Here is a 72,089-nt window from a genome sequence, read left to right on the forward strand (position 1 = left end):
TTACAATCATTCTTATAGTAAAAAACTTACTTTGTCTTCAATTTTTTTAATTGTGGGTCATCAACATTAGTTTCTTTTTAATCACTTGGTTTCATAACTAATGCAGCATCTTGTTTTTCTTGTCTAAAAAGTAGAACAAAAGCATAAAAAACATGGCTTTAAAAGTACTTAACATAAGCATTTGTTATCAACTTATATTCAAACTTGAAAGTTAATTTTTTGGCAATTGTTGATTTTGAAGTAACTTTTATTGAGGTAACACGTCTCTTCACCACAATTAAAGTTGGTCTCTTATGTTAAAAAGTGTAAAAAGATAAATTATAAGAATTCATTAATTCAAAATAAAAAATAAAACCATTTTGTTACAAAAGTTGTAAAGAAAGATTTAAATCTTTGATGAAGTTATGCTAAGATTAGTTATATCTAGATATCTAAAAATATAAAGATGAGTAAACTTGATTCATTGTAGTCTTGATAGTGTCACATGAGGGAATAAATCAGTTAAAACAATGAAGTCTATTTGTGTAGTTATGAGCTATTCTCTCATGGTTTTCTTACATTCAACATTTTGTGCCTCTGAAGTAACCATACTAAATGAAAAACTGCCACCAGTTGAACTTGAAAGTTGTTCTCCAGAAATGAAAAAAAGTTTTATTAAGTGCAAACATAGGAACACTAGATTCAATCACTTGTTTTGTCAAATTGAACTTGAAAATCCTCTTTTGGTCAATAAGATTTTTTATTATTGTAGGAACAACCAGCTTATCAATTGTTTTTTCTATGATAATTTGGTCAATTGTTTTGCCAATGAGTTTCTCTACTACTGAACCAAAGCAAAGTAACTCTATGGCTTTAGTTTTATCTTTGATTGTCATTGACAGTTTGTACCTAAATGAGCTTGAATAACATAAAGATAAGTTAGTGATATAAAATAAAAGAAAAAAAAAAGACTTATATTCAAAGTAAATTCAAATGTTTGAAATTAGATAAAAGAATATGTGTTTACAAAACTCTTGGAACTTGTTGTAAAACCATTGATTGATCTCAAACTCTTTGGATATTCATTATAGGAATTGTAAAACCATCAATCAAAAACATTGATCCCTATGATTTTGGCTCGACATGTGAAGAATATGTCCTATAAATTATAATAGAAGAAGAAAATATAGAGTTAAAACAACAGACAAAGGTTTTAGAGTTTAAAAATAAGATTTACCAAATGGATTGATCTGTGGATCTTGTTTAATCTTTGAGTTCACCAAGTCGATATTTTGATTAATATCATCTAAGGCAACAGATCGTGATTGACTATCATATTCCAATAATCGTACATTCAATGGTACAAATTCATATCTAAGCAAATATAACAAAAAATATATATAAGATAATAGTACATGCAAACAAAATAATGTAACACATAACAATATTGCAAACCTTGATTTTAGAATTTTGGTATTAACAATTGTTAAATCAATGATAACTTTGTAGCAAAAGAGTTGTTCAGAGTTGGATTTCCTGTTTTAATTGTCAAAAAGCTTAATAAAAAAGGATTGGATCCAATTTCTTTAAAATAATAGTTAATATAATAAGAAATAAGAAAGCTTACTCTAAAATTGTTTGATAGTCATACTTGTAAGGATGACAACAACTTTTGATTATGATTGTAGCAAATTCTCTTTTAAAATGTTAGCATTTGCAGCCTATAATGTCACGTTTAGAGTCAGACCACTGAAAAAAATACTATATTGATATCATTTTAAATACGCATTAAATAGAATACAAAGTTATGACAAAAATATTAACTTTTCATTTTGCAATAATATACTCTTTCTATCAACTTCATCTTGTTTGTCTTTGCCATAAGTTTTAATAACATATCCAATATCTATAACTACTTGATATAGAAGTTGTATTAATGAATCCATAGATATTAGTCATGTGCTTCTCTTTCATATGTTTGCACAAGAGGTTACATGATATATACAAATTAATTATAATATTGATATACATTATATATAAATGTTATTTGATATTTATCTATACGAAGATATAAGCTAACCTCATGTATACTATTATTTCTACAATTGATATCTCTTGCATTGAACAAAATCTTGAAATCTCCTCTTCACCAATCTATACTGACAATTGGTTCGATATCGATAGCTATTTATGATTGATCAACTAAATTGTATTTTGCATAATTTTTAAGTCTTTCCATGGTAGGTTCCACAAGTGCATTTTCAACAATATCAATTTTTTCAAGGCCTTCTATGGTAGCATTCGAAAGTGCTTTTTTTATATTTTCAACTTGAACAACCTATCACATACAAAAGTGTATTGATATAAAGTTAAATTCTACTTAACAAACAATCCAATTATTTAATTCAAAACATATTTTATCGAAAAAGAAGATTGGTCAAAAACTTCATTAACAAATTCATCTTCAACATTCTTGTTAAAAGATTGACTTGCTGTGTTACTTCTCATGGCTGTCAACTTTACTTGCAATTCAACAATCTATTATTTTTTGTCAGTAATTATAAATAAATATTCAGCAAGTTTTTGCTTTCTGGGGTTCAAGTTTTTTTTTTTTAAATAATTTGTTGGTGTGATAAAACTTTCAACACCCTTAACACACCAAATCTAGCTTTTGTATCAAAGGCTAATGTTAGCAAATCGTCATTATCATTGAAATTAACATCACCATCTATGCATCTCATTGCTATGTCATCCTAAAACACAAAATTCATATGTAAATAATCATGATACCTTAAATTGTATAAATGGCTATTAGCATAAAATGACATATAAATCCAATATGAATTTACCATTTTTTGAACTAGTTCTTTAGTTGCTTCATCAAGATATTTCCCAGTTTTTAATTTATGTACTTTTTTCCAAAACCTCTCATCTTGATATTTTAATGTTTGATCTGGATCTTTTCTATATTCATATCAAAATATAAGTTTGGAAATTGAAGATGATTGGATTTCATGTTGTTAGAATCTTTTGCATAATACAGAATAAAAAATACTTACAAGTTCATGTTTAACATTTGGATATCTTTTTCTTAATACTCAATGGTTATATTTTTTTTGAGTCTTTATTTTTTTTTTTGAACTTCTTTTATTTTCTATTAGCAACAAACTGAAGAACATATAAAACAAATAGCTTTAATAACACATGAAACAAAATAACTCAAAGTCAATAATCATTCATCAAAATATAAAAAAGATTATTATATGTACATTGAAATCATCTGATAACTGAGTTGAAACAAACTTTGTCTATTTTTCATTAGTAATTACATATGAACATAAGCTTGCCTATAAACAATAAATTAAAGCATTTAAACAATGTAATCTAATTGTATTCAATAAGTAATAAACATCAACAATCAATAATATCAATTTGATTAATATCACTAACCATAACTGATTCCCATATATGATTCTTTTCATCCATTAGAGCATTCCTCCAACTGTTATATTTAATAGATATCATTTCTTGAATAAGGCATTCAATATGACTAGCCATTTTTGATGTGTCACTTAAAACAGGTTGGCTATCAACATTGAATTCAACATGTTCATTCTTATCAATTCCTTCAAGTAATTTAGATTGTCCTCTATCCTTTCTTTTTTTCAAGCAAGACGTAGCAACTGAACATCGTTCCTCATCTTCTCTTAAAGTAGATATGTATTCTTGAGGATCCATTATATTAACAAATTTATGCAAATAAATATATAATTAACTACATAAGTGAAATAACACATAAAAACATACTTTTACCTACATAATAATTTGCAATCATAAAAAGAACCTAATGATGTGTAAAACATAACAATTTTATAAAGTCAAATAAATGTAATTAGTTAGGTCAAATGTAAAGCAAGAATCAAATGAACAACATAACTAAGTTAAACAAATGCAATTTAAACCTAAAAGTAATAAAATATAGATTTTTTTTTTAATTTTGTGATGTGACACACTTAATGTGAAAGTGATTGTTACCTGAAATGACAACAATAAAAATATCAACAACCACAATATCAAAGGATATGGCAACAAACGAGATGTTTACTACCTGAAGGTGACTTGATGATGTAAGGTTTTTGTTTTTAAGTTTTTTATTTTTTGTCCATTAAGTGGTTTGCTTATAAATTGTCCTTGATATATAAAACATGGTATTTAAGTTTTTTTATTTAAGTAAAAAAAAATTGTGCTTTAAAAAAAAACTACTTTTGGAAGAACTTTCCTCAATTTAAATATATTTTTCTTCTTAAAAATTGTACTACTTGTATTTTTAATTAAATATTAGATTTCCAGTTTCAAAAATATTTTTTATAATTTTTTCTAATCAAATACCCCTTTTATACTTTTATAAACATTCCATTCTTGATATGCAAAATGTAGTACTCAAAAAATTTTTATTTAAATAAAATATATTTATACTTTAAATTATTTAAAATTTAGAAAATTTTGTTTGTGATTTAAATTTACCTTTCTGTATAAAAATTTTATTATTTGCGTTTTTACTTAAATACCCAGTTTTTACTTTAAAAAACGTAGTGAGTAAAACCTGCAATTAAATTCTCTATTTGTAATATGATAAACATAGTGATTATCAGTTTTTTAATTTATTTATTGTTGTTTAAACAAACCTTATAATCTTATTGTTTTCATTCATAAAAATAAAGTTTATGCTTTTAAGTTTTAGAATTTTGTTTCTTAAGTGCTTTATTGATACCATCTTTCCAAAAATAAATTCATAATTATCACTTAAATATAATTTTTATTATCAAGTACCTAACTTATACTTTTATAAACATTCCATTCTTGCTTTAGAAGATGTAATGCTAAATTTTTTTTTAAATAAATTTTTTTTGCTTTAAATAACTTAAAATTTGAAAATTTTTTTTCACAATTCAAAGTTACCTTTGTTTCTAAAATTCGTAATATTGGCATTTTTAATGAAATACCTCGTTTTTACATTAAAAAAAATGCAATGCTTATAATCTACAATTAAATACTTCATTTATGGTATGATAAATGTGGTGATTATCATTTTATTTATTTATTTATCACCTTTTAAACAAAACTTATAATCTTATTGTTTTCATTCATAAAAATAAAGTTTATGCTTTTAAGTTTTTTATTTTTGTTTGTTATCTGGTTTATTGATACCATATTCCTAAAAGTAAATTTACAATTATCACTTAAATACTTTCATTTTTAATTAAATATCCCATTTTGACTTTAAAAAATGTAGTGTTTGTATATTTAATTAAATACTCTATTTATATTATCATAAATGTGGTCATTATTTTTATTATTTAATTTTAATTGTTTAAACAAATATTATAAACTTTTTATCTCCAACCATTTAAAAAATTTTGAATTTAAATTTACATTCTTTATTTCTTAAGTTATTTTTTAGTGTCATATTTACTCCATTTGTTATATGAGAAACATAATGCTTTATAAAATATTTACATAATATTTAAAAATGCTTTGAAAAACATAAATACTTTATGTTTGTGTAAACAGAAAAGAAAATATTTCATTCAAAAAATATTTTTGAATAACTACACTTTTTAAAATAGAAACCCTAAACCTAAATCAATAACATAAAACTGAAACCCATAAGTTGTATAACATTATTTCTAACTTATCTTCTTCATCTTCTCAGTTAACAAAGCGGATAATATTTAAATCTTTAGTAAAACCCATTTGACTTTTCATTTTCTTCATTCAAACAAATTCCTCCTCAGCTTTTTCATCTTCTCACACTCTTAGAATTTGAGTTGAACTTTTCTTTCAAATAGTACGAACCCTATAAGCCAATCTTTAAACTTCTCCAACAAATCAAAGGCTATGTTGTACAAAGTCCACTAAAAATGGTGAACCCGAAAGATGAACTATTGGAAAACCTTACGAATCTTTATCATGTTTCATAGATTTTCAAGGTTTTAGATCGAGATGATGTCTCTAAAGATTTCATGGTAAGCAAACTGTTGCAGAACAATTTCCTTTCTTTTCTACTTATTCTAACTATTTTAGATCATAGAAATCAATAAAAGTACAAATTGTAACTTGTTTTTCAATTTTTGTTTTGTATTGTTGGAGATCTTCACCAAATACGTTGGTTTATACTATTTTTGCCATTATTTGTTTCTTTTGGTTGATTACTTTCATAAAAAAACAATTTTTTTGCTAATTTAGTATATAAACAAATTTTTTTATCTCATTTACATAGAATGCCATTGAACAAAAAGTTTGTAATTTTCATTATATATGCATATATATTCTTTATTATCAATATAAATTTGTAATTAATTATTTTTTCTATTCTGTCCTTTGTAATCTTAATGTCATACAATTTAATTCTCTATATTCTAAGTTTATTATTGCTCATTAAATAAAATAATAACTTTCTTTTCATATTTTATATTTATTATTTACATATTTAAGTCAATATATACATCCTAGAATGTGCTTATTTGTTTTTCTGTCATAATGAATCTAAAACACAAGTTAATTCTGATTAGTAATGCATGCATATCTTTATTCAAATTTATGTTAACAAACTATTTCAAATTAATATTGTGGTTGCAAAAACTTCCAATTGATTATATAAACGAATATCTACATTATGCTAAAACTCCAATGACCATAAATCTTAAAAGTATACTTCCTACTATATTCAAATTAGATTTACTTAAGATTAATGATCAACTATATTTGAAAAATGATTGGAAAGCTTTTATTGATGCACACTGCCTACGATCTAGTGATGCATTTACCTTGAACTGCAATATTTGTATATTTTTTCATGCCTTTCTATATGTTGGAATTGGTGGTGTTATCATTGAAGACATTTTTCGAGTAAAATTAGGTAATATCTTGATTTTAAATATCTTTTATGTACAAATAATATGATTAACTTACAAATTTTTTTCTTAAGATTCTATGTCCTTCTCTTTGTAGTTGAAAAAAAAAAGTAATTCAAGCAAGTTTTTTAAAGACAAAAAAAAAAAAAAAACGTGACCAGTTAATTAGTAGATCATTGGAGATCATTACTTTTTTCAAATGATTGAATAATGTTTATTCTATGTTCTAATTAAAAAAATTGTGTAAAACTTAATATGCACTGCTTAATATTTTGTTTAAACTCTTATATTATTTTTTAATCATTGTGTTTTTGTTTTTCTACAATGTTTTATAACAATTGTTTTATTTGTTTTTGTATTTTTTTGTATTAACAACTTTAAGTAGTTATTATTTAATATTTAATTTTATTCATTATTTTATATAATATATGATTAATATGATATGATTCTATTCAAATTCTTTTCCTTTGACAAAAAACAATTCTTACATCATTGCGCGAGCAATATTCTAATTATACTTAACAAGGTCGAGGAAGAGCTTTTGCATAATAGATGATTTGAAGGTACCGTTAGGAAATCCGCCTCTTTCGTCTGGGATCAAGAATTTAAGACACGCAGGGATTGATCTAACGGTCCAAATTTAACACCTGGCTTATTCGGTACAACACTTGATAAGATTAAAAAAACCAAAAACACAAAGGTACAAGACCAAATTAGTCGCCAAACGTACGGAATTGTTACCATGGGTTAACGGCGCGTGACGTGAACGTACAGGACGAAGGAAAGTAAAAGGTCATTTTCGAAGGTTCGTGGGAGTCAAAGGTAGATGTGAGGGGCACGTGATGGGGAATGGAAGTGGGGCTGAGAAGGAGTTGTCCTTTTGTGGGGTTAAGGGCCAAATTCTTTTGTTCTTCTTCCTTAAAATAAAATGCCCCTAAATTGGTTAAGTTGGAAGGATTAGGACATCGTCCTTCGTGGTCCTGGCGCAAGCTCGCTGTTAGATGAAAGGGAAGCGCACGGGGTAGCATTTAGTCAAACAAAATCCAATGGTAGAAAGTCCACAGCGCATGGGAAGATTTGAACTCTCTACAGTCTTCACCTGAACTTCAAGATAATAAAGTTTTTATAATATGAATATAAGATGAATTAGTATTGGCAGTAAGATTTGAATTGCTGCAAACTGCAAGGTGTTATAATGCACAATAGTCAAACAAATCATATATTTCCAATAATATTTTTGTATACATTCTTGTTTTGGAATTTTAACTTGAGAAACTTATAAATTGTCTGACTCTGGGTGTATGACATTCGATTGATCTCTCCTGCGTTTGAAAATTATCATGGAGAAATACTCTTTCATAAATTGATCAGGTCATCTCCAATTTCTCATAACATGCCAGTTTCTGTAAAGCACAGAAGCCAAAAACAAGAGAAAGGCTAAAGCCGAAAAGGTACCGCTTATAAGGAAAAGCCGCCAAAGTCAGATACTGTAAGTGGATCACTGTCCGAAGTATCCCCTAAAGCAAAAGTTGTCGGACTTTTGAGCCACGCATTTTCAAGCATTTGAAGCCTTTCATTTGGTAGGAATTGTGGGGTCCAACCCTAGCCAATCATAGGTAATGGGTTTTTGCTTTTTAACGTAAAATTAAAAACGCTTTTGTGTGAATGAAAAATAGAGGGTGACGTCAAAATCAATAGAAAATGAAAGTAAAAAAAAAAAGAAAAAAAAAAGAGAGTTAGTTAAATGAAAATTAATTTATGATTCGATTGAATTAAAATTTTATCAGTAGATTTATAATTTAGAGTTTTATATTTTGTACGATGAAGATCGAGTTTAAAGCTTTCTAGAAATAAATCTAAGTTATATTTGTTGAGTCACTCATTTAATGAAATTTCTCTAATTATCTCATTAGTTGTTATTAGCTCTAGTTTTAGCTAGAGAAGAACTTTATATATTTATTATTTGATAGTGAAGATTTTTTCAGTGGTCTATGATTTTTTTTGTACATTGAAGGATTTTTCACGTAAATCTTGATGTGCTTTTATTTTTCTTGTATTGTTGATTATTGATTGTTGTCTATTGCTATAGATTTATTATGATATATTGCTTTTGTATTATTGTGTTTGTTGCTTTAGGCCGAACAAGTGATATCGGAGTGAGTGTTATTTTTAAGACATCTATACAGAAGTAACCTAGGATAAAAATAAATTTTATTTGAGATCATAGAGGGTGATACAAGTTCTATAATAAAATTAACAACATCAAATTATTCAATTTAAAAGCCTATGATGGAAGATCATTTATATTGCAAGAATTTGTATAAGTCGGTATTAGATGATTCAGCTAAGTCAGCAGATACGAAAGATAAAAGCTAGAAGAAGTTAAGTAGAAAGACGTTAGCTACAATAAAAAAAATAAATTGATATCAACGTATTCTATCATGTAGCATAGGAGACAGATGGCCACACTATTTGAGAAAAATTGACAATATTGCATGAGAGAAAAATAGGAATAAATAAAGTTGTACTTATTAAAAAGCTTACAACTTTATAGTATATGGATATATGATCGATTACAGAATACTTGAGTGATTTTTAAGATATATTTAATTGGATGACTACTATGAAGCTTAAGATGGATGATGAAATGAAGGCGTTATTTTTTTTTGGGTTTATTGTTAGACAGCTAGAATACTCTAGTTGTGACTATTCTTAATTTAGCTCCTGATTATAAGGTGACATTAGAGATGATAAATGATAATATGCTTAATGAAAAAGCAAGATGAAAAGATTTAGACCCTAAGAATCAAGCTATTGTTACAGAGAATAAGGGTAGAAACATTGATAGAGATCACAACTTAAAAGGCAATAGTAAGTCTAATATAGATCAAAGTCTAAAGATAAAGTGAAATACTTTCATTGTGGTAAAGCAGGTCATATAAAGCAATATTATAAAATTTTAAAGCAATAGCGCAAAGATGAGAAAGGTAAAAGTTTAAATGATGGCAATGTTGTAGCAGTGAATTCAAATAGTGATTTAGTTACTTTGATTTGTATAAATGGTGATTGTAATAATGTTGATGATTTCAGCATTGAGTGGATAGTTGACATATGAGCAGCAAATCATTGTGTTTTTAAGAGAGAGTTGTTTATAACTTACAAAGTAAGAGATTTTGGTTACATCAAGATGAGAAATAAGAGTGTGTAACAGATTGTTGGGATTGGTGATATTTTTGTACAAGCTATTACGAGCTATATGTTGACTTTGAAGGTTGTCAGACATATTTCGAATATGAAAATGAACTTGCTTACTATTAATGTCCTTGATAAAGAAGGATATGGGAGTTGACAAAAAAATGGATAGTTAAATCTTCTCAAAAGATCTATGGTAATTGCAAAAAAAAAACTATGCTACAAAATGTACAAGACATAGATGTAATTGAACGACAACCAGATCAACATCATTAAGAATGATGCTTCAATAAACTTGTGATACAAGAGGCTAGCACACATGAGTGAGAAGAGGTTACAGGTTTTGGTAAGGCAGTCTCTCATTATCTTAACAAAAGTTATATTTTTTGACTAATATAATCATTATTTGTTTGACAAGCATCGTAGAGTTTTTTTTATAAAAATTCTCAGAAAAAAGAAAATAGATTGGGATTGATTCATTTTGACGTATGTGGTTCCATTGAGGTTGAGTAATTGGATAATAGCAGGTATTTTATTACTTTTATTGATGGTACTTCACATAAAACTTGGGTTTATATAATGAAAAATAAAAGACAAATACTACAATATTTTTAAAAATTTTATGTCATGGTGAAAAGGATGATAGGGCTACCCTTGAAGTGTATTCGGATTAATAATGGTAGAGAATACACATCCAAAGACTTTGAAGAGTATTGTTCAAAGCATAAGATCAAGCATGAGATGATAGAACCTGCAATATCATAGCATAATGGTGTAATTGAAAGGATGAACCACACTATTGTTGAAAAAGTTAGGTATATGTTGAGGATGGCAAAATTACCAAAATCATTTTGGGGTGAAGCAGTTAATATAGCTTGTTATTTACTTAAAAGATCACCATCAGTGCCTTTGAGCTTTAACATTCTAAATAGAGTATAGATAGGGAAAGGTGCTTTGTACTCTTACTTGAAAGCTTTTTAGTGTAAAACATTTATACATGTGTCAAAAAAGTAGAGATCAAAACTTAATAGTAAAGTCACATAGTGTGTATTTATAGAATATAATGATGAAAAATTTGGCTGTAGGGTATGAGATCCAGTGAAAAAAAAGATAGTTAGAAGCAGAGATATGATTTTTTATGAAAAAAAAAACTATAGCAAACCTTGAAAAAAATGAAAAGACTACACGGGTTATTGTTGAGAATGATATTTCAACTCCGATAAGGGTTTCATAGGAAAGAGCCACAAAGAGTAAAAATGAGCAAGAAACAGAACTTAGGGATATGAATGAGCCAACTATGTTAGTGATGAGCAAGATGCAATCAGTTTTGAGCAAGGAAAACAATTATCTCTACATAAGAGTATTAAATAGAGTAAGCAGTTCTCTATATCAGGGACTGTTAAGCAGAGGGAGCTTCATTCAAAATTAGGTAGTGTAAAGTCTTAGCTTAAGAAATCTTTCAAAAATCACAGGCTATCTACTTGTATCTAAGTTCATATTTATTTTAGTTACCAATGAAAGGGAGCAAAAAAACTTTCAAGATGAACAGACTGCTCCGAATAGAGAGCATTAGTTAAAAGTAATGAAAGAAGAGATAGAGTCATTACAAAAAAAATGATATATATGATCTTGTTAAATTTTTGAAAGGAAAGTAGTCATTGAAAAATAAATAGGTGTTCAAGTTAAAAAAAGATGGTGACAAATTAGTAAGGTACAAAGCTCGATTGGTGGTGAAAAATTTTTATTAAAAACTTGGCATTGATTTTGATGAGAACTTTTCTCTTGTTGTGAAAATGAGTTTTATTCAAGTAGTACTGGGACTAGCAGCTAGTTTGAATTTTAAGCTTAAGCAATTTGATACAAAGACTGTATTTTTACATAGTAATTTACAAGAAGACATTTATATGAATCAGCCTGAGGGTTTTAAAGTGAAAAAGAAAGAGCACTTAGTTTACAAACTTAAGGAAAGCTTATATGGCTTAAAACAAGCTTTGTGACAATGGTACAAAAAGTTTGATTCTTTTATGGTGAGTTATAGCTATAAAAGAACGATAACAGATTCTTATATGTATGTCAAAAATTTTTTTAATGATAACTTAATTATTTTCTTATTATATGTTGATATGCTGATTGTGGGATAAGATACTGGTATAGTTCGTAGATTGAAAGAACAATTGCCTAAGTCTTTTAACATGAAAGATTTAGGTCCAGCAAAGTAGATTATCGGTATAAATATTATCTGGGATAAGAGAGTTGGAAAGCTATGGTTATTATAGGAAAAATATGTTAAACATGTATTTAATAGATTCAACATGCAACATGCTAAATTAGTTAGCAATCTACTTGTCAACTATTTTTATCTAAGTAAGAAATCTTGTCCAATGACTAAGAAAAAGTAACTAGCTATATCTAGTATTCTTTATTCTTCTATAGTCGATTCTTTGATGTATCTTATGATTTGTACATGGCCTGACATTGCTCATGCAGTTGGTGTAGTGATAGATTTTTTTATAATTTGAGAAAGGTTCACTGAGAAGTAGTGAAATAGATTTTCAAATATTTGAGGGGCACCTCAAAAATGTGCTTGAGTTATGAAGTTTCAGAACCAATTCTAGAAGGGTTTGTTGATGCTGATATGGTAGGTGATCTTGATGGTAAAAAATTTATTTCAGAATTTTTATTCACTTTTATAGGAGGAGCTATGTCTTGGCAGTCTAAATTACAGAAGTGTGTTACATTGTCAACTACAGAGGCTGAGTATATTGTAGTAAACAGGTAAAAAAAATGATTTGGATGAAACATTTTCTTTTTGAATTTGGGTTGAATCAAAAAGAGTATGTGATATTTTATGATAGCCAAATTACTTTAGATTTGAGTAAAAATGTCATGTACCATACTAAAATAAAGTACTTTGATATTAGATATCACTTGTTACGTTTGATAATTGAGAAACAACAGATGCCATTGAAAAAAATTCATACTAATAAGAATATAGCAAATATGTTTACTAAAATATTTTTTTAAAAAAAGCTTGAGCTATGCAATAACTTGGTTGAAATGGATTTTTTGGCCAATGTAAATTCCAAATGAAACTGCTATGGTGATAAATCTCCTCTTAATGGGGCTAGGGGGGAGATTGTTAGGAAGTGTGGGATCCAACCCCATTGATTTTAGCCAATCAAAGGCCATGGGCTTTTGACTTTTAAGCTAAAATAAAGAGCCCTACATATTAAAAAAAAGTGGGTAATTTTTTAGGCGTGAATGAGAAACAGAGGGTGGCACTAAAACCAAGGGAAAAAGAAAGCTAGAAAAAAATAGAGAGAAAAAAAAAAGGGAGAGTTAGTTGAATGAAAGTCGATCCGTGATCTAATTAAGCTGAAACTTTGTCAACAAGTTTATGATTTAGAGTTTTACATTTTGAATGGTAAAGATCAGGTTTGAAGCTCTCTAAGAACAAATCCAATGTATATTTGTTGAGTCACCTATTTGATGAGATTTTTCCAATTATGTCTTTAGTTGTGATTAGCTCTAGTTTTAGTGAGAGAAGAATTTTGTATATCCATTATTCGATAGTAGAGACTTTTTTGATAATCCATGGTTTTTTCTCTCTACACTAAAGGGTTTTTCATGTAAATCTTGGTGTGCTTTATTTTTTCTGTGTTGTTGATTGTTATCTATTACTGGGTTTATTGTGATATATTGCTTCTACGTTATTGTGTTTGTCACTTTAAGCCCAACACCATTTTCTCTTAGTCTTGTAATTTCCCTTGATATGTCAGAGACCTAGGTGAACCTTTACGAAAAACCTAAAAGTTTTGAATTAAATTTAAACACCATGACACACATGCACACACATACATATTGCATTTTTATATTCAGATAGTTAATTTTGCATTTCATATTATAATTTCTGTGAATAATGCATGCTCACAAGATTCTAGAGGAATTGATAACTTACAAAGCCAAAGCCATTAGTGGTAGGCATGATAAGCCCGATCATGGAATAATGCGTAGAATACTTTGCTAGGAAAATCTTGATGTATGGTATCTCTTTAATGATATCATAGACGCTACCTTTTGATAAGGCGTTTGCATATTCTTCAGCTGAATAAAGCAATATTGAAGTAGAACTAGTATTTTTAAATTTTAGATTGGTGATAACTTCATGGATAACATGACCTCTTTGGATACCTATATAAGTGTTGCTCCTCTTTAAGTTCTACTCAATCTATTAGACCGTCATCATTAATGTCAAAATGGCTGTGTAATTGGAACTCAATATGAACACCACAAACACCCATAAGATAATCATGGATCTTGACAAATGGCTTGATAATTTTTTCTACCTAGAATCATAAATGTTAGTTGATTATGGAGAAACAATGAGCACAAATGTAGAAGGTAATATATATATATATATATATATATCTTAATTTGGATTGTAACAGAGATGTGTGAAGGTGCTTACAATGTGCAAAAGCAAGGATGGACAAGGAGAACCAAAATATCCTTCCAACTTGGCAATGAGATTGGGGGAATCATTCAACGAGTGTAAGACATTCAATCAGCCAAATTATTGAAGCCGTTAAAAGATAAACTCCAACAATTGTTAGCCAGAGTTCTAGTGTAAAATGGTTTCAAGAAAATCCATAAGTTTTTGCTTGTTTTCAGAGTTACCATTCCTACCCCCATGTTAGTATATAGCAAGGTAAAATCTACATACAAAGATCTATTTTACTACGATCGTTATGTTTCTAACAATAGCATAGTGCTTCTATTTTATTATCCAAAAAAAAAAAAAAATCAAAAGTACTTGCTTTCTGGCCTAGTGGTCAATAAGAGCTACAAAGGACATAAGGTATCGGTTTCGAGCCTTGTGGGAGGAGAGTTTCAAAACTGAGTCCTCATGTCCCTTGTAGGCTCTTTTTGACCACTAGGCCATAAGATGGGGAACAAAATCACAAAATTTTAACTTTTTTAAACTTTCCTCTTTCGTCTTTAATTTAGATTTTAAAATAGATCATTAAGTGAATATCAATTGTACCTGCATGTAGACTTGGAAAACACGATCATTGTATGTTTCAAAAGTAATCTTTTCATAATATACCATGAAAAGGATAAACTAATATTGCACATTGTACTTCAAACCTACCAATGCAGCTTTGAAAACATTTATATAGAAAACAGTGGCAATCATAGCATTGGTTTGAAAATCACAATCCACTTTCACTAATTGCGGAAACCCCCTATTTATTGAAACACCAATCCTTAAGATGTTACTGTTGGAAGATTTATCATACTTAGAGCCCATGAGAATACACCAGAGAACTCATACATATATGTTGGATACCATTAAACCCAAAAACTTAAGCTATTAGGTTCTTGGGTCCTTTATGTATATATAGGATATCTCATTAAGATTTTTTAGTGATGTAGGATTCTTTACTCACATGTGAACCTTATCCCAATAATCTCTCCATTTACTTATGAGTTCTGATCAAGTCCTACCTTGCCTCCCTCATGTGAGTAAGTCCTATCAATACATACCTCCCTCACGTGAGTAAGTCCTATCAACACCTCATTTAGGCCAAGCACCTCACATCTTTAATGCGCTTATAGGCTAGGCTATAGCACACAACCTTGCCATCGAGGTTGTCTCAATACCCCTTTAAGCTTGCACTCCATGTTGACTCAATACATCACCCACTTAGGTGTTTCTCCGCATGTTACCATTGTTCGAGCATGTGGAGTTGATAGACGTGTCTAACCTATGATCTGCCAACAATTCTCCATCAACAACACTACTGGGACTTAAACCGGTGACTTTGGCTCTAATACCAGATGTTGTGAGATTTGCCACACTTGGAGCCCATAGGAGTACGCTAGAGAGCCCATACATATATGTTGGACACCACTTGAGCCCAAAAGCTTAAGCTATTAGGTTCTTGAATCCTCCATGTATATATAAGACATCTCATTTAGATTTCTTAATGATGTGAGATTCTTTACTCACATGTGAACCTTATCCCAACAATCTCTCCCGTTTACTTTTGAGTTCTGATTAAGTCCCACCTCATCTCCTTTATGTGAGTAAGTCTTATTAACACTTTATTTGAGCTAAGCAACCTCACATCTCTAGTGCACTTTTAGGCCAGGCCACAGCACTCAACCTTGCCACCTAGGTTGTTTCAATGCCCCTTTAAGCTTGCACTCTAAGTTGACTCAATATATCACCCACTTAGTTGTTCCACTTCTGCATATTATCATATACTCGCTGCATTCAAGTCGAATCTTTTAATACTAGCGTTCGAGCATATGAAGTTGATGGACATGACCAACCTCTGATCTGCCAACAGTTACCACTCATTTGCATCATCCGACCTTTGGGAATGGTTGAAGTCCCACCAGGCCAAATAATTGTTTCAAGGTCTTTGATGGAAGACAGATGCCTTCGCATCTGTGTAATTTCTTGGTGATTTTGCTTGCAGAAGTCCAAAACCCAACTCTTCCTTCCCCTTCACCCATCACATTAACTGTTTCAAATGTGCTTGAGATTAGCTTTCCATTAATGAATTGAAATTCTCCACTTAAACGTTTAAATTTGTTTTCGAATATCTCTTTCAGAAGTATCGAACCTTGAATATTTGTTCTGAAGTTGTCAAAATCCATCAAGTTCAATCTAGCAATTGGATTGCTGATTTAATCAGGAACTTTAAGAACCATGGTATTAGCTGTTTTTGCAAGACTCCAAGCAACATCATAAGCCCATAAACCATTTAACTTTAAGTGTATCATTTCTAGCATGTCAAGCTCCTTTTTATGGACTTCTTTTCTCATTCTTGAAGTGAAATTTTGGAGCTCTTTTGATTCTGTAAAATAAGACCTGAAACCAAGGACTCCTTGCATCGATTCAAAGATTGATGAATCTGTCAAATTCTGCAAGTGATTCATGCTCTTTGAAGTCACAATCCATGCACACCCTTGGCTAATCATTCCCGACCTTTTCGCATTTAAGAAAAGACAATATGCCAATACATGTGACACATACACAACTAACACCGTAGTTTGCATTGCTTTGAGCATAAGAAGGTCTTCAATGATTTGATCATCTTTAGATGAGGTAGCCACTGCTGTTATATGCAATGTGGATTTTTGTATGTTCAAAGAAATCAATCCAGTTGTCAACATTTTCCCAATTATGTAATTCTATGAAAGCAACAATTCCTTTAACTTCGGCAGTTTCATCTTGTGCAATTCAGCCAAGAAAAAGAGATTACTGGAATTTTGGTCTTATCTCCTAATTCAGCCAAAAACTTAGCTTCCAAAATTTATGTTTGCGCACTGATGATGACTCCGACTTTGGCATTTTCCAAGAGGTTGAAAGCTGCATTTGCAATATATATGATTTATTAATCACAACTTTATACTTTTTTTTAGCTTTATATCAAAATTAAATTCATCAGTCATTTGAATACAAATACAACCAAATTAGATTTTTCTTCCCTTCCCTTGAAAAATTCATTTAAAAAAGCCAACTTGATCAGTTTCCTTATTTACACCTAAACATTTGTTCAATTATTTGAGAAATCAAATATAAATACAAAATTTGTTATACATATTTAAAAAAAAGTCTTTTTTATACTTTATCAACATCTATATGATCGATATAGATTATATAAAAGTAAAACATTTATAACATATATATATATATATATAACTGTATATTTTTTAATAGAATATAACTATGGATGTTGGTAAATCGTTGTGGATATCAAGTTTTGTTGTATTCCTAAATTACTCTTGTATAGTTTTTAATTGTTTTATAAATGTTAACACAATTAAAATTTAATTGGTTACGAATTTCTTAGTCTTTTTTTTTTGAAATAGTATTAAGTTTTTTTTTTTGAAATTACAATTATAATCAATGAAGTGTTAAATCATATTCATATAATTAATTGAATAATCAATTATTATAATTATTAAATAATCAATTAATAAATTAAAACATAATTAAACAATCAAATCCATATAAACAAAATTTACCGTAAACCTCCGTGTTTTTAAGACATTCTCCTTGCCATTAGCATCATTGGCACGAATTGCCTTATTCTTTTCTTACTTCACTTAGGAATCATTAGTGAGATATATAATTTTAATTTAGTTAAAGTCTTATCAATCTTTTGCAAAGAAATTTTATTTTAAAATATATATTTTTCATGTATTTATATATGTATATATACATATATCCTAGTACTATTCACTTACCTTTAATTTCTTTATGGCATTAATTTTAATAATTTTTTAATATTTAAAGTTATTAAAATTTAAATTTTAATTACTGAAATTAAGAATACATTATTTTATCCATAGACCAAACAACTATTAGCATTAATTTTAATAATTTGATTTAGCACATACATGCATTCATGTAAATAACGGAGCAACTGCTTATATTTTTCCCTTTGGAGAGAAATTCTTGAAAATTTCTCCTATTTTAGTCTAACTTTATGTTGATGGTGAAATGGACTAATGCCAAGCATTTCAAAATTTGGCTTTTTCTTCTAAAAATGACACCCAAAAATTTATCTATAATATTAATAAAGTGATTGTCTAAATTAATAAAATTACCCAAAAATTAAGTAAAATAATAATAAATATGAAATTAGGGAACTTTTTTTTGTCTTTTTATAATTTTTACCAAAACATATTTTTCCTTAAGAAACTACTACTCACTCCTACATAAAAAAATTTGTCATCTTTTTTGAAAATAAATACCCATATAATTTCTCTTTTTAAAGGAAAAACCCACATGAGATGTGTACCAAAATTTAGTACTATATAAAATAAATACAATAATAATAGACAAATACGATAATAGTAGACAAATAAAATAGGAAATCTATAAAACAAATGAGACAAATGCCAAAGATCGATGGTATTCCCTTTAGTTAGAATATGGGATTTCAATTTGAAAATCTTTAAATTTTAATAATTAGAATATGTGTATATTTAAAATTTAATGGGTTTTTTATATAACAAAAAAAAAAAAAAACTGTTTGACTGATCATTTATATATTTCAAGCCTTCTCTAATTATTAGTTTACGTCATAAAGTTTTTAATTTAGTTATTATACTAAGAACAATTTTAAATTAATTTTTGGAAAGAGGCCATCAGATTGCTTAATCAAATATTGTTTCAAAATCAGGAGAGAAGATATTGTGATATATCTAGTGCATGAGGCCAATTACTCCATTCAAATCTTAAAATAATAATAATAATATCATCTTCATCATCATCAATCATCTTAATTATTCCCAATTTCTCATTAAAACACAAAAGAGACACCCATTTCCTGTTCTTTGAGAACAAACTCAATACGTGAGTTTAATTTCAATAATTACATAGAAGTTGTTAAATATTTGCGAATTTATAATATTGATGATTCATGAACGACATTATTATCTTTTACCAATTTGTGTATGAAACTTATATTTAAGTATATATATGATCCTTTGAAAATCATTACTGTTAAAAATCTAATATATGAAAGAGCAAAGAAAAAATATATTATAGTTGAATTCAAGATTGAGCATAATTGATTTATGCATTCTCATAAAAAATTGATTTATAACATATTTAAGGTTTAAATCTCAATATCATAATCCTTGTATATACTAAATTATGATTTTTTTGTGAAAAAAATCATTCACTAAAGAAAGAAGTTAATTTGTAATAGTGGGTGAAGAAAGAAATGAAAAGATCAGCATTGGTAGGAAAAAAAGAGTATAAGAAAAGTTTTTACCGGTAGATAAAACAAGCAGAGGTTCTCCTTTGGAGTCTCTCGTGTGGAGAACTATCCTCACTTCATAGTTCGAATGTGAGCTATAAAAATCGGAAATCGCCACTGAAACGCAGCTGTCGATAGTCTTCCCCTCCCTTGTTCCCATATCAAGGATAACTCCAACATGAACCTCGTCCACCAGGCTAACACCATTTTGGTTCCTCCTTAATTCAGCTTGCTCACATAGTTTGCTGATAAGGCTAAAGTAGGCTGCAAATAAGAGCAAGATTTTATTCTCTCTCCATCTTCATGTGGCCAAATGCTGTTTTCTTTGTTTGTAAACTTTGTATTAGCAAGTTGTCTTATATGCCTGAAAATACAGTTTTCTTCTCCCCCCATCTTATACGTTATTGAGGGCCCATTTTAATTTGTCTCAGTAGTATAGTGTTTCATTTCAATATTCTGATGTTTCGGTCTTCCCTCGTAAAAAAAAGTGAGGCTCTGATTCATACACAAGATATGATTTTTAGAGTTTATATTAGATATATTATTAGCATATAAATTTATATATTATTTGTGAATCAAATAATGATATTATATTAATAATCAAATATCATCTCTTAAAATAAATATAAAAAATTAATTTAAAAAAAAAAATTATTTATTAATGAAATAATATTATTAAATTTATTTTTTTAATAAAATAATATAATCCAATTCGTTGATAATGCATAAAATCTACAATATATCAAATATAAATTCAACATTTTATATCATTTGAGAACAGTTTGAGGCCACACAATTAATGATAATTTATTCATTATCTGACAATTCAACATCTTATATTATTATCTGGGATTTTCATAATTTAAGTTGCTAATTGCCCTTGGCAACAAAAAACCAGAATGATAACCCACATAATCCTCTCGAGATCAATTGAATCTGTTGAACTGTTAACACGGAAGCCAAAGTTGCTGTGTAGCGTGAGGTTAATATATGCACAACAAACACCCATATTATCACTACAAACTTTGACAAGTTGCTCAAGAGCTTCTCTTATGCACTTTTCAAATTATAGTAAGAAAATTACATTTAGCTTAGCTCAGGACAGGTTTGATTGTAATTAGTGTATGCTTTGGGTTGAATATAAAGTACTTAAATGGGCAAATACAAGCGTTGAGAAGGAATACCAAAAGATCATTCCAACTTGCTTCGATGGTGAGCCTTGGAGTTCTCGTTGATGGGTCGTTCAATAAGCCAAACCATAAAGCCAGTAAAAATAAAGAAAAGCAGCAGTTGTTATCCACAGATTTCCAGAAAGAGGCTTCAGGAAATCCACATATTGTTTTTGCTGGCTTTTGGCGCTACCATTCCAATGCATAAGTCAGTGTATGGCAATGTGAAATCAACATATGAAAATCTGCTGGCAATGATTGTTGTATATCCCACAACGGCATCATAATTCTACTCCATTGATCACAAGAAAGAATGTAAATCACACACTGCAATTACAATATATTAGAATTTGAAAAAAAAAAACACCTAGCATAGGCCATTTAGCATAAAAATAATAAAGATCATCACTAGACTATCATAAAGATTGCAATCATATCATTGAGATTACATTATCAAAATAGAGTCACGATTCTTATTTTGATTCTTTACAGCAAAATAGTGCTGATCAGCAGTCATGTAATTGAAATTTCCCCGTCAATCTACTCAGCTGCCAATCCTATTAGGATAGGATAAATGATACTGTTAATACTGCTTTGTGTTAGTTACTTATCATAGAAAGAACATTATTGATACAAGTTACTTTACAATGTAAGATAAAAGTTATTGTACAATATAAGATGCATCCAGCAAGCACAGGCAAAGAAGTTACCTAGGCAAACTTCTCTTTCACGTTAGTGGAAATTGGGGAAATCAGGCGACGACCAACAAGGAAACACTTGTACAACACACAGCATTTAAGCCTCAATATGTATACTGCCTACAAAGAACAATTGAATCAAACGAACAAAAGATCTTATACTGTTGAAATAAGAAAAGAAATTGAAAAGCCAACATGAATGGTTACTACATTAGGAATCTAAGGAACAATTGATTTTACATGTCGACAATAAAAAATACTTTTACAGTCATTCAAATATGCTTTAAATGCATGCTATGGATCAAAACTAACAATAACAATTTAACCTGATTTTGAAATAAACACAAACTACAAACAAAAGCCTCACAACACACCAAAATTACATCCTATATATTGTCTTAACAATGGCACAAGCAGTGTACCAATATAAGTGAGTATCAGTGCAATGGGGAAAAGATGACCATTGCATACACTTATTCTAACAGATACACAGTACAATCCTAAGAACAGAACTTTAATTAATAAATCCTAGGACACAAAAGATAATACATGTAGCTACTTAGATTTAAAATCTCATTAAGTTTTCTATTTCTACTTTCTAGTGATGTAAATAACTTCATTCCCTCAAATCCACATGCTTTGAGTGATTAACAAACAAATTCATATCTCACTTAGAGAATGGTAAACTAAAAATCAAATTATTCACACTAAGACTTATGAGAACAGCTTATTAGACTCAAAAATCTTATTGTCACAAACGGTCATCTAGAAATTTTTTTGGTCAACTTAAATGAATATATGATAAATTTTGATAAAGAAAACATAAAATTAACATTAGAGATCTTATTTCTAAGAAACCTAAAAATCCAAAGGAACTTCATCCAAGTAATCTCTACTCCATTTTAGATAAGGAATAATCCAAACTATTTTCTTCCTTTTTTTATTTCAGTAGAAGTTGAGAAAAAGTACTTATAAAATCTAAGGAAAAGAAAAACGGAAAAACACAATGTAAAAGAAAATAAAACTGGAAAAGGAAATCATATTTGTAATGACTTCTGTGATCATAATATCAACATTACATTTGGTTCATGTTTTTTCTTTTTTGCTATTTTACTTTTTTTCAAATCACTTTTTAATATATTATTTTCACCTTCTACTGGAAAAAGCAAAAGGCAAATAGCAAAACTATCAATTAAATAAAGCCTAAACCAGTTGGGATAATAATTGTGATGATGATTGTAGAAGTGGTCGTTTAGATGGTAATCTTTATGATAAACCAAAAGTGCATTAATTTGAAATATTGTGGAAGATTATTAATAATCTTGAAGAAGGCACCTTTCATGTTATGTTGGCAATCTATTTAACTTAGGGTTAATCAAATTTAAGAAGATTCGTATCTCATAAAATATTTTGGAGAATTTGCAGTCGAATAAAAAAGTAAGAATTACCTTGTAGCTATTGCCGCAAAAGAGAGATATTAAAAAAAAAATAGCTTTATACAGATCATATGACAATAATAGAGAGTACGCCTGTATACATCCATATATTTGCATGAATGGGAACCGGCGTGCTCTCTCTCATTGTCAATTGATCATAATGTGTCAATTTTCAAAGCAAAATCTGCAAAAGAAAAAGAGGGATATATTAAAAATATGTTGCAAAGAACCATTACTTAATAGAAAAGATGCTCTATAAACATGAGAAAATAAAGCTGTTTGGTAATATACTGTCATAGAACGTCATAAATTCGGTTTTCATTGGCTCCAAAGCAGTACAAATGCATCCAAATCTCATGATTCTAACAATCCTGAAAAATTAAAGACCAATGTCTAAAAGATCGTGTAACTACAGGCAAGAACCACTCATAACTACATTATCCTCCATGCACAACATCTCCATAGACAAAGGGACATCTAAGAACATTTCTTTAAAGTCATCAATGTCTTAAATTTTACAAACATAATCAACTATGAAACTCCAAGCAAAACAATCTTCAGATCTACATGAATAGAATCAAATACACAAGGAATGATCGACACAAACAAGAATGAAGGAGATGGAATTTCCTTTCAACAGACAGGAATTTGTACTTTGGATAGTTAAAAACATATTTGTAGAATTAAAAGTTAAAACATAAATTCGTCAGTTTAGATTTCATGACAAGATAGTATACGTCCGTTTAAAAAGAAAAAAAAAAAACATAATTTTGTAAGCATTGATACTGTAAAGAAGCAATATCACATGCAGTGACAGATGATAAGTTTAAATGATAAACTGGACTAAGAAATATACTGGGAACCTTTACAATCCTATCTATATTTTTCATTATAAATGTAGCTAGTTATTCACCAAAAACTTATCGACACCGAAGAAGATTCTGGAGTCTTCCTATCTGGACAAGCTGGAAAAGGGGAACTTTTATGCGTAGTGAAAGGTAAACAAAATCAACGGTTGTTTCAACTACTACTATTGTTAAAACTCAAACAACATGGGAAATAAACCAAAATTTTCTTGTCTTTGTATTTTCTCTATATTTCTCAGCAACCAAGAAGAAGACCAAGTCCGAACTAAAACAGTATTAACATTTCTAGAAGAAACAAAGCTCAATTTCCTTACTCAAGCCAAATTTCAAAGCACAAAACTTGAATATGTTAAAAACTTTACAGTAAAAAAAAAAAAAAAAACCCTAACCTTAAAATTCACTGAAAATTTTAGAGCATAAAACTTTCAGAAAACATTAATGAAGTTCCCAGATCCAAATCCAAAATTTCAACCACAAAATACATAAAATTCCATATTAAATTACAAAGAAACCACAAAAATGAAGCAGAAAGCACCCACCTGGCCACAGCTGCATAGTAAAAAGGGATAAAACTAACAGAGGAATGAAAAGGAGTGAAAAGGAGAGAGTCTCTTAGAGAAAAGAAAGAAGTTAGCAAAAGATTAAAAGACAAATAAATGGTGGTTGGAAGACAATGGAGAATTCCAACAGTTTTCAATCCAATTCCAGGAAAGGATGAAGGTATGAAGAAAAATATACTAATATTAGAAAAATTAATTAGTAATAATTATGAGTGATAATAAATCAGATTCAATTGGATTTTTTAAATAATATATAATATATAATATTATAAAATTTTAAATTTTATTTAAATTCGAACTGATTTTATTTTACTAATTTAATTTAATTAATCATTCTATTCAAATAAAACTAAATAATATAGTTTTTAATTAATTTTTAATTTTTTACTTTTTTTTTCCTCACCCTAGTCTGTATTATTAATTTTGGAAGAATTATTGAACTTTCAGCCTATCCATATCACTCAATTTTTTTCTTTTTTTTTTTTTTTTTACTGAGATCTCAATCTATCAACGTCATTCAACCTTTTTTTTTTCCCCATTCTTTTTAATTTTTTTACCTTTTTTAAATTTAGTTGATAATTGATGTATTACGTTAATTTTTTTAAACTAAAGAGAAAAAGGTAAGTGAAAGGTTTCTTATATGAAAAACATGATGTTTCAACGGCTAATAAATCTAATGAATTACTAAACAATCTCCATTTATAAGTTTGAAAACGTAGTTAATAATTTATTAAAGATAATTTTTCTTGGTTTGAAAATGTGGGTGATGATGGATAAAAAAAATTAAGTTTAATAAATTATTTTAAGTACGTTTGCAACATAAAAAAAAGTGATTGAAAAAAGTTATCAAAAACCAAGTTCTTTTACTTTTAACATGTGGCTTTAGAAAAGAAAATCATATTACTAAAATAAAAAAACATGATATTTTTTTCATAAAAGTAAAAGGTACTTTCTCTGAGATGCCTTAAATCACGTGATACTTTAACTTTTTTTTTTAATCGATGCTATTAATTTAGCTTTTGGCCTATTAAAATAAATTGTTAAATATTTTTTTTACTTTCAAGATGTAGTTTTTGAAACAGAAAAACACATTCTTGATATAAAAAGCGTGGTATTTTATTTTCAAGTCATGTGATTCTTTAATTTTTTTATTAAAATAATTTGTTAAATCTATGGAATAAAACATTTTTTCTTTGAAAACGTGGTTGATAATGAAAAAGTTAGGTTTAATAAAATGTTTAACTACGTTTATGGCATAAAAAAAATTGATTGAAAAGGTTAACAAAAACACATTTTCTACTTTTAAGATAGTAGTTTTTTAAACAAAAAAAAAAACATGTTCCTAATATAAGAAACATGGCTTTCGCTTTCAAGACACGTGGTATTTCAAATTTTTTTAATCGATACTATTAATTCAACCTTTTCCCATGTTTTATTGACTATGTTTGATCCACATCATCTTTCATTTTTTTTTCTTTTTCATTCTAATATTTTGCAACCTTTATAAAGCCCACTTGATTGCCTTTATTTTTTTTCTTTTCATCTCCTCTTCTCTTTTAACATATTTTTCCCCTTTTTAAAAGAGGATAAAGGTTTTTTTTTTCAAAAGGGTTTGATCCTGTGGGAAAAAAATAATTGTATTTAAAGCTTGGGGTTTAAAGATTTTTTCATGGTTATGTTTGGTGAGATATTGATTTTTTTGTAAATTGATTAGAGGAGTTGGTGAGAGGTTGATTTGCAATTATATTTTTTGTTGTGTGATCATCATTTCAAGAACAAAAAAATTATTGAATGGGAAAAAACTAATTGTTCTTTTCCATTCGTTTTTTAGTTTCTTTTTTTGCTTTGTAAGCAAAATTGAATAAACAAAGATGTTAACTTTTTTTAAAAAAATTTAGGTTGTTGGTTGTTTTTTTAGCCATTTTGATTATTGATTTTGTGATGGGTTTTGTTGATTATTTAACATTTTTTTTTTCAATTTATTTCTGTGCTTATTTTTTATTTGGGTTTTTGTTTATGCATAAAATTTATGTCACATTATGATGTCTTATCAAAATTGTTGACTTGTACCATACTTTTTTTTTCATTGTGTACTTTTGTCAAATTTCTTTTAACAGAAGGCTTATTGTTTGTTGTCTTTCACTGTGCTTTGTTTTTAGGAACGTCATTAGTATGTTTTTTTTACTAAATTTGCTTTTTTCTTTTTTGTCTGTTTCCTTTGTTTTAACTGTTAGTTCATCATTTTTCTTTCGCTTTGTTTTGTTTCTTCTCTGTTTTGACCTTCAATTCATGCTTGGGTATTTATTGTTGTTTTTACAGTTATAATATGTGTTGGTATTTTTTTTGTTTGATTTGATTTTTTTTCTTGCTTTTTTCTCTTTTATTTGTTATTGCTTTTGTTAATGTTGTTGGTTGTGTTTGAAATATCAATATTATGGTATTCTTTTAGATTCTTTTTTTTTATTATTACTTACTGTTGTAAGTTTTCGATTGCTTGTGTTACACTATTTTTATTTGAATTTTATATACTTGATTTTAGTTGTTATAGAATGATTTTGAATGTTGTAATGCCTCTTTTTTAATGATATGAGATATCTTTTTTCTATTTCCTATGAGATGTTAAATTTTTTCATTTGTTCTATTACTAATTGAAATGAAAATATCTTAGGTTTATATGCCATTATTTTGCAATTTTTTTTTTGTCTTTATATATTGTATCGTTATTTTGCATCAATTTTTTTAAAGTTTTTATGTACAGGTTTGAACTGTTTTTCAAAAGTGTTATGAGGTTCTTTTTAAAAATTTATATTATTTTGTATGTTCATTTATTTATTATGTTATTGTTAACAGATTAAGTATGTTATGTTAGTATTTTTTTTATATGTTTTCCATCAGTTTTTATTTTTGTTTTTTGCAAAAAAAAATTTTCTTATTCTAGGATTGTGTTTTATCTTTTCGTAATAGTTTGTTTATTTGTTGACAGGTTTTTTTTATTTAGCTTTTTTTCATAGTTGTTTAAAGCTTGATCAGTTTATTTAAATTATAACTATGTTTAGTTTTGTTATAGCTTTTTTTACAATATTTTCTTCATCTTTTGATTGTTTGTTTTGTATTTGGAATTGTTACTTTGATTGATTTTTTACTGTGATCTTATCAGAAATGTTCTTTTGTATGTTTATTAACATTTTAAATATATTGTGTCACTTTTGTTTTGTAATATGTTTTATCAGTTGTGATTATTTATTTAAGATAATTTTGTTGAATGGTTACTATTTTCTTTATTCTTATGTTAAACATATAATTTTTTTTTGCTTTTTTTTGTCAAAGAAAAGTTGTTTTGTTGTTGGATTGCATTTCATTTCTTATTAATACTTTGTGTTTTGTTGGCAATGTTAGGTTTGTTTTGCTTCCATTTTTTGTGTGTTGTTGTAACTTTTGTTTGTTAAGATTACCACTTTTATGTGTATATTTATTATAGCTTTTTGGACAATCTTTTCTTGATGTTTTGAATCTCTATTTTGTGTTTGGAGTTGTCAATTTTTTTGCTTTTGATTTTCATTTTGTATTATATGTGTTAATTTAGTTTTCTACATTTTTTTTTTATTTTTGTTTGTTATTTTGTTTATGAATTTAAGTGAAATGTTTAAGACAAATGGATTTAGAAGGTTAAACACTCTTAGATTACGTAAAATTAACAGCTTTAAGAATTTTTCTTCATCTAATGTGGTTCCATCAAGTAATCATCCAACCTCATTGAATAAACTTTGTGATGATATTACTTTAATCAATTCGATTATTAATCAATGGTTGGACAATTCAATTGGTTCAAAACGTACAAGATTAACTGAGAATCTTTCTATTTTGTATCATTCAAATGTGAATTCTATCAAGCCTGTAGTTTTTGATATCAGATTTTTGCAATCAAATCTTGGTTTGCTTAGTGATAATTTATGTAATCCTCATTTTCATAATGGTTGTTACACTGCTAATCGTGAGTTCTATTCTTTTTTTTGTCTGTTTTTATATTATTTTATTTTGTTGTTAGAGTTTTGATTATTAAATTTTTTTGTTATTTTATTACTGCATTATGATATTGCATTATATTTTAGGAAAATATTTTCAACTGTTAAATCTTGGTGGGTTAAATCACATTTGTCCTCATTGTGGTGCACAAATGTGGTTTGATGAAAAGGTTTTAAAAGGCTAAATGTTAAATTTGGGATTAAACGTTTAGGTTGTTACTTAATTTAAGATTAAATGTTTTAATCTATACAAATAAGGATGAAATGTTATTGACTAGTAATAATATAGGATTTTTTTAACAAAAAGTTTGTTGTGAAAGATATACACAATAATAATGTGCAAAAAATTTAAAAGCTAACTGATCGGCATTTTAATGCTAACTACTATTACATGGCATACAATTCAATATTTTGAACAAAAGAAAATGAACCAAAAAAATGCCCAATCATTTACCTTTTTCTTGATCTTAGTGTTTGAGATTGTAATTTTTCTACAACAGTAGGCCTTGAAACCTTATGCTGTTGAATAACCTGTTGCAGTTACTGTTGTTGGCATAATGGATTAATTTGTTGCTGCAATTATAGCTATTCCTATACATGATATGGTTGTTGATGGTTTCCAAATCAGCCAAAAGTAAAAATAAAAGGGAAGTTGGGAGTCAAAGCAGAGCTATTTACTACTCAATGTTGTTAATTTTGAGTTTTTATCTTTGTTCCAACATGTTTTGAGTTTAGATTCACAACACCATTCTCTCTTTATCTCTTTTCTCATTTTGATTTCCTGACTGCTTTGTATATTTCCAACAATTAAGGAAGCTACAATTTCTTTTAATAAATAGTAACATGATTGCTTTGCATAGAGATTGCTTCAGGAATTTTTACCATAAAATAAAGAATTTTCTCTCTACGAACCCATTTCACCATTTCTCTTATCAATTTAGTTTTTCCTCTTATCTTAATCCCTTTATCAATGATTTTAAGCCTAAACAAAATTCTTTTGGCTTCACCCAAATTGATCCATTATCCATAGTATATTCCATTTCAATTTCACATTAATTTTATTCCATTTCTTTCTTTTCTTTTTACTCAACTAAAACCCCATTCAAATCATTTAGAAGGAGAAATAATAAGAGATTAAAAGCTAGTAGTAAACTTGTTCTTGATCAAGCTAAATTTCAGAAGATCATTTTACAACTCCTACCTAAATTCATTAGTGAAGAACCCAAAATAAGAAATGACTAGACAAGTAAAAAGTGTATTAAAATGGCCCTCAACAGCAATATAGAAGCTTCAATTGGGTGCTTGCTAAATAATCCACTTTGTAGACTTACACACTTGTAGTTCATAAACTTTAAGTTTTCTTAGTTTGATAAAAAAAAAAGAGAAATAAAGTGAAAAAAAAAAAGGCAAGAGCCTTTCCATTTGTCATTTCTCACGGAAACTTAATTCCATTCATCATTCCACATGAGTTTTTAATTGCGCGTATCATTCACAGCACGGTTTCATTAAAAAAAATCCTATATTGTTATAAGTTGATAACATTTAATTCTTATTTGTACAAATTAAAATGTTTAGTCCTAAATTGAGTAATCACTTAAACGTTTAATTTCAAATTGAGCATTTAGCTATTTCAAAACTTAGTTGAATCAACAATCTTGTTTTCAATCTTTATTGTAAAGAAGAGGCTATCAAACTGTCATATACTTCTTACACACCTCAATTTATGGATTCTTTGTTAAATTATAAGAAAGGTGGAGAAGCTACTAAATTCAAGGATAACATAAAGGTATATAACTCAATGCTTCAATTTACATTAGTTGGTAGTTGTAGCTATCAATACAAAGCCTGGCCCATATGTTTTCAAAATTGATGGTCAGATGTATTATTGAATGTGTTCTTTATTACCTGCACAAGGTCAACATCTGAAATTTACACAGTTATACATTTATGACATAGCCAATGAAATTGGTAACAAGATGATTATTTTTTATTCTGCTTTTACCTCAAATTTTATCATTTCTGTTATTGTTGATGGTTTGATGAACATGTTGAATGAAACCAATCATATTGTCAAAGTTTTAAGTTTTTAAAATTGCTAAATCAATTGCTTGAAGCAAAATTTTTACCAGTTAGATTGCAGTTGATAGGAAATAGAATTGAAGAGGATAGATGATATGATAATCTTTTAAATACAGAGATTGCTAGATTGTTGGTTGATGATAACGATTCTTTTATTAATTAGCGTGATATTGTTGTTGAGCATACTAGTGATGGTTTGAAACGAATTAGTGATTTACATTTTTTGTTTATGGTAATGCAATACCCTCTTTTATTTTTTTTGGTGAAAATAAATTCTCATTAAGGATTAAATTCAAACACCACAATCAAGAAGTGCGTGAAATTGTGATAAAGAGAGGAAAACTATCACCATCATGGAATATTATGCTTTATATAATTCAACAGTGTATTGAAACTAGATACAGTTTACTAAGAGGTGAAAAACTTTTTTAGCAATTTATAGTTGATGCTTACTTATGTGTTGAACGGATGTAGTTGCAGTGGATTTGAGATAACCAAGCACAATTAAAATTTGAAGCTTATCAAGGGATTAAATATGCAATTACTAGAGGTGATGTTGATGCGAAAGCTATTGGGGAATAGATTATTCTTTCATCTAGTTTTATGTTTGGTCATAGGTTTTTGATTTAAAATTATCAAGATGCCATGACTATATACAGATAATATGGTCATCTAGATCTTTTTATTACTTTCACATGTAATCTAAGGTGGCTTAAAATTGGATAAACACTATGTATGATTTTGGGTTAATGAATTAAAAACAGAATTGATATTCTTGCAAGATTATTTAAATTAAAGCCTAAATATTTGTTGTATGACATCATAAAGAACAAGCATTTTGGTGAAGTTTTGGCAGGTACTTGCTTGATACTCTATGAATAATATTTATACTATTATTTATTTATTATTGTTTAGTAAGTCAATCTAATTTTATTTTTATTATTTTTTATGTAGTGTTTTATACAATTGAATTTAAAAAAAAAAATGTTATTGCATACTTATATTTTATTATGGTTGCATCTAAAAGACAAATGCCAATCTGCTATTGATATTGATAGAATCTTCTCTACTGAAATTTCATTAAGCATTTAGATCCTTCGGCTTATGAGTCTATTGTAACTTTCATGATACATGGTTTTTATGGTCTTGTCAATGATAATGTTTCATGTATGAAGGATAAAATGTGCTTTAAATTTTATCCTAAGTCATATCAAGAGGAAATTATAATACAAGAAGGTAGAATTGTTTCCTATAGAAGAAGGCCTCCCAAAATGATGGTATGGTTGTGAAAAAATGTTAAGTCAATTTGAATTCAAGGTTTGTTGTACTGTATAATATATATTTGATTGTTCGACACCAATCACACAGTAATGTTAAGATTTGTAACAAGACCAAATCAATAAAGTATTTGTTTAAAAACATAAACAAATGACTAGATAAAGCTAGAGCTATTATTGAACATTCATTTCATTCTATCTATATCTCATTTTCAATCCTTGCTTTTTTTTTTCTATTTAAATGCTTTATAATGAATAGAAGAAATATATAATCTACATCTTATATTTGGAAATTGAGATAATGATTAATAATTGAATAATGTCATGAGAGATTGTATATTACTTTAGGAGAGTTGAAAGTGATGAGGACAAAAGATGAAATCCTCAAAGTTTGATAAAGACATTGGTTTTGAAAACTTCCCGAAAGAAGAAGGTGAGTGCTCATTTTGAATAATGAAGAAAGGAATTGATTTTGTTCCCCTTGCTATAAATTTGAAGAGTTCGAAATACAAAAGAAAGAGTCTTAAGAACCTTAGTATCACAATTGAAATTTCATTTAGTGACATCTATGCATTGTCATTAGTTGGCATTTACATATTGGATAGGGCATGCATTTACATCTTGTAGCAAATATTTGAATAATCAGCGTCATTACATGTATGGATTTGTTACATTGGCATCATTCTCATTATCACCTATTGTATACAAAATTTGAACTTTGATGAAAAATTTCAAACTTGTGATTTCGAGAACATTTTCGAAATTGTAAGTCATCTATTTTAGAGGAGTTTTCCTTGAAGCCCTCCAAATATGATCTATCAGACTTCCAAGTATGATCTTTAAGATTTGTGGTTGTTATTTCCAAGATAGTTTGATCTCATACATCGACCTTGATTCAATCCAGGTCATTTTATTTTTTTGACTTGTGGTTCAATCCCGATTAGTCCTATTCAGTCTTAGTTTAGTCCAAATCATTTATTTTTCTGACCTATGGTTCAATCCCAATTACTCATCTTTGACTTTGGTTCAGTCTAGGTCATTTTGTCTTTTTAACCTATGGTTTAATCCTAGTCACTCATCTGTGATCTTGGTTATGTTCAAATCATTTATTTTTTTAACTTGTGGTTCAATCCCGGTCACTTATATTCAATATTAACTCGATCCAAATCATTCATTTTTCTAACTTACGATTTAATCGTGATCATTTATTTTGATCTTGACTCGGTTTCAATCATTTTCATATGACATGGATTATGAATATGAGAGAACAAGAAAGAATCCACCTAGGTAAGCAAAAAATCAACTTCTTTGTTGTACGTTCATTAGAGTTATTGGAAACCTGAAGTAATAATTATTTACTTACCTTTCTTGTCAGAGTTGTGATTGATAATGAAACCTGCAAGAATGCAACTGTGATACAGGTATGACCTTTTGGTGTTCTTTTTTTTTTTTTTTTGTGGCACTCTTTGACCATCTTTCCTTTTTATGGTATCTTTTGGTATTTATTCCATTTTGTAATGCAGGTTGATGTTGCAAACAGATTGGAATCCATCTTGAAGTTGTACAAATCCTTACTAATCTTAACCTTATCATTACTAAAGCCTACATGTCTTCTGATGTCAGTCGGTTCTTGGATGGTAAGATATGTTCATCTCCTGTTTTATTTCAAATACTGTTCCTTTTCTAAAAAATTAAGTTGTTTACCAAGTAGCAATTGATTCTAAAATATTTGTTCTTTTACAACCAGGTTTTAATATTACTGATCAAGATGGAAACAAAATCATAGATGAAGGGATTCTAGATTATATTACAAATGTAAGCAGTAAAAATCGTAATTGGTTTCCTTTTTTCTGCCTAATTTTCTTTTCATGCCTGATTATTTGTTTTTGTCTTCAGTCTATAGGGCCAGAATCTTGCTTCACATCTTCAATGTGATCTGTTGGGGTGAAGCAATCAATGGGCCATACTACAATTGAGTTAACAGGAAGTGACCAGCAGTATTGCTATCCGAAGTGAGTGCTGTAGTGCTCTTAAATGCAATGTAGTGAATACAGAAGTGTGGACACATAACACCCTTGCTGCAGCTTGATGCAAGTGACTGATGTGGAAACAGGAACTGCATTACTGACCCAGAAAAGCTATCCGGGATAAAGACACATCTTTGCTATTTACTTAAGGGAAGGACACTTGCCAAAACTGTAGTCTCTCTTTCAGTCACTCATACTGAGAGAAGGCTTCACCAGATTATGTTTGCTGATAGGGATTATGAACGAACCCGTGATGATGTCTTGGATGACAGGCAAAAGCCGAATATGAATGTTGTTGTTAAGCATCCAATATAAAATCAATTGACAATAAGTGGAGGGTCCAACCTAAATATAAAACTTTAGGATATTGAAAAATTATTAGATATGAGATAACCCACTTTAACAGTTGTTAATTGGTATGAGGAGTATTCAGTGGTTACCATTAGGTGTAAAGATAGACTAAAACTTCTCTTCGATACCGTTTGCACCTCGACAGATATGGACTATGCAGTGTTTCATGCAATTTTGATACTGAGGGGCCAAATTCTTATTAGGTAATGCCATTTCTTCTTCCTTTGCTACCTGCTTCTCCTGAGTTTGTATTGCAAGTTGGTTCTGCTTGTTCTAACTACTTTGCTTGTTACATCTTGTGTTTGTAATTGTAGGAATATTACATTCGGCATATAGATGGATCCCCTGTGAAATCAGATGCAGAGAGACAAAGAGTGACTCGGTGTCTTGAAGTAGCAATTGAGAGAAGGGTATCTGAGGTGGGCTCGCTGTAATATATATCAGAATTTGGGATTGTGTTCTTGATTTTTGTTTCAAACCCATTATTTTACTTAAATGTTGCATTTCATCACATCAAAGTATCAAATTTTCGTCATACCTTTTGTTTAGTTTTGGTTTGTGTAGAAGAACATACAATTGGGTGAAGGAATCATTTTCCATGTGTTTGTATCACTCTATTACTTGTGAATAAATTACTCTCATAGTCTGGAATTTGTTTGCAGTTACTGATCCCTTTTGCGAGTTACTCTCAATAAATCCAATAACAATCAATTTGATGAAATAAAAGTTAGAAAGCAAACTGTTAAAAAGAGAAATTTTCATAAAAAAGAATGTAGATATATGAATAGTTATTTATTACAAAACATAATTATTTTATCAATGTTTTATTCATATTGAATTTTAATTTACATGAAGAAAAAGGTCTTAAAATAACAGTACAGGGTGAAATAATGAAAAAAATCAATGAATGGTTTCTCAAGAACATAGCTACTGTTGTCTTTGTTTTTTTATTTTCAATTTTTTTCAAAATGTCAATTATGTTTATTGTTCTATCAATCTTAACTCTAAGTAAAAAAAAAAAATTATATACATATTATATAATATATATATATATATATTTATATATATTAAAACCTATAGTACAATGGAGAAAAACTGTTAAGAGACATATATTTAAAAAAAAATGTAAATCAATATCTATTATTTTATTTTGAATATATTATATATTTTTTAAAATATTATTATTCATATTCTCGCGATGTAATGCAAGTAAGCATTCTAATATAAATAAATCATATCTCAACAATATCTAATTTTACTTTTTGTTGGGTTTAGGGTTTTATGTCCAAAATTAATAGTTAATGACAACTCAAAATTTATGTTCATATACTACATAATCATAATTAAAGCAAAATAAGCATGCATATATAAAATTATAAAAAAATTTATAATGCTAAGACATTTATAAACAAGTAAATAAAAAATGCTTTTACATATAAAAACAAAAAAAAAATTGAAAAAAAATTACATTGAATATAGTCGCATCCCTACTATCATTAAATTCAGGGCTTACAAACTCAATATAAAGAGTAGAAAAACTTACAATTTGTACAAGCCTACTGATAAAAAATTTAGTTTTGTGTCATAAATTATTTCTAAAGACTAATTGAAGTACCCTTTTACATATTCTAAACTGCTGTTTAGGTAGAATTTGAAGTTGCTGATTGTCATGGATTGACGTTTTTGACATAGCCATATTAGTAGAACTGAAGTTGAAGAGATCCCAGTAACAAGAAACAAACCCTCAAAGCTATCAAGGTTTTAGACTGCTGGGATTACTTGTAGAGTCCTGGTTTGAAAAGTTTGACTCACTGTTAAACCATGCATTTTCCATCATCTGCTGCTTTCCTTCCTCTCTTATCCTCACAATTGCACTTGATATGCCTTGGAACAGGGCTTGGGGAAAACCTACAAGTTAACATAAGTCAATCAACAGCCATTGCTGCAAGTTAACCAAAGACCAAAATCATATGGGAATAAACCCAAAATTTAGTTTAGTTGATTAATGCAATTACTCTTAAAAAGTGGCACAAGTAGACATAGGATTCAAATCACAGTACCTGTTGCCCTTTTCTCTATCCCTAAGCTGCAGCTTCTTTTGTACAAAAAGAAAAAAAGAATCATGTGGGAATGAATGGCATTTTTTAGTAAGTAGATTAATTTTTTAGACTAGATCAGGGCTTTCGAAAGGATTCTTACAAAGCTGAAAGCCTGATGTAGAATTTGACTGGATCATGGTGTAATCAGCAGAGTACTTGGCAACGGATACTTTAAGTATGGTATTTCATCGATAATGGCTGACACACCACCATTCTTACTTCCCCTTCTTAAAGCATTGGCATATTTTTCTTGAGATTGGTATGGCTTTACTCCAGGATTTTCAAAATTTAAGTTGCTAATTGCCCTTGGCAACAAAAAACCAGAATGATAACCTACATAATCCTCTCAAAAAAACAGAATGGAAGCCAAAGTCGCTGTGTAGCTTGAGGTTAATATAAGCACAACAAAGACCCATTAACCTACATAATCCTCTCAAAAAAACAGAATGGAAGCCAAAGTCGCTGTGTAGCTTGAGGTTAATATAAGCACAACAAACACCCATATTATCACGATGAACTTTCACAAGTTACTCAAGAGTTTCTCTTCTGCACTTTCAAATTATAGTAAGAAATTTGCAGTTAGCTCAGGACAGGGTCGATTGTAATTAATGTATGCTTTGGGCTGAATATAGAGTACTTACTATGGGCAAATACAAGCGTTGAGAAGGAATACCAAAAGATAATTCCAACTTGCTTCGATGGTGAGCCTTGGAATTCATCGTTGATGGGTCGTTCAATAAGCCAAACCACAAAGCCAGTGAAAATAAAGAAAGCAACAGTTGTTATCCACAGATCTCCAGAAAGAGCCTTCAGGAAAATCCACATATTGTTTTTGCTGGCTTTGGCCGCTACCATTCCAATGCCTAAGTTAGTGTATGGCAATGTGAAATCAGCATATGAAAATCTGCTGGCAAGGATTGTTGTATCTCCCAAAACAGCATCATAATTCTAGTCCTTTGATCACAAGAAAGAATATGTAAATCACACACTGCAATTACAATATATTAGAATTTGAAAAAAAAAAAAAACGCCAAGCATAGGCCATTTTGCATAAAAATAATAAAGATCATCAGTAGACCATCACCATATCTTATATAACTGACTATCACAAAGATTGCAATCATATCATTGAGATTACTGTATCAAATTAGAGTCACGATTCTTATTTTGATTCTTTACAGCAAAATAGTGCTGATCAGCAGTCATGTAATTGAAATTTCCCTGTCAATCTACTCAGCTACCAATCCTGTTAGGATAGGACAAATGATACTATTAATACTGCTTTCTGTTAGTTAGTTATCATGGAAAGAACATTATTGATAAAAGTTATTTTACAATATAAGATAAAAGTTATTGTACAATATAAGATGCGTCCAGCAAGCACAGGCAAAGAAGTTACCTAGACAAACTTCTCTTTCACATTAGTGGAAATTGAGGCGATCAGGCGACGACCAAGAAGGAAACACTTGTACAACACACAGCATATAAGCCTTGATATGTTACTGCCTACAAAGAACAATTGAATCAAACGAACAATAGATCTTATAATGTTGAAATAAGAAAAGAAATTGAAAAGCCAACATGAATGGTTACTATATTAGGTATCTAAGGAACAACTGATTTTACATGTCGACAATAAAAGATACTTTTACTATAATTCAAATATGCTTCAAATGATTGCTATGGATCAAAACTAACAATAACAATTTAACCTGATTTCGTAATAAACATAAACTACAAACAAAAGCCTGACAACACACCAAAATTACATCCCATATATTAACTTAACAATGGTACAAGAAGTGTACCAATATAAGTATCAGTGCGATGAGTAAAAGATGAACATTGTATCTACTTATTCTAATAGATACACAGTACAATCCTAAGAACAGAACTTTAATTAATAAATCCTTGGAAAAAATAGATAATACATGTAGATACTTAGATTTAAAATCTCATCAAGTTTTCTATTTCTACTTTCTAGTGATGTAAATAACTTTCCCTCAAATCCACATCCTTTGAGTGATTAACATTTAACAAACAAGTTCATATCTCAATTAGAGAATGTTAAACTAAAAATCAAATTATTCACGCTAAAACTTATGAGAACAGCTTATTAGACTCAAAATCTTATTGTTACCAACGGCCATTTAGAAAATATTTTGGTCAACTTAAATAAATATATGATCAATTTGATAAAGAAAACATAATATTAACATTGAAGATCTTATTTCTAATAAACCTATAAATCCAAAGGAACTTCATCCATCCAAGTAAACTCTACTCCAATTTAGATAAGGAATAATCCAAACTATTTTCTTCCTTTTTTTATTTCAGTAGAAGTTGAGAAAAAGTAGTTATACAATCTAAGGAAAGGAAAAAAAAAAAAAAGGAAAAACAAAGTGTAAAAGAAAATAAAACTGGAAAAGGAAATAATATTTGTAATGACTTCAGTGGTCATGATATTAAGATTCTGTTTGATTCATGTTTTTGCTTTTTTGATATTTTTCTTTTTTTCAATTCACTTTTTAATATACTATTTAATTTCACCTTCTACAAGAAAAAGCAAAAGGCAAATAGCAAAAGTATCAATTAAATAAAGCCTAAGATAGTTGGGATAACAATTGTGATGATGATGGTAATCTTTATGATAACCCAAAAGTGCACTGATTTGAAATATTGTGGAAGATTATTAATAATCTTGAAGAAGGCACCTTTTATGTTATGTTGGCAATCTTAACTGTTTTATTTAACTTAGAGTCAATCAAATTTAAGAAGATTTGTATCTCATAAGATATTTTGAAATAGTTGCAGCTGAATAAAAAAGTAAAATCATCTTGTAGCTATTACCGCAAAAAAAAGATACTGAGAGAAGATAACTTTATACAGATCATATGACAACAATAGAGAACACGCTTGTAAACATCCATGTACTTGCATGAATGGCAACGAGCGTGCTCTCTCTCATTGTCAAATGATCATAATGCGTCAAATCTCAAAGTAAAATCTGCAAAAAAAAAAAAAAAAAAGGATATGTTAAAAATATGTTGCAGAGAACCATTACTTAACAGAAAAGATGCTCTATAAACATGAGAAAGTACAAGCAGTTTGGTAATATACTGTCATAGAACGTCATAAATTCAGTTTTCATTGGCCCCAAAGCAGTACAAATGCATCCAAAACTCATGATTCTAACAATCCTAAAAAATTAAAGATCGATGTCTTAAAGATCATGCAACTACAGGCAAGAACCACTCATAACTACATTATGCTCTATGCACAACATCTCTATAGACAAAGTGACATCTAAGAACATTTCTTTAAAGTCATCAATGTCTTAAATTTTACAAACATCATCAACTATGACACTCCAAGCAAAACAAGCTTCAGATCTACATGAATAGAATCAAATACACAAGGAATGATCGATACAAACAGGAATGAAGGAGATGGAATTTCCTTTCAACAGACAGGAATTTGTACTTTGGATAATTAAAAACATATTTGGAGAATCAAAAGTTAAAACATCAAGTCATCAGCTTAGATTTCATGACAAGATAGTATACGTCCGTTTAAAAAGAAGTAAAGCATATTGTAAGCATTGAAACTGTCAAGAAGTAGTATCACATGCAGTAACAAATGTTAAGTTTGATCTAAATGACAAACTGGACAAAGAAATATCCTGGGAACCTTTACAATCCTATCTATATTTTTCATTATAAATGTAGCTAGTTATCCACCAAAAGCTCACCGATACCGAAGAAGATTCTGGAGTCTTCCTAGCTGGACAAGCTGGAAAAGGGGAACTTTTATGCGTAATGAAAGGTAAACAAATCAAGGATTGTTTCAACTACTACTATTGTTAAAACTCAAACAACATGGGAAATAAACCAAAATTTTCTTGTCTTTGTATTTTCTCTATATATCTCAGTAACCAACAAGAAGACCAAGCCCAAACTGAAACGGCATTAACATTTCTAAAAGAAACAAAGCTCGGTTTCCTTACTCAAGCCAAAATTCAAAGAACAAAACTTGAATGTGCTAAAAAGTTTGCGGTAAAAAAAAAAAAAAAAAAAACCCTAACCTTAAAATTCACTGAAAATTTTAGAATATAAAACTTTCAGAAAACATTTCTAGAAGAAACAAAGCTCAGTTTCCTTACTCAAGCCAAAATTCAAAGAACAAAACTTGAATGTGCTAAAAACTTTACGGTAAAAAAATAAAAAACCCTAACCTTAAAATTCAATGAAAATTTTAGAGCATAAAACTTTCAGAAAACATTTATGAAGAAAAACCTTGAACCTAATTCCAAGATCCAAACCCAAATTTTCAACCACAAAAAACATAAAAATTTCGTATTAAATTACAAAGAAACCACAAAAATGAAGCAGAAAGCACCCACTTGCCACAGCTGCATAGTAAAAAAAAATAACTAAACTAAAAAAAAAAAAAAACTAACGGAGGAAAGAAAAGGAGTGAAAGGGAGAGAGTTTCTTAGAGAAAAGACAGAAGTTAGAAAAAGATTCAAAGATAAATAAATGGTAGTCGAAAGACAATGGAGAATTTCAACAGTTTCAATCCAATTCCATGAAAAGATGAAGATATGACGAAAAATATACTAATATTAAAAAAAATTAATTAGTAATAATTATGGTGACAATAAATTAGATTCAATTGGAATTTTTTAAATAATATATAATATCATAAAATTTTAAATTTCATTTAAATTCAAACTGATTTTATTTTAATGATTTAATTTGATTTATCTATTTTATTTCAACAAACCCAAATAATATAGTTTTAAATTCATTTTAATTCATTTTTGCTTTTTTTTTCTCATCCTTGTCTATTCTATTAATTTTAAAAGAATTATTAAGCTCCTAGCCTATCCACATCATCCAATATTTTTCTCTCTCTTTTTCTTTTTTGTTGAACTTTCAACCTATCCACATCATCGAACCTTTTTCTCTCTCCTTTTTGATTTTTTTCTTTTTTTATTTTTAAAAAATTTAATTAGTGATTGATGTATCACATCAATTTTTCTTTTCTTTTTTATAATAAAAGTATGATTGTTCCTTGATTTAACCTAAGAGAAGGGTAAGTGAAAGGTTTTTGATATGAAAAACCTGATATTTCAACCACTAATAAATCCGTTTAATTATTTAACAATCTTCATTTATAAGTTTGAAAACATGGTTGATAATCTATTACATATCATTTTTTTTTGTTTGAAAATATGGGTGATGATGAATAAAAGAAAAATTAGGTTTAACAAATTATTTTAAGTATGTTTGTGACATAAAAAAGTGATTAAAAAAATTGTTAAAAATCACATTTTTTTTTTTACTTTTAAAATGCAGCTTTAGAAAAAAAAACCACGTTACTAAAATAAAAAACATGTATTTATTTCATAAAAGTAAGAGATACCTTCTCTGAGATGCCTCAAATTACATAACGCTTCAACTTTTTTTTAATCAATGTTATTAATTTAGCTCTCGGCCTATTAAAATAATTTGTTAAACTTATGAAATATCACTTTTTTTTTCTTTGAAAACATGGTTGATAATGAAAAAGTTAGATTTAACAAAATGTTTTAATTACAATTATGACATAAAAAAAGTGATTGAAAATGATAACAAAAAATACGTTTTTTACTTTCAAGATGTAATTTAAAAAAAAAAAAACACACATTTTTTATATAAGAAACATGGTGTTTTTTTTCAAGTCATGTGGTTCTTCAACTTTTTTATTAAAATAATTTGTTAAACCTATAAACTATCACTTTTTTTCTTTGAAAATGTGGTTGATAATGAAAAAGGTAAGTTTAAAAAAATGTTTTAACTATGTTTATGGCATTAAAAAAGTGGCTAAAATGGTAAACAAAAACATGTTTTTTTACTTTGAAGACATAATTTTTGAAAAAAAAAAAGATATTTTTGATATAAAAAGCGTGATGTTTGTTTTCAAGACACATGGTACTTTAACTATTTTTTAATCAATACTATTAATTCAACCTTTTTCCATGTTTTGTTGACTTTGTTTGACCCACATCATCATCCTTTTTTTTCTTTTTTGTTTCATTTTTTCATAACCTCAGTAAAGCCCACATGATTGCCTCTATTTTTTTCCTTTTCATTTCCTCAACTCTTTTAATAGATTTTTCTCTTTTTTTTAGAAGGTAAAGGTTTTTTTAAGAGAGTTTGATATTGTGAGGAAAAACAATTATTTTTATAACTTGGGGTTTAAGAATTTTTTTTCGTGGTTATGGTCAATGAGATCTTGATTTGTTCGTAAATTGATCAGAGGAATTGGTGAAGAGTTTATTTATAGTTAGATTTTTTGTTGTGTAATCCTCATTTCAAGAGCAAAAAAAATTATTGAATGGGAAAACATTAATTGTTTTTTTTTCATTCGTTTTTTGGTTTCACTTTCTACTCTATTAGCAAAATTAAATAAACAAAAATTGTCTCCTTAAAAAAAATCTTTGGGTTTTTTGTTTTTTAGCTATTTTGATTATTGGTTTTTGTGATGGATTTTGTTGATTATTTAATATTTTTTTCTCAATTTATTTCGGTGCCTATTTTTTATTTGGGTTTTTATTTATACATAAAATTTGTTTATCACATTATGATATCTTATCAAAGTTGTTGGCTTGTACCATACTTTTCTTTTTTCATTATGTACTTTTGTTTGATTTCTTTTAACAAAAGGCTTGGAGTCTATTTGTTTCATTATGTTTTGTTCTTGAAAACATCATCGGTATGTTTTTCTTACTGAATATGCCTTTATTTTATGTTTGTTTCCTTTGTTTTGGTTGTCATTTCATCATTTTTCTTTCGTTTTGTTTTATTTCTTCTTTGTTCTTACCTTCAATTCATGCTTAGATATGTAATTGTTGATTTTATAGTTATAATTTATGTTGGCATTTTTTTGTTTGATTTGGTTGTTTATTCTTGGTTTTTTTTTTATTTTATTTGTTATTGCTTTTCTTAATATTGTTGATTGTGTTTGAAATATTATTATTATGGTATTCTTTTGGATTCTTTTTTCCTTCTTTTTTTATTACTTACTTTTGTAGGTTTTTTATTGCTTATGTTACACTATTATTATTTGAATTTTATGTATAGTTGTTATAGAATAGTTTTGAATATTTTGATGCCTCTTTTTTAATGATATGAGATATCTTTGTTCTATTTCTTATGAAATGCTAAATTTTTTCGTTTGTTCTATTGCTGATTGAAATAAAAATATTTTATATTTATATACCATTGTTTTGCAAATTTTTTTTTTTGTCATTATAATTGTGTCATTATTTTGCATTAATTTTTTAAGTTTTTATGCACAGATTTGAAGTATTTTTTAAAAATGTTATGAGGTTCTTTTCAAATATTTGTGTGGTTTTGTATGTTCATTTATTTATTATGTCTGTGTTAATAGATTAAGTATGTTATGTTAGTTGTTCTTTTTTATATGTTTTTCATTAGTTTTTATTTTTGTTTTTTGTAGTGAAAATTTTTTCTTGCTCTGGGATTGTGCTTCATCTTTTTACAATAGTTTTTGTATTTGTTGATAAGTTTGTTTTATTTATCTTTTTTCTATTATGGTTTTAAGCTTGATCAGTTTGTTTAAATTATCACTTTTACATTTATTTTGTTATATCTTTTTTTACAATCTTTTTTTCATCTTTTGAATGTTTGTTTTATATTTGAAATTGTTACTTTGATTGATTTTTTACTGTGATCTTATAAAAAATATTCTTCTGTATGTATGTTAACATATTAAATATATTGCGTCACTTTTGTTTTTGAATATGTTTTATCAGTTGTGATGTTTATTTAAGATAATTTTGTTGAATGGTTACTATTTTCTTTATTCTTATGTTAAACAAATAATTTTTTTTTATTTTTTTTAAGGAAAAGTTATTTTGCTGTTGGATTGCAATTGAATTCTTATTAATACTATATGTTTTCTTACTAATGTCAAGTTTGTTTTGCTTCCATTTTTTTTGTGTTGTTTTAACTTTTGTTGGTTTATTAAAATTGCCACTTTTATGTGTATATTTATTATAACTTTATGGATAACCTTTTTTTGATATTTTGAATCTCTGTTTTATGTTTTGAGCTGATAATTTTATTTCTTTTAATTTTAATTTTGTATTATATGTGTTAATTTGGTTTTCTACATTTTTATTTTACTTTGTTTGTTATTTTGTTTATGGATTTACATGAAATCTTTAAGACAAATAGATTTAAAAGGTTAAACACTCTTAGATTATGCAAGATTAATAGTTCTAAGAATCCTTCTGCATTTAATATGGTTCCACTGGATGATCATCCAACCTCATTGAATAAACTTAGTGATGATGTTACTTTAATCGATTCGACTCCTAATCAACGGTTGGACAATTCAATTGGTTCAAAGCATATGGGATTAACTGACAATGTTTCTGCTCTGTATCATTTAAATGAGAATTCTATCAAACCTGTAATTTCTAATATTAGATTTTTGCAATCAAATCTTGGTTCGTCTTATCATAGTTTAAACAGTTCTCATTTTCACAATGGTTGTTACATTGCTAATCATAAGATATATTATTCTTTTTTGTATGTTTTTACATTTTTCTTTTGTTGTTAAAATTTTTATTGTTAAATTTTTTTTTTTATTTTGTTGCTATATTGTGATCATTTGTATTGCATTATAGAAAATATTTTGAATTGTTAAATCTTGGTGGGTTAAATCACATTTGTCCTCATTGTGGTGCACAAATGTGGTTTGATGAAAAGGTTTCAAAACTCAGCCAAATTAACAATCTTTTTTTCAGTCTTTGTTGCAAAAAAAGAACTATCTAACTATCACCTGGTACTTGCATACCTTCATTTCTTGATTCTTTGTTAGATTATAGGAAAGGAAAAGTGGGAAAGCTGCTAAATTCAGGAATAACATTATGATATATAACTTGATGTTTTAGTTTACATGAGTTAGTGGTAAGATTGATGCAACTATCAATAAAAAGCCTAGCCAATACGTTTTCAAAATTGATGGTCAGATGTATCAATGAATGGGTTCTTTATTATCTTGACAAGGTCAGCATCTAGAATTTAAATAGTTATACATTTATGACATAGCCAATGAAATTGGTAACATGATGGTTTTTTTTTATTCTATTTCTATCTCATTGTTAATGGTTTTATGAATATGTTGAATGAAACCAATCATATTGTTAAAGCTTTTAGAATGGCAAAAGATCTATTGTTGAAACAAATTTACTGCCAGTTAGATTGAAGAGGATAGACGATTTGATAATCCTTTAAATGCAAAGATTACTGGATTGTTGGTTGGTGATGAAGAATTTATTATTAATGAGTGTGATATTGTTGTTGAGCATACCAGTGATGATTTGAAATGGATTAGTGGGTTATATCATTTGTTTATGGCAATGTAATACCGTATTTTGTTTCCTTTTAGTGAAGATAAATTCTCGTTAGGGATTAAATATCAAACACCACAATCAAGAGGTGTGCGAAACTATGATAAGGAAAGAAAAACTGTCACCATGATGAAATATTGTGCTTATTTAATTTAGTAGCGTATTGAAACTGGATACACTTTACTAAAGGGTGGAAGACTTTTTTAGCAATTTATAGTTGATACTTATGTATTGAACAAATGCGGTTACAGTGGATTCGAGACAACCAAGCACAGTTGAGATATGAGGTTTATCATGGGGCTAAAGATGCAATTACCATAGGTGATGTTGATGCGAGAGCCATTGGGAAGTGAATTATTCTTTTATCCAGTTTTGTGTTTGGTTTTAGGTTTTTGTTCCAAAATTATCAAGATGCCATGGTTATATACAGACAATATAGTTTTCCATATCTTTTTATTACTTTCACATGTAATCCAAGGTGGCCTAAAGTTGGAGAAGCACTATGTATGATTTTAGGTCAACAAATTGAAGATAAACCCGATATTATTGTAAGATTATTTATATTAAGATTTAAATATTTGCTGGATGACATCACAAAGAACAAGCATTTTGGTAAAGGTTTGGCAGGTAATGTTTGTATTGTTGTTTATTGATTATTGTTTGGTAAGTCAATCTAATTTTATTTTTATTTTTTTATGTAGTGTTTTATAAAATTGAATTTTAAAAAAGAAGATTGTCGTATACTCATATTTTGTTATGGTTGCATCCAAGAGACAAATGCCAATTCGCTGTTAATGCTAATAAAATCATCTTTGCTAAAATTTCAAATAATCATTTAGATCTTTTGACTTATAAATCTATTACAAATTTCATGATACATGGTCTTTACGATCTTATCAATGTAAATGCTCTATGTATAAAGGATAAAAAGTGCTTTAAAATTTATTCTAAGTCGTATCAAGAAAAAACTGTAATACAAGAAGGTAAAATTGTTTCTTATAGAAAAAGACATCCCTAAAATGATGGTATGGTTATGAAAAAATGTTGAGTCAATTTAGATTTAAGGTTTTTTATACCTCGTAATGTAGATCTGATTGTTCGACACCAAACACACATTAATGTTAAGATTTGCAGCAAGCCCAAATCAATAAAATATATGTTTAAATACATAAACAAAGAATCGACTAGAGCTAGAGCTGTTATTAAACAAGTGCCTAACAATTAAGTTGTTAATATTCGACAAGAGTCAATTAAAATTGATGAAATTAAAATATTTTTGGATTATAGGTATATCTCAGTTTATGAAACATGTTGGCAATTTTTTTAGATTTGATGTCCATCATAAAGAACTTGTTGTTGTTAGATTGCTTGTCCGTTGGCCAAATCAGCATAACATTACTTTTTATAAAAATGTTAATCTGACCAATGTTATTCGACAACTTTTGTTAAATAAAATAATATTCACTGAATGGATGGAAGCAAATAAAATATATCTAGAAGCTCGATTGTTGACTTAGATTGATTTTCCAACCAAATGGGTATGGAACAATAGATAAAAATTTTGGAAACAAAGGTAGTAAGGGAGGGCAATAGGATGAATCAATTTTGTTTATCCAATAACTGGTGAACTTTTTTTTTTTAGGATGCTTTTAAATGTTGTTAAATGTGTAAAAAGCTTTGAAGAATTATGAACTGTTGATGGAGTTGTTTATGAATCATTTCAAACTACATGTCAAATTCATGGTTTATTAAAAGATTATAAAGAATGAAAAAAAGCTTTGTAGCAAGCATCCTTTTAGGTAATATGATTTGAACTTAGGCAATTGTTTGTGACATTGATCATATTTTATGAAGTTACTGATGCAAATACATTATTAGAAAATAATTGAAGATTTTTTATTGAAGACATTCAATATAGATTGAATCATTAGCTTAGACTAGATGGGTTTCAGATTCCAGAAGATGTTTTAAAAAATCATTTATTAGTGTTGGTGAAAGAATTATTTGTGAAACATGGATCTTCTTTTACTCAAAATAAATTGCCTATTGCCAACATTATCAATAGCTGACTATATGAATAATAGATTGTTAAGAGAATAGATGGTTTATAATCTAAATGATTTACAAATTAAACATGAGAATTTAGTTACGAAATTGAATGTTGATCAAAAAGCCATTTATGATGCTATGTTAAAATCAGTTTACCAAAATGAAGGGTAGTTATTTTTTGTTTACAGTCATGGTGGTACAAAAAAAACATTTCTTTGAAAAACAATCTTAATAACAGTGAGATCAATTGAAAAAATTATTTTAGCTATTGTTTCTTCTAGCATTGCTTCGCTACTCCTCTCTGGTGGTAGAACTGTTCACTCTAGATTCAAAATACCATTGGATGTTGATGAAATCTCAACCTGTCACATTAATCATGGAACTAAACTTGCAAGATTGAGTCAAATAGTAGCTTTTATTCTATGGGATAGAGCACCAATTATCCATAGACACCATTTTGAAGCTTTTGAAAGAACACTTCATGATATCATATGTGTGTTTGGTGATATACCATTAGACCTACCATTTAGAAGCAAAACTATATTGCCTGATAAAGATTTTAAACAAGTATTACCTATTATACCATCTGGAATAAAAGTTGAAATCATCAATGCATCAATTAACAAATCAGTTTTATGAGTGAATTGCAAAGTTTTTACTCTAAAGATCAACATGAGATTGAGATTATAATCACATAATGATCAATTAAGAGTAAAAATGGAAGAATTTGTTCAATGGATGCTTAATGTGGGTGATGGAAAGATTGAGTCTTTTTTTTATGATGTTAGCAGTGAATGCATATAGATTAAAATACTAGCAAAATTGTTATTGAAATGTAATGAGTCTCTTATTCTATCTTTGATTAAATCTATTTATACTTATTTAAAACATAGGTTTACTGATTCATTGTACCTTAAAGAGGGAGCTATAGTGACTCCATTCAATGAAACTATTGATTTAATCAATGCAAATATTCTTTCTTTTCTTCTTAGTGATAGTAAAATATAATACAATTATGATTCAATTGTGAATACTAATAATGATATTAGGGGTTTTGATACTTTATATCTTTTAGAATTCTTCAATTCATTAACTTTTGCTAAAGTGCCTAATCATGAACTTAAATTAAAATTAAGGTGTGTCATAATGTTCCTTAAAAATCTAAATCAAACATCAGGTTTCTGCAATGGTACAAGACTTATTATCACACAATTAGCTACAAATGTTATTAAAGCTGAAATTATTTATGGTAGTCATATAAGAAATAAAATGTTCATTCCTAAGATTTGTTTTATAATTAAAGATCGTAAATGGCTATTGATATTTAAAACAAAATAATTTCTTGTTCTATTATCATATAATATGACCATCAATCAGAGTCAAGGTCAAACTTTTGATTTTGTTAAAATCTATTTGCCTAGGCTTGTATTCACCCATGGATAATTATATATTGCAATATTTTGGGTCACTCATAAAAGAGGTTTGAAAATATTGTTAGAAAACTTAGATCAAAGATCATATTGTTACATAAAAAACATTATGTATCAAGAAATTTTTAATGGGTGGACATAAGGTTGTTTATTATATGCTTTTTCATTATTTCTTCATAATTGAATATCTCTTTGTAGTTACTATGAATAAAATGCCTTTTTCTTTGCTATTTATATCCAATATTATTGATATCCTTTGCTTTGAAGTTATAGCTTTTTATTAACTATATGCATGTATTTTTACTTTGAGATTTTGTCTATTGATTTAATTTGTTTAGATTTGTAATTACTAAGTTTCGTTTCTGATTTTATTCCATTTTTATGTTACATACTTGCTTGCATCAATTTTTTTTATAATTTGTTTATATGTAAAAATAATGAGTCATTATCAAGTTTTGGATCAACTTAACAGCATAAACATTTTCAAAAAATCAAAATACATGTTGTTAGAATATGGGATTCAATGCTTTTCAGTTCTGAAGGAAAATTTATAAGTCTTGATCTATTGGTTGTTGATGAGAAGATAAAAATGTAGCTTAAATATTAATAAATTTTTATAATTTTTTGAACATGACAAAATACAATTATCATGATGTTTGTATTTAATATGTGTAGGAATATGCCATGTAGGCTTCAATAAAGAAAAGTGATGTCAATTATTTCAAACCAAAGCTCAAGGAAAGTTCTTTGTATGAAATATTTGACTTTTTTGTTGGGCCAAAGAAATCATCTTTCAACCTCTATGCATTACTTTGAATTCTAGCCTTTTGAATCACTTTTAAAACGTACTGATACCAATTTGTTTTTAAGAGGTAGTTACTATTTTATTTTAATTAACAATTAAAATTAAGTATCATTGTGTTTAACTTTTTATTTTAGATATTAATAATTTATTAATGCTGCTTATATCCTTCTTTATTTGTAAATGTTATAAGGGTTGGTATAGGCGTTGGACATGTTATCAAAACTTATGGCAAAGATAAATAAGATGAAGTTGATAGACAGAGTATCTTGCTACAAAATGAAAAGTTAATATTTATGTCATAACTTTGTATTCTATTTAATGCATATTTAAAATGATATCAATATAATGTTTTTTTTCCAATGGTTTGACTCTAAATATTACATTGTAGGCTGCAAATACCAACATTTTAAAAAAGGATTTGCTACAATCACAATCAAACGTTGTTGTCATCTTTACTGGAATGACTATCAAATAATTTCTGAGTAAGCTTTCTTTTTTCTTATTATATTAACTATTTTTTTAAAGAATTGGATCCAATCTTTTTTTATTAAACTTTTTCATAATTAAAATAAGAAATCCAACTCTAAACAACTTTTTTGCTGCAAAGTTATCATTGATTTACCAATTGTTGATACCAAAATTCTAAAATCAAGGTTTGCAATATTATTATGTGCTGCATTATTTTGTTTGCATGTATTATTATCTTATATTTTTTTGTTTTATTTGCTTAGATATGAATCTGTACCATTGATTGTACAATTGTTGGAAGATGACAGTCAATCAGTATTTATTACCTCATATGATATTAATGAAAATAGGCCAACAATTGATAAACTCATGATGATTGACTTTGTGAACCTAAAGGTTAAATAAGATCCATAGATCAAACCATTTGGTAAATCTTATTTTTAAACTCTAAAATCATTATTTGTTATTTTAACTCTATATTTTCTTCTTTTGTCATAATTTATAAGACATATTCTTCACATGCTGAGACAAAATCATAGAGATTGATGTTTCTAATTGATGGTTTTACAATTCCTATAATGAATATCCAAAGAATTTGAGATTAATCGATGGTTTTAGCACAAGTTCTAAGATTTTTGTAAGCATATATTCTTTTATCTAACTTCAAACATTTGAATTTACTTTGAATATAAGTCTTTTTTTTTCTTTTTTACTCTTATTTTATATTACTAACTTATACTTATGTTATTCAATGCTCATTTAGGTACAAACTGTCAATTACAATTGAAAATAAAACTTGTGCCACAGAGTTACTTTGCTTTGGTTCAGTAGTAGAGAAACTCATTAGCAAAACAATTGACCAAATTGTTATAGAAGAAATGATTGATAAGCTAGTTGTTCCTACAACAATAAAAAATCTTATTGACCAAAAAAGGATTTTCAATATCAATTTGACAAAACTAGTGATTGAATCTAGTGTTCCAATATTTACACTTAATAAAACTTTTTTCATTTCCAGAGAACAAACTTCAAGTTCAACTGGTGGTAGTTTTTCATTTGGTCTGGTTACTTTAGAGGCACAAAATGTTGAATGCAAGAGAACCATAGGAGAAAAGCTCATAGCTACACAACTAGACTTCATTGTTTTGACTGATTTATTTCTTCTTGTGACACCATCAAGACCATAAAGAATAAGGTTTACTCATCTTTATGTTTTTAGATATCTAAATATAACTAAGCTTAGCATAACTTCATCAATGATTTAAATCCTTTTTTACAACTTTTGTAACATAATGGTTTTATTTTTTATTTTGAATTAATGAATTCTCATAATTTATCTTTTTACACTTTTTAACATAAGAGAACCAACTTAAACTACTATGAAGAGAAGTGTTACCTCATTAAAAGTTACTTCAAAATCAACAATTGCCAAAAAATTGACTCCCAGGTTTGAATATAAGTTGATAGCAAATGCTTATATTAAGTACTTTTAAGGCCATTTTTTTATGTTTTTATTCTACTTTGTGAACAAGAAAAACAATATGTTGCACCAACTGTGAAACCAAGTGATGAAAAAGAAATTGATGTTGATGACACACAATTAAAAAAATTGAAGACAAAGTAAGTTTTTTATTATAATAATGACTGTAATATCAAAAATGACAAAAGAATGGTTTTTTTTTTTTATTTAGCTTTTGCTCATTTTTTTAAATATCTTGATATCTTTATAAACACTTATCGTTTATTATTTCTTTCAACAAGGGCAAAGAGCCAAAAAAAATGGTGACCGATTGAAATAACATGTTAATCTTCCTTGACATCCAAATCTTTGTAGTTTTTGGTTTTTAGCTTTTTGGTTATCTATGCTGGGTTCATAAATTATGAAGAATACCAAACATATTGTCTCACAGTTATATTTGGTATGTCATCATAATTCTTACTTCTATCACTTTTTGTTCTTTTGCAAATGGTTGATATATTTAACTTTATATTGTAGACATCCTATTTAGTTTGGGGCTTAAACCAATTGGGCCCAAATCCGATCCAAGCCTACTTGTCTAATTTCCTACATTTCTTTTTTATATCTTGTTTGTCTTATTTATTTATTTATCTTTTTTATGTTTTAGTCTTTTATTTATATGGTTTTAAATTTTTATTATAAATCATGTCAATGAAATTTGTAAAGTCATTTGAGCACTAATGAAGGATGATCTCGGTAATTAAAACTAAAACATGTTCTTTTCAAATTTTAAAGGAAGATTGAAAAAAAATCAAATCAGAAAATCAAAGTTAGATTTAATTTGAAAATTTTTGAAGGATTCTGAAAATCAAGAAAAATCAAGACAATTTCAAAAATTAATAAAATCGGTTTTAAAGAGAATCGAGAAAAAAAAATCAATTTAGAGCATAATTAGATCTATAATCATTTCTATTCAATGCAAATCCCTAAAATTCTTAAAGAAGGCCCTATATAAACACTAATCAACCACACATAAAAAAAATGGGAGGTGAAGAAAAAAGAAAAATTCTAAGGATCGTAGTTTGATAATTCTTTTTAATTTTGGGGAGGAATCATTCAAGCAAATTATAAGATTTTTTTTTTTTTTGGTTCTATGATTTTATATCATTCTAAATTTGATTTGATTTGATTTGTTTTGGGGTTTCTTGAATTTGGGTTTTAATTTCTAAGTTTGATTTCCTATTCTGTTGAGTTTCAAAGATTTTTGCTAGGGTTTTCTATTGGCTTTTGATTTTGGAATTTCTGTTAGGCTTTCAAGAATCTAAAAACTTTTTTGGGTTTTTCTAGGTTTAAGATGAACTTTTCGATTGAAGTTTGAAGTTTTTGCGTGAACTCGACAACCCACGTGAAGATTTGTGCTTCAAGCCCGACCTGATTGCAGGTTTTTTTTTTTTTTTTCATTATGTTTTCTGCTTTTATTTTAATTTTATTTTACTTTTTCTATTTTATTTTCATTTTATTTTTAGATTTTTTTTATTTTTACTTATTATTATTATTTTCATCTTTAATTATTATTTTACTTATTACTTTAAATTGAAAATTTTATTAATCATTTTTTTAAAATGCCTTTATGAATTTCATTTCATTTATTTATTTATTTAAAATTAATAAAAAAAATATTTCTAAAATAAATTCATGAATCCTACCAAACTATCAGAGGATTTTTCATGAATTTAAATTTTTTATAAATTTTATCAAACTATTGGAGAATCTCATAAATCAATTTTTATAAAAAAATTATTACTAATAAAATATTTTGTTTTGATCCTACTAAACTATTGGAGGATTTGCATATTAAATTAAGTCTTATCAAATTGCTGAAAGATTTAATATATTTTCTAAAAATAAATTTGCAAGGAAATTTCACCAAACTATTGAGAGATCTACATCAAAGTAAATTTTACCAAATTATTAGAAGATTTTACTAATTATTTTCTTGAATAAAAATATATTAATGACCTAACAACGAAGCATCTTTAGAGAGGGATACTAGTTTGCATGAATAGTTTTTGAGGTGAGGAATTATCTTAAATTGCTACCAAACTATTGGAGTAAATTTATAATTAGTTTTCAATAATTAATGATTTAGTAAAATTATAAAAATATTTTAAGACTTGAATAATTTGAAATCAAATTGGTACCATCATTTAGATAAGCACTGTGAGGATGCTATAATATCTTACATGCATAACTACACTCCTGAAACTAAAATATGATTTTGTGGACTAGAATCTACTATTTAAAGATGCCTAAGTCAATCTTAAGACTCCTCTTTAAATGAGACAGATTCTGTCAAGTAACTGATCACACCAAAACAAAAAAGATTGGTGGCAACTACTTTAATCCATGTTTAGTGATAGGTCAACAGATTTATACATTACGACAGTTTGGTGACTCCACTAGGGAGATTAAAAGTCAAGCCAGTAAATGATTTCTTGTTATCCAAGCCTAATCTAATAAATTTAAGTTTTTTTCTCTTGCTTGTATTTTATTTATTTATTTATTTATTCATTATATATATATGTTATTCATTTGCATATGCATAAAATGAGCTTTACACCTGAGTTTTGTCCTTTATAAGGAAGTAAAATACCTATGCCTTTATAAGATTTCATGTCTCCACATAGGCTAGCGAATAACTCTCACTCAAATTGAACCATTTCTACTTATAGCCTATAATGGGCAAAGATTGGGTTGCCTCACTAGTCTGTGATGACAATGATGTGAAAAACAATTTGGAAACTTCTAGAGTCAATCCTAAACCACTTATAGTGAGCCGTAATAAACTTAACTAATAGGTAAAGCCATGTCTTTTCTTTTTGTAGAAATAATCCAAATTAAGTCACATACCTTTTGAGTTATGCACTAACTTGTTTTAATTTTTTTTTCTTTCTTTATATTGGATGCTAACTTTGTTTTTGTTTGTTACTTCCTTAAGATTTGCATTTATTTATTTATCTACTTATTTGTTTGTTTGCCTATCTATTTTCATTCATTTCATGCATCTCATTCATTCATAGATCATCATCATTCATTCATCATGTCAATGCATAATATAAATCTTTTGCTTATTTAAGGCAATAGTTTAAAAAAAGATGGGAGATCAATTAAAAGCATAGATCCAAGCTTTGGAACTCAACTAAGAAGAATTGGGCATGACCTATAAGAAATAAAAATGTAACTTACCAAGTTAGTGGAAATGGTGAAAAATCTTAAAGCGGCCCATTCTAAAGAATTCTCATCAACTCCAATTCATGTGTGCATTAAGCAACCATCTTGTCAAGATCAAAAAGCCTCTTATAATACTGATACATGTTTGAGTCATATTAAAACATCCAATGGCCTAAAAAAAGACCAAGTTAGAAAAGAAGCATAAGAGATTAGGCCTTCTAACCTTGCACCAATTTCGTAAATTGGCCCATACCTATATACCTTTTCGATTATGAATTATACTTTTCACAATTCTAGTACTTATCAACCTACCCAATAGCCAAGCTTTCCAATGAATCTTTAGGCATATAGACTAAATTCTACTTTAAGATCTGCACCTATGAGTAAAAAAACTACTCAACTTGAAAAATTATTTAGTGACAAAAAAGAGAAAGCCATTATTAATCCAATCCCTGTGACTTGCACTAAATTATTTTCACCACTCTTTGAAAATTATTTGATCGTATTAGTTTCTCTAGAGCCACTAAAACCACATTATCCTAAATGGTTTGATGCTAAAACTTAATATGATTATCACTTTGAGAATATAGGTCATTCAACAAAAAATTGCATTGCTTTCAAACATAAGGTGCAAGGTTTAATCAAAGATGGTGCATTGAGTTTTAGGGATAAAAAAAAGCCTAAGATTGTTAAAAGGGTATTGCCTAGTCATAGTGATTAAAGAACTTATCCATGGTAATACCAAGATCTTAAAACTGAAGAATAAAATTAAGTAATAGATTTTAGGATTTTTTTTATGAATGTTTTTGGATTTTTTTAATTTTAAATTAGAGATTTTCTTTTTTTTTTCTTATTATGTGATAGAATTTAATGCATGCATCCCTTCATTCACATATACATTTTTTTCTTTTCTTACATAAATTTGCAGTAAACATTATCTTAATTCTTAATTATGGTAATAAGGTTCAAGAGCCTGATCATCAAGGTAACTTTCTTGTCACTTATAGAGTCAGAGCAACATAGTTGAATTGAGAAAATGAGAGTAGATTTGGCCAAAATAATGAAAATGTTGAAAATTTTGAATAGAGAGAAAGAGGTGAAAGAAGTCCACATACAAGTATCCTAAAAGGCACAATCACAACAAGTACCACCTTTTGGGGCATACTTTTATTCTAGAATACCTTCAACAACTTCAATAATTCCAGTCTTTGATGATTTTAAAAAGCTAGTAAACTGAAAGAAAGTTCATTTGAAGTAACAAAAAATTCAAGTACTCAAAAGAAAATGGATCTCATAGAAGAGAGGCTTTGAACTATCAAAGAAATAATTTCTATAGATCTATGGATGTATTGAAGCTTTGCTTAGTGCTAGCTGTGATTGTTTCACCTAAGTTTAAAGTCTTAGAATTTGAGAATATGATGAGACTAAATGCCCGATGACCCATGTCACTATGTACTGTAGAAAGATGGCTACCCTACCTATGATGACAGTCTTACGAGATCTGTTGCTAGGCGATATGCTCAGTTGGATAGAACTCAAATTACTTTATGAAAAAAATTGGCTAAGCATTCATAACTCAGTATAAATGCATTGTAAAGTTAGTTTCAGATCTATTATTTCTACAAAGTATGAAGAAAAAAGATGTTAAGAGTTTCAAAGAATATACTCAAAGGTGAAAAGATATTGCTGCCTAGGTTTAACCTCCTTTAGCAGAAAAAAAATTGTAATATTATTTGTCAATACTCTTAAAGCTCTATACTATCAAAGGATGATTGAAAATGCAAGAAAAAATTTTATTGACATGGTTATATCAGGAGAGATAATAGAGAATGCCATAAAAAGTGAAAGCTTAAAAAAGATAATGCACTTGGCATAAAGGATGTGTGTGTACTGAGAAAAAAAAAAGAAAAAGTTCAAGTTGTGATGTATGAAGGGAAATAGGTTGAAAACTTTACCCCACACATGATGTACCAACCTTGCCACCCTATTGTAAATAACTTTTCTCAAAATCTTTATTTTTACCAACCAACCCAACAATTAGCTCTTCTCATAAGTCATTATCTCCAATTTACTACTCGACCAATGAATAGCCAAAAAAGATCAAGAAACAATCTAGAAAAAATCTCAATTCCAGTTTTTGATCTTTTACCTCTACTAGTAAAGTACCAGTACCTCACCTTAATACCTTTGAAAGTAACTTCAAATCCATTAGCCAAGAGTTATGAACTAAATAGTAAATATAATTATCACATGAAGGCAATTGGGCACTCGACTGAGAAATACAAACAGCTGAAAGAAAAGATTGAAAGTCTCATCCATAGTGGCACCTTAACCCAAGAGCTTTTTGAGCAATGGAAAGTCATTTTATCATAGGTTGATTATTCTTTGTATATTGATTTCTTGGACATGAAGTCATTGGTTTCTAATGAGTTTTGATTGTTTAGGTTCTTACAAATGCATGTGAAAATAAAAACTCAAGAAATTTGATGATTATTATTAGGAATGGATATCTTGAGCCATTCCTTTAAACATTTCATTCTTTTCAATTAGAAGATTAAAAGCTTTAAGAATTTCTAGGGATGAAAGTTTTAAAACTTCACCCTATTTAACCATGATGAACCTTAAAATTTATTAATCTTTATTTGGGCTATGAACAATGAAATAGTCAATTAATTTATAAAATCTTTTAAAGCACTCTCTTAAGCTTTTTGATTTTGGTGCTCTAATAAATGTCAAGGTTATTTCAAACACGTCACCACCTAAATTCCTTGAGCCATATTTTTCAATTTATTCAATATTTTGGCTTGTGCTACATTCATCTTTTTTTTTTTGAATCATTTACCAAGAGATCCTCTATACTTACTTTAAGGCCAAAGCCAAATTTATTTGATATCTTAAATAACCCTTTTGACTATTCTGATTGGTGAACATTCAAATGGGTTTGTTATCAAAATGCATTATGAGTTTGAGTTACAAAAAAAAAACCAAAAATAAAGTTTATTGTGAAATCGTGCATACGAGGCATTCAAATGAACCCAAAGTCAATCAGACAACAAATTGTTTTCTGAGAACTACTTTTCAATAAGTATTCATACTTGAAATGAAAAATCACAAAAGAAGAAAATATTTATTTGCTACCCCTTTTGAGCTTATTGATTATTCTTTCTGAATGAACCCTAACTAAGGATTACCCTCTAAATTTGGGGGCCAAGTTCAAGAAAAAAAAGATTTCATCGAAATGGCATGTGATCTTATGTTAAAGGTTAGGAAATAATAGCTTATGTTAATAAGCAAGCTTGAAATAAAATATGTTTCAAAATTTTTAAACTCATGCAAAAAAAAAAAAAAAAAAAAAAAACATGCTTTAAGAAAAGGAAATAGGTCTTTAAAAAAGAAATGATTCTTGGTTTGATCACATATAAATACATTTTTAGGCTTATTTATCCTTTTCTTTCAAAACCCTAAACCCTAGCTTATGTTTTTAAAAAGTTCATTTTGATAAAGTGTGGATATTTAAATTAAAGAGTTTTTCTTTAAAAAATCACCATCATTTTTTTATATTTGATGAATTTTGAACGCTCAAATGCATGATGGAATATCAAAAAAAAGAAAAGAATATAAAAAAAAAAGAATGAAGCTCTAGAGTGAAAACCTGAAAAGACAGCCTAGAGTAAGATTAAAACTCTGAAAGCAACTTATGACTTTTCATGTAACACCAAGGAGACTTTTCTTTGGAGGCCCAAAGAGATCGATCTCATTATAAAGATTCTTTCTAAAATTTAGACCTTGTTCTTTTTTTAAACTTAAAATTTTGAGCCTAACATAATTGGTTTTGACATTTATTAAGATACCACATATCAAGAACTAAAATGAGTGCCAAAATAGATTGCAATTTAAAAGACTATTTTTAGTTGTAACCTAAATGAAAAGATGTTCCTGTTCTCATTCAGTGGCCAAATTTCTTTGGTAATTAAGATCTTTCTTGATGTGTCAAACTATTACATCCTTTTGGAAGACCAAAGTTATGATTCATCATCTTCATTCTAAACAGTAATCACCAATTTTTAAAAGATTTGATCACGTGCGAAAGAGGGTTGTATAGGGCAATTTCCATTGCTATTCTTGGAAAGTTTTGAGAAATGTTCAAAATATGATGGATCTTAATGCTCGTGGTACGAGATAGGTGAATGCTATAAGAGACCTTTTTAGGGTAAAAAAATGCGAAATGCAAGGGATCAATATTGAAACAACTCACTAAAGGAGAAGAATAGTTCTCAAGAATGAAAATGTTGAGAATGTCTGCTTTAGGGTGTGAAAAAACTTGTCAACTAATTCAAAGGTTATGTCATGGAAAGATGGAAAAAAGAAAAAATTTTAAAAATCCTATTACCATAATTAAGGACATTTGGCATAGAATCCATGCATTGCATTCATTGCACTTCATGCATTTCTTGCATCATATGCATAACATCTATTTTATATGTTGTATTCATATTTTTCAAGGGAAAAAGATGTTGACTTGAACTTTTGATAAAAAATAGAAAACTTTGATCAAATAAGATTTTACCTTAAGTTGTATTTATTAAAATTTTTAGTATGAGTCTTAAAAACCTCCAGGTAATTTTTATTAAAACCTTCGAGTACAACTTTAAAACTATTAAACTTTTTTTTAAGTTCTTCAAGCATGATTTTTTAAAACCTCTAAATATCCATTTTTTTTAAAGTAGTTGAACATTTGTTTTAAAAGAGCTTTTTCAAAGTTTGATATGTAAGACCTTCGGGTAAGATTCATAAGTCTTCTAAACTGAATTTGTTTTAGAGTTGAGATTTGTAAGTCCTTCGAGCAAGATTCATAAGTCTTTTAACAAAACATGTTTTAATATTAAGATTTGTAAAACCTTCAGACATATCTCTAAGTCCTTCAGGTAAGATTCATAAGTTTTACGAGCTAAATCTATTTTAGAATCAAGATTTGTAAGATTTTCGGGCAAGATTTATAAATCTTCCGAACTGAATCTATTTTAGAATTAAGATTTGTAAGACTTCTAGGCATAATCTTTAATATCTCCAGTTTTAGTCTCCGAGTCTTTCGGGCATGATCTATAAAACCTCTAGGTATGATTTTTTAAAACTTTCAAATACGTTTTTATAAAGTTGTGTAACCTTTAATTAAAAAAACATTTTTCAATGAATGATTTGTAAGACCTTTGAGCTTTATCTTCAAGTTCTTTGTGTGCGATCTATAAGACCTCTAGGCATGATTATCAAAACCTTAAAGTGTTGTCTTTAATTTTTAAAAAAAGTTATGTGCCTTCATTTTCAAAAGCCTTTAAAAAGAAAAAAGAAAAAAGTTGAATAATTTGGGCCCGGACGTAATGGGTATCTATATTTTGCATAACTCTTATTTCACATAAACTGTACAATGAGAGGCAGCTGTAGATACGCTATTTAGTCCAGGGCTCAAACCAATAGGGCCTAAATCCTATCCAAGCCTAATTGTCTAATTTCCTACATTTTTTTAATATCTTGTTTGTCTTATTTATTTATTTATCTTTTTTTATATTTTAGTCTTTTATTTATCTAGTTTTAAATCTTTATCATAAATCATGTCAATAAAATTTATGGAGTAATTTAAACACTAATCAAAGATGATCTTAGTACTTAAAACTAAAACATTATCTCTTCAAATTTTAAAGGAAGATTGAAAAGAAATCAAATCAAAAAATCAAAGTCAAATTTTATTTGGGAAATTTTAAAGGATTCTGAAAATCAAACAAAATCGAGATAATTTCATAAATTAATTAAACCAATTTTAAAGACAATAAAAAAAATCAATTCAAAGCATAATTAGATCTGTAATCTTTTTCATTTAATGCAAATCCCTAAAATTCCTAGTAGAAGGTCGTATATAAACACCAATTAACCATACATAAAAAAGGGGAAGGGAAGAAAAAAGAAAAATTCTAAGGATCTTAGTTTTTAAAATTTTTGGAAGGAATCATTCAAGCAAATTATGGGATTTTTTTCTTTAGGTTCTATGATTTTATTTCATTCTGAGTTTGATTTGATTTGCTTTTGAGTTTCTTGAATTTGAGTTTTAATTTCTGAGTTTGATTTCAGATTCTGTTGAGTTTTTAAGATTTTTATTGGTGTTTTCTGTTAGCTTTTAATTTTGAGATTTTTGTTGGGTTTTCAAAAATCTAAACACTTTTTTAGGTTTTTCTAGGTTTATGATGAACTTTCCTATTAAAGTTTGAGGTTTTTGAATGAACCTAACAACTTGCATAAAATGATCCGCACTTCGAGTCCGGCCCAATCGCATGTTTTCTTTTTTTTATTTCATCTTATTTTTTGTTTTTATTTTATTTTACTTTTTTATTTTATTTTCATTTTATTTTTAGATTTTTTATTTTTACTTATTATTATTATTTCTCATCTTTATTTATTATTTTACTCATTATTTTAAATTAAAATTTTTATTATTTATTTTTTAAAATACCTTTATGAATTTCATTTATTTATTTAATTAAAAATAATAACCAAAAAAATATTTTTAAAATAAATTCATAAATCCTACCAACCTATTAGAGGATTTTTCATGAATTTAAATTTTTTATGAATTTTACCAAACTATTAGAAAATATCATAAATCAATTTTTATAAAAAAAATTATTACTAATAAAATATTTTGTTTTGATCATGTCAAACTATTGAGGATTTGCATCTTAAATTAAGTCTTACCAAATTATTAAAAAATTTAATACATTTTCTAAAAATAAATTTACAAAGAAATCTTACAAAACTATTGAGAGATCTGCATCAAATAAATCTTACCAAACTATTAGAAGATTTTACTAATTCTTTTCTTGAATAAAAATATATTAATGAACCCAAAGTCGGAGCCTCTTCAAAATAGGACACTAGTCTCCATGAATACTTTTGAGGTGAAGAAATTATCTTAAATTGCAACCAAACTATTTGAGTAAATTTAATATTAGTTTCCAATAATTAAATGATTTGGTAAAATTATAAGAATATTTTAAGGCTTGGAAAATTTGAAATGAAACTAGTACTATCGTTTAGATGGGTGCTGTGATAGTGCTACAACATTTCTCATACATAACCGCACTCTCAAACCTAGTGGACTATAATTTACTATTTAAAAATACTTAATTCAATCTTGAAACTCCTCTTTAAATAAGACAGATTCTATCAAGTAACCAATCATACCTAAACAAAAAATATTGATGGCGACTCCTTTAATCCATTTCTAACAATAGGTCTACGGATCTATACGTTATGACATATATTTATCACTGTTTATTTATAAACAATGAAGCACCCTATCACTTTTTGTTTAAATTGGATAGCTCTTTCAGACACTGTAATTCATGAAAATTGAAGATTATTCAAGGAATTGAAAAGAATGTACCTTATAGAATGATTATTTGTTTTGTACTTTTTAAACTTATGCATATATATGTATCAATGATTACAATCATACTATGATCCTTTAAAAATCGTTTTGTTTAATCTTTATGTTTAATCTTAATGTTGTACCTTTTGATTTTACAATTTAATTATCTTTAATATTGCATCTACTACACTAAATATATAATTTTTATAAATTTTTATAAGCTAAAAAAATATTTATAATTATTTTCTACATGCTTTGCTTATAATTTTGCAACTAATCAAATATGACTTTAAAATTATAATTAAAAAAACTATATTTGAAATTACTTAGAAAATTTTATTTTGATGACATATTATCAGTATTAATATAGTTAAAACATCACTTTTTCTACTTTATCAACATAGTTGATGGTGAATGAAAAATAATGTACTTATATTTAAAATGACATAACCATTTTTTTTGTAACCTTATAAATTTAAAATGATACAAAAACATAGCTTTTAGTAAAAAAATTTTTATATAAAATTATGTTATTTAAAGCTTAAACATGGTTTCAAATTAAAAAAATTATAAGTATTGTGTTTTTTAAATATTAAACGGGGTTTTTAATTAAAAAATACAAGGAACATTTTTCTTTTTTTTTGGAAACGTGATGTTTGAACAAATTACAAATACTAGGTTGAACACAAAAAAATATTATGTTTGTAAAATTCAATTAAACATAAGGTTTTCTACTTTATCAACATATTTGATGGTAAATGAAAAATAATGAATTGATATTTAAAATAATATCACTTATTTTCTAAAATTATATAGAATCATGGTTTTTAATAAAAAAATTTTATTGAAAGCTACGTTTTTAAAACTTTAAATGTGGTTTTTAATTTTAAATAAATAAATACTACATTTCTTAAATTTGAAATAAAGTCTTTAATTAAAAAACGAAAAACTTTTTTTTTTTGGGAACATGATGTTTAAGCGCATTGCAAATATTATGTTTTTAACAAAAAAGATATTTTATCTGTAAAATTCAATTAAATATTATGTTTTTTATTTTATCAACACAGTTGATGGTTAATGAAAATGATTGAACTTATGTTTAAAATGATATAAGTCATTTTTTGTAAGGTTAAAACCCATCGATTTATTATCAAAAGTAAAGAATTATTGGAGAAAAAATTTGATGTTAAGAAGCATTTGTATAAAATATGTAACAATCCTGTGAACAACAAGATAGATCTTTGAATCCCAAATTTGAAAAAAAAAAACGTGTTTCCAATGAGAAACAATGTTCGTTTTTTCATCCCAAATTATTTTTTATTATAAAAATTGTAATCAATTTTTCTTTTTAAGTTTATAGTTGTTTATTTTAAATTTTTAAAACATTGTTTTTGACCTTTTAAATAATCATCAGTTCAAAGATAACAAATATGAAATATATGTCAAATTTTCACATTAGTAATATACAAAGATGAGCATGACTTACATATGAATATATATTATAAGATTAAAAAATTTGAATTTCTATACAAATTATTTGTATTGAATTTATATTAATATATAAATTTATACATACCAATAAAAAGAAATTTTGGTTTGTCCTCAAGTTTTCACCGTATAAATCAACATATATACTTACACCATTCATCATGTCATTTGTTTATTTCTTCTTTTGTGAATGCTTTCTTTCGAACCCACTAAAAAAAATTTTAAAGAATGTCAAATAAGTGTGCATTCTATAGTTGTGTTTAGTATGGAAACCTCTATTTCTACTTTAAATTAATCTTAATCTTATTTGGTGTATTTATTAGATCATTGCAAATTACTTCCTTTATGAAACGAAAGACATAATAACCACATTATGACTTTCTTGGTTAACGAGGAACTTGCAAATCATTATATTATCAACTCAGTTCTCAATAGGTTTAATATTAACTTTAAACGGTTCAAAAAGATAGAATAAACCCTAAACTTACCTTAAATCTAACCCACTTCGACTTTTAATTTGTATTATAGATTTTCAATCCTCTGAAATACAAAACAAAGAAAATCATCATAAAACTAGCATTTTACTAACAAATGAATTGTGAACATAACATAAATTATTTAATATAACTAATATTATTTCTTTTTTATCACACTAATTAATTCATTGGAGAGGCTTTTCTTACCCTTCAATGAACAAAAAAAAATCCTATATGTTGCATTTTAAATAACAAGCAATCGCTAATGGGTCTTGAATAAATAGTATTAGCATTCATGTAAGAATATGATGTTTTTAATAATTATTAGAATTGTATAAAGTCATATAAAATAATTAACAAAGGAAACAATAAATACATACACAGGATTATAAAGTGCAATAAAGTACTCTACCTCGTTTTGCATTTGAGATGCAACAGACTCTGTACAGTTCTCCAATGTGCCTAAACTACTTAATATAAAAGTTGAATTAATGAATCCATAGATATTAGTCATGTATTTCTCCTTCATATGTTTGTACAAAAGGCTACATGGTAAATAAAAATTAATTATAATATTAGTATACATTATATATAAATGTTATTTGATATATATCTATATAAAGATATAAGCTAACCTCACGTATACTATTATTTTTGCAATTGATATATTTTGCATTGAACAAAATCTTGAATTTTCTCTTCACCAATCTATACGGACAATTGGTAATTAAATAATCAATCTTCAATTTTGACAACTATTTGTGATTGATCAACTAAATTGAATTTTGCATAATTTTTTAGGCATTCCATGGTAGGTTCCACAAATGCATTTTCAATCATTTCAATTTCTTCAAGGCCTTCTATGGTAGCATTCAGAGGTGTATTTTTTATATTTTCAGGTTGAACAATCTGTTACATACAAAAATGTATTTATATAAAGTTAAACTCTACTTAACAAATAATCAATTAATTAATTCAGAATATATTTTATCAGAATAGAAGATTAGCCGAAAACTTCATCAACAAATTCATCTCCAACATTATTGGTAAAAGATTAACCTACTATGTTACTTCCCATGGCTACCAACTTTACTTACAATTCAACAATTTGTTGTTTTTGGTTAGCAATTATAAATAAATATTTAGTAATTTTTTATTTTTGAGGTTTAGGTTTTTTTTTTAAAATAATTTGTCGGAGTAAGAAAGCTTCCAATAGCCCTAATACGACCAAATCTATCTTTTGTATCAAAGGCTAATGTTAGCTCATCCTCATTATCACTGAAATTAACATCACCATCTATACATCTCATTGCTATGTCATCCTAAAACACAAAATCCATACAAAAATAAACATCATACATTAAAATGTATAAATAGCTATTAGCATCAAATGACATATAAATCCAATATGAATTTACCATCTTCTGAACCAATTCTTTAGTTGCTTCATCAGGCTAATCCTTAGTTTTTATTGCATGTGCTTTCTTCCAAAACCTCCCATCTTGATATTTCAATGTTTAATCTAGATCTTTCCTATATTCATATCAAAATATAAGTTTGAAAATTGAAGATGATTCAATTTCATGTTGTTAGAATCTTCAATATAATACAGAATAAAAAATATTTACAAGTTCATGTTTAACATTTGCATATCCTTTTTTTAATGTTCAATAGTTATACTTTTTTGAGTCCTTATTTTCTTTTGAACTTTTTTTATTTCTCGTTAACAATAAATTGAAGAACACATAAAACAAATAGCTTTAATAACACATGAAACAAAACAACTCAAAGTCAATAATCATTCACCAAAACATAAAAAAGATTGCAATACGTACACTAAAACATCTAATAATCGAGTTGAAACAAACTTTGTCTATTCTTCATTAGTAATTACATCTGAATATATGCTTTGAGGATAAGCTAGCATATCAAAGTTGTTAACAGAAGATAATATAAAGTTCGATGCTATCTACTTTTAAAATCTCTAAATTTTTGCCCAATAGATTGCAACACAAACTTTATACTGAGTTGGGACATCAAAGTTTTCTGATAAACAATAAATTAAAACATTTAAACAATATAATCTAATTGTATTCAATAAGCAATAAACATCAATAATCAATAATATCAATTTGATTAATATCACTAACCACTATTGATTCCCGTATATGATTCTTTTTATCCACTAGAACATTCTTCCAGCTAGTATAGTTATTAGATATTGTTTCTCGAAAAAGGCATCCAATATGAATAGCCATTTTTTATGAGCCACTAAAATAGGTTGGCCATTAGCATTGGATTCAACATGTTCATTCTTATGAATTCATATAAGTAATTTAAATTGTCCTCTAACCTTTCTTTTTGTCAAGGAAAACATATCAAATGAACATGTCCTTCATCCTCACTTAAAGTAAATATATATTCTTAAGGATCCATTATATTAACAAATCTATGCAAATAAATATATAATGAACTACATAAGTGAAATAACATATAAAAACATACTTTTACATACATAATAATTTGCAATCATAAAAAGAACCTAATGATGTATCAAACATAGCAATATTATAAAGTCAAATAAATGTAATTAGTTAGGTCAAATGTAAAGAAAGAATCAAATGAACAACAAAACGAAGTTAAACAAATGCAATTTGAACCTAAAAGTAATAAAATATTTTTTTTTTGGTTTTGTGACGTGACACACTTCATGTGAAAATGATTTTTACATGAAACAACACCAACAAAAATATTAGCAATCACAATATCGATGAATATGGCAACAAACGAGATGTTTATTACCTGAAAACAACTCGACAATGTAAGGTTTTTGTTTTTAAGTTTTTTTTTTTTGTTTGATAAGTGGTTTACTCATAAACTATCCCTGATATATAAAGCGTGGTATTTAAAAAAAATTTTATTTAAACAAAAAACTTTGTGCTTTAAAAATAAAGCTTCATTTGGAAGAAAATTTCCCCAATTTAAACTTACTTTTTTTCTTAAAAATTGTAATATTTTCATTTTTAATTAAATATCATATTTTTAGTTTCAAAAATATTTTTTATAAGTTTTTCTAATCAAATACTCTGTTTATGCTTTTATAAACATTTCGTTCTTGACACGCAAAACATAGTGTTCAAAATTTTTTTATTTGAATAAAATATATTTATGTTTTAAATTATTTAAAATTTAGAAAATGTTTTTCGTGGTTACCTTTCTATATAAAAATCATGCTATTTGCATTTTTAATTAAATACCCCATTTTCACGTAAAAAACATAACGATTAAAACTTGCAATTAAATAGTTCATTTGTAATATGATAAATGTACTGCTTATCAGTTTTTTATTTATTTATCTTTGTTTAAACAAACCTTATAATCTTATTGTTTTCATTCATAAAGATAAAGTTTATGCTTTTAAGTTTTAGAATTTTGTTTCTTAAGTGCTTTATTGATACCATATTCCCAAAAATAAAATCATAATTATCACTTAAATATAATTTTGATTATCAAATGCCCAATTATAGTTTTATGAACAATCCATTCTTGCTTTAGAAGACATAGTGCTAAAATTTTTTTTAAATAAAATATTTTTGCTTTAAATAACTTAAAATTTGGATTTTTTTTTCACAATTCAAAGTTACCTTTGTTTCTAAAATTCGTATTATTGACATTTTTAATGAAATACCCCATTTTTAGATTAAAAAAATGTAGTGTTTATAATCTATAATTACATACTCCATTTATGGTATGATGAATGTGGTGATTATTATTTTTTATTTATTTATTGCTATTTAAACAAATCTTATAATCTTATTGTTTTCATTCATAAAAATAAAGTTTATGCCTTTAGGTTTTTTATTTTTGTTTGTTTACTGGTTTACTAATACCATATTCCCAAAAATAAATTTACAATTATCACTTAAATACTTTCATTTTTAATTAAATATCTCGTTTTGACTTTCAAAAATGTAGTGTTTGTATATTTTAATTAAATACTCTACTTATACTATCATAAATATGGTCATTATTTTTTATTATCTAATTTTAACTATTTAAACAAATATTATAAACTTTTTATCTCCCACCATTAAAAAAAAATTTTGCATTTAAATTTAAATTTTTTGTTTTTTAAGTTATTTTTTAATATCATATTTTCTTCGTTTGTTATATGAGAAACATAGTGCTTCATAAAATATTTACATAATATTTAAAAATGCTTTGAAAAATATAAAGACTTTATGTTTGTGTATACAAAAAGACAATATTTCATTCAAAAAATATTTTTAAACAACTATATATTTTTTTTAAATAGAGACCTAAACCTAAATCAATAACATAAAATTGAAACCCATAGTCGTATAACATCATTTCTAACTTAACTTCTTCATCTTCTAAGTTAACAAAGCAGATAATACTTAAATATTTAGAAAAACCTATTTGATTTTTCATTTTCTTCATTTAAACAAATTCCTTCTCAGCCTTTTCATCTCTTCACACTCTTAGAATTTGAGTTAAACTTTTTCTCTCAAATAGTACAAACCCTATAAGCCAATCTTTGAACTTCTTCAACAAATCAAAAGCTATAGTGTACAAAGTCTATTGAAAATAGTGAACCCGAAAGATGAACTACTAAAAAACCTTACAAATCTTTATCATGTTCCATAGATTTTCAAGGTTTTGGATTGAGATGATGTCTCTAAAGATTTCATGGTAAGCAAACTAGTGCATAACAATTTCCTTTCTTTTCTACTTTTTCTAACTATTTTAGATCATAAAAATTAATAAAAAAACAAACTTTAACTTGCTTTTCAATTTCTACTCTGTATTGTTGGAGATCTTCACCAAATACACTGGTCTATACTATTTTTGCAATTATTTGTTATGATTTAGTTTTACATATTGTTTCTTTTGGTTGATTACTTTCATAAAAAAACATTATTTTTTGCTAATTTAGCATCTATTTCTAGATATAAAAATAAATTTTAATTTCATTTACATAGAATGTCATTGAACAAAAAGTCTGCCATTTGCATTATATACGCAAATATATATATATATATATATTCTTTATTATCAATATAAATTTGTAATTAATTATTTTTTTTCTATTCTGTCCTTGTAATCTTAATGTCATACAATTTAATTCTCTATGTTCTAAGTTTATTATTGCTTATTAAATAAAATAATAACTTTCTTTCCATATTTTATATTTATAATTTACATACTTAAGTCAATACATACATCCAAGAACGTGTTAATTTATTTTTTCTGTCATAATGAATCTAAAAACACAAGTTAATTCTAATTAGCAATGTATGCATATCTTTATTCAAATTTATGTTAACAAACTGTTTCAAATTAACATTGTGGTTGCAAAAACTTCCAACTGATTATATAAATACATATCTACATTATGCTAAAACTACAATGACCATAAATCTTAAAAGTTTACTTGCTACTCGATTCAAATTAGATTTACTTAAGATTAATGGTCAACTATATTTGAAAAATTGTTGAAAAGCTTTTGTTGATGCACACTGCCTACGATTTGGTTATGCATTCACCTTGAACTGTAATATTTGTACATCTTTTCATACCTTCTATATGTTGGAACTGGTGGTATTATCACTAGAGGCATCCTTCAAGCAAAATTAGGTAATATTTTGATTTCAAATATCTCTCATGTACAAATAATATGATTATCTTATAATTTTTTTCTTAAGATTTTTTTTTTCTTTGTAGTTGAAAAAAGATAAGCAACTCAAGTAAGTTCTTCAAAAATTTAAAAAAAAAAAAAAACGTGATCAGTCAATTGGTTGATCCCTAAGGATCATTGCTTTTTTAAAATTATTGAATAACGTTTATTCTATGTTCAAATTAATAAAAGTTAGATGTATAAAACTTAATATGCCCTGCTTAATATTTTATTTTTGTAGCCATTATATTTTTGTTCTTCTATAATGGTTTATAACAGTGGTTTTATCTGTTTTTATATTTTTAATATTAATAGCTTTAAGTAGCTATTATTTAATATTTAATTTTATTAATTATTTTATATGATATATGATTAATATGACATTCTATTCAAATTCGTGCAGCATTGCGCAAACAATATTTTAATTATAATCAATAAGGTTGAAGAAGAGCTTTTGCATAATTGATGATTTGAAGGTACCGTTTCGAAATCCGCCTCTGTGTCTGGGATCAAGAATTCAAGATACGCATGGATTGATCTAACGGTCCAAATTAACACGTGGGTTATTCTGAACAACACTGGATAAGATTAAAAAACGAAAAGCACAAAAGTACAGGACCAAATTACGCTTTCACTGTGCATCAAATGTACGGAATTGTTACTGTGGGTTAACGGAGCGTGACGTAAACGTACAAGACGAAGGAAAGTAAAAGGTCATTTTCGAAGGTTGGTGAGAGTCAAAGGTGGTTGTGAGGAGCACGTGATGAGGAATGGGCGTGGGACTGAGAAGAAGTTGTGCTTTTGTGGCCAATTCTGTTGTTTTTCTTCCAAAATGCCCCCTAGTTGGTTGGATTAGGACATCGTCCTTCGTGGTCCTGGCGCAAGCTTGCTGTTAGATCCAAGGGAAGCGCATGGGATAGCATTTAGTCAAACAAAATCCAATGGTAGAGACTCCACGGCGCATGGGAAGATTTGAACTCTCTACAGTCTTCTCCTGAACTTCAAGATAATAAAGTTTTTATTATATGAATATAAGATTAATTAGTCTTGGCAGTAAGATTTGAATTGCTGCAAACTGCAAGGTGTTATAATGTACAATAGTCATACAAATCATATATTGCCAACAATATTTTTGTAAACATTCTTGTTTTGGAATTTTTACTTTGGAAACTTATAAATTGTCTGACTCTGGGTGTATGACATTGGATTGATCTCTTTTGAGTTTGAAAATTATCATGGAGAAATACTCTTTCACAATTGATCAGGTCCTCTCCAATTTCTCATAACATGCCAGTTTCTGTAAAGCACAGAACCAAAAAACAAGAGAAAGGCTAAAGCTGAAAAGGTGCCGCTGACAAGGAACAAGCCTCGAAAGTCAGATACTGTAAGTGGATCACTGTCTGAAGTATCACCTGAAGCAAAAGTCGTCGGACTTTTGAACCACGCATTTTGAAGCATTTGAAGCCTTCCATTTTCTCTTAGTCTTGCAATTTCCCTTGATATGTCAGGGACCAAGGGTGAACCCTTAGGAAAAACCTAAAAGTTTTGACATAAAGTTAAATACCAGGACACACACACACACATATACATATTGCATTCATATATTCAGACGGTTAATTTTGCATTTCATTTTATAATTTCTGTGAATAATGCATGCTCGCAGGATTCTAGAGGAATAGATCAC

At 27.5% G+C, this 72,089-nt stretch overlaps 1 protein-coding gene, 1 long non-coding RNA gene and 2 pseudogenes across 2 annotated transcripts in view; 1 reads left to right on the forward strand and 3 right to left on the reverse strand.

The window, feature by feature from the left end:
- Positions 1-16,457: 16,457 nt before the first annotated feature.
- LOC149512174 (glutamate receptor 1.2-like) lies at positions 16,458-17,273 on the reverse strand (annotated as a pseudogene).
- A 4,144-nt stretch (positions 17,274-21,417) lies between these two features.
- Positions 21,418-23,950, reverse strand: LOC111314453 (uncharacterized). The gene is made up of 3 exons (XR_002693191.2): positions 23,189-23,950; positions 21,753-21,860; positions 21,418-21,599 (listed from the first exon to the last, which is right to left on the reverse strand). It is a non-coding gene; the product is annotated as an uncharacterized LOC111314453 (long non-coding RNA).
- Positions 23,951-33,217: 9,267 nt separating this feature from the next.
- LOC111313501 (ACT domain-containing protein ACR4-like) lies at positions 33,218-34,871 on the forward strand (annotated as a pseudogene).
- Positions 34,872-71,656: 36,785 nt separating this feature from the next.
- Positions 71,657-72,089, reverse strand: part of LOC111313112 (glutamate receptor 1.2-like) — a 2,003-nt gene continuing 1,570 nt past the window's right edge. The window contains exon 4 of the mRNA XM_089752203.1: positions 71,657-71,941. Within this exon, the coding sequence (XP_089608329.1) occupies positions 71,657-71,941 (285 nt within the window). The remainder of the gene's footprint in view (positions 71,942-72,089) is intronic.

Source organism: Durio zibethinus, chromosome 23 (genome assembly GCF_047325235.1).
Source record: "Durio zibethinus cultivar Kanyao isolate XHJ-2024 chromosome 23, ASM4732523v1, whole genome shotgun sequence".
Classification (NCBI taxonomy): domain Eukaryota; kingdom Viridiplantae; phylum Streptophyta; class Magnoliopsida; order Malvales; family Malvaceae; genus Durio; species Durio zibethinus.